General features: G+C 36.9%; 2 protein-coding genes across 3 annotated transcripts in view; both read right to left on the bottom strand.

The window, feature by feature from the left end:
* Positions 1-19,088: 19,088 nt before the first annotated feature.
* On the bottom strand, positions 19,089-45,659 carry CRISP2 (cysteine rich secretory protein 2). Of its 2 annotated transcripts, XM_065543081.1 has the most exons (10): positions 45,581-45,659; positions 44,586-44,689; positions 43,370-43,406; positions 41,244-41,318; positions 33,000-33,116; positions 32,178-32,265; positions 30,746-30,891; positions 30,238-30,335; positions 28,210-28,298; positions 19,089-19,655 (listed from the first exon to the last, which is right to left on the bottom strand). In XM_065543081.1, the coding sequence occupies exons 4-10, from the start codon at positions 41,307-41,309 to the stop codon at positions 19,528-19,530; spliced, it is 732 nt and encodes a 243-aa protein (XP_065399153.1). In that variant the 5' UTR covers positions 41,310-41,318; positions 43,370-43,406; positions 44,586-44,689; positions 45,581-45,659; the 3' UTR covers positions 19,089-19,527. The 2 variants fall into 2 exon arrangements, with proteins under 2 accessions (XP_065399153.1, XP_045246949.2); XM_045391014.2 differs by lacking the exon at positions 43,370-43,406 and having other exon boundaries at positions 45,581-45,612.
* A 19,059-nt stretch (positions 45,660-64,718) lies between these two features.
* CRISP3 (cysteine rich secretory protein 3) overlaps positions 64,719-72,089 on the bottom strand; it is a 17,037-nt gene continuing 9,666 nt past the window's right edge. The window contains exons 5-8 of the mRNA XM_005552767.5: positions 71,022-71,167; positions 70,518-70,615; positions 68,485-68,573; positions 64,719-66,195 (exon numbers count right to left, since the gene is read on the bottom strand). Coding sequence (XP_005552824.3) covers positions 66,068-66,195; positions 68,485-68,573; positions 70,518-70,615; positions 71,022-71,167 — 461 coding nt within the window. The 3' untranslated portion in view covers positions 64,719-66,067. The remainder of the gene's footprint in view (positions 66,196-68,484; positions 68,574-70,517; positions 70,616-71,021; positions 71,168-72,089) is intronic.

The raw sequence follows: 72,089 nt of genomic DNA, 5'->3' as shown, positions 1-72,089 counted from the left end.
CAGGTTAAGGGAGATGTAATCATCAGGATGTAGAAACTGCATTCCTCCATGAGTCAGCTTCTTGCCAGGTCCTTCAGAGCAGCTGGCATCACTAGTTTTGTTGGTATGTGGAACCTAAAAAATAAATTCAAAAGCAAAGCTTATCATCTCACAATGCCTTAGATTTTATCTGTGGAGCAGAAAAGGAACAAAGAGTCTTGTGACAAGGGTTACCTTATACTGGGGTAGTAAGCAGTGACCAGCCACAAGGAAGAGGACCAAAGGGCAAACTGGCTTAATGATTAGTGCTGATTGTGCTGCAAGCTTAGGTGAGCTTTATTTTTTTCCTTATTCAACTTTGGCAGCACCACTGGTGTAGTGGTATCATGCAAGAGTGTCTTAATTTTACAAAGTTATCTTGGGGATGGTTTCATTCTTGTTGATCAAATGTATTGTGGTATGTTCTTTCAATTAAGATTTTAGATATTTCTACTTTGTCTTTCAAATTTACATGCACCAAGCATTTAGGATATCAACTTACTATATTGAAATAAAAAACACTGTATTGAGTGAGAACATGGCATTCAACTAAACTTTTATGATTCCTTGTAATTATTATGTTTCGAAGGGGGGCCGGGCGAGGTGGCTCAAGCCTGTAATCCCAGCACTTTGGGAGGCCGAGACGGGCGGATCACGAGGTCAGGAGATCGAGACCATCCTGGCTAACACAGTGAAACCCCGTCTCTACTAAAAATACAAAAACTTAGCCGGGCGAGGTGGCAGGCGCCTGTAGTCCCAGCTACTCGGGAGGCTGAGGCAGGAGAATGGCGTGAACCCGGGAGGCGGAGCTTGCAGTGAGCTGAGATCCGGCCACTGCACTCCAGCCTGGGTGACAGAGCGAGACTCCGTCTCAAAAAAAAAAAAAAAAAAATCAAAGGGAAGTTGGCTCTTATTCCTTCCTCCCATAGAGCTGATGTTTCATGTTTACCAAAAGAGCACAGATGACAACTATTCTCTTCTTTGTTTTTGGTAGATTGAAGAGCAGGTAGTGTTCTTTCACAAGCACTTTTAGCAGGAAATACGTTAAGGATTTCTTTGGCAATATGAATAACTTCTTATAATGTCAGTCCTACAAAATATAGTCCTGTGGGAATTATTGTTGTTTTCATTCTTTATTTCCTGATGTATCTATTCATTAAATTATTACTCAATAGCTAATGTCAAGCGGAGTACTGGGTGCAGGATACTAAACAGAGGACTGGCTAAACACACACTAAGCTTAATAATGAATAAATATATACTTAAGGAAGTATAGGGAAAGCCCAAAAGACAATCTTTTAAAGGACTGGAACTTCATAAGGAAATAGGTAATGAAGGCAGATATGATTATAGTGGATACGTAAGAAATAATGGTATTCAATAGTAAGTTCTTGGTATGATCACTAAAACTGGAGTTAGAGAAACTGGGTTTAGGATCAATGTTAGACTTGTAACTCCTACTAATGATCTCTGCAACCTCTTCTGTTGGAATTTCAGTGTTTCTGTCTCTCAGAGTGAAGGGCCATGGAACCTCAGAAGGACTTCTAAGCTCTGAGATAACATACTTGCAGGGTGAGTACACCCAAAACACTGCATTCAGAATTAAAAAAACAAAAATAATACCTAAAACAGAATACTAGGGAGGTGTTCAGAAACAATTCAACACAAGTATTTCCTGAACATCAGTATGGATCTACAGGGTGCTAAGCACTTTAGTGGGCACAAGAGAAAAATCATCCATTACTCCAAATAGCTTATATAACCTGATGGCGTTGATAAGGCATGCCTAGCTCACATGAGCAGTGTTGTGTCCCCATTTCAGCATGGGTCCAGATTCCAAGAAATGCCATTCCAACTCTAGAGGCTTAAATAAACTCCAATCGCTTTTCTACAGCGTATGGTTTTTCTAAAAAATGTGGGAGTAAAAATTTCCATCTTATTACCCTTTCCCAGAAAAGAGTTCTGATAGATTTATTATTTTCGAATCTGAACAGTGGAGACAAAACAAAGTTATTTACAACCAGCACAACTTGCTGTCTCATTCCTTAACTAGTTCCCCCCGACTCCCTGGCTTTCTATTTCTCCTGCGGGATTGGGATATTTGTAATTGCAGAGAATGTAAATGTGATAGCATCAGGATTTTTTTTTTTTTTTTTTTGAAAACACTGTATTTTTATTTAAAACACATGAAATACAGAATTTTAAAAAATTTGAGTTAATATTTGTCCAGGTTAGGTAAAATTAGATGAATAAGCAAAATAGTCATCCTTCCCTCCATCATTACATTTACATCCTCAGGGCAAGTAGGTTGTTTCTCCCACTTGTCTGAGTCCGAGCCCTCACTGTTCTTATTTTCACACATGAACTTCTTCTTCTTCTTTTTTTTTTATTATACTTTAAGTTCTAGGGTACATGTGCACAATGTGCAGGCTTGTTACATATATATATACATGTGCCATGTTGGTGTGCTGTACCCATTAACTCGTCATTTACATTAGGTATGTCTCCTAATGCTACCCCTCCCCCCCACCCCATGACAGGCCCCCGTGTGTGATGTTCCCCACCCCGTGTCCAAGTGTTCTCATTGTTCAGTTCCCACCAATGAGTGAGAACATGCCGTGTTTGGTTTTCTGTCCTTGCGATAGTTTGCTCAGAATGATGGTTTCCAGCTTCGTCCATTTCCCTATAAAGGACATGAACTCATCCTTTTTTATGGCTGCATAGTATTCCGTAGTGTATATGTGCCACATTTTCTTAATCCAGTCTACCATTGATGGGCATTTGGGTTGGTTCCAAGTCTTTGCTGTTGTGAATAGTGCCACAATAAACATACATGTGCAGATGTCTTTATAGCAGCATGATTTATAATTATTTGGGTATATACCCAGTAATGGGATGGCTTTTTCAAATGGTATTTCTAGTTCTAGATCCTTGAGGAATCGCCACACAGTCTTCCACAATGGTTGAACTAGTTTACAGTCCCACCAACGGTGTTAAAGTGTTCCTGTTTCTCCACATCTTCTCCAGCACCTGTTGTTTCCTGACTTTTTAATGATCGCCATTCTAACTGGTTTGAGATGGTATCTCATTGTGGTTTTGATTTGCATTTCTCTGATGGCCAGTGATGATGAGCATTTTTTCATGTGTCTGTTGGCTGCATAAATGTCTTTTTTTGAGAAATGTCTGTTCATATACTTTGCCCACTTTTTGATGGGGCTGTTTGATTTTTTCTTGTAAATTTGTTTACGTTTTTGTAGATTCTGGATATTAGCTCTTTGTCAGATGGGTAGATTGTAAAAATTTTCTCCCATTCTGTAGGTTCTCTGTTCACTCTGATGGTAGTTTCTTTTGCTGTGCAGAAGTTCTTTAGTTTAATTAGATCCCATTTGTCAATTTTGGCTTTTGTTGCCATTGCTTTTGGTGTTTTAGACATGAAGCCCTTGCCAATGCCTATGTCCCGAATGGTATTGCCTAGGTTTTCTTCTAGGGTTTTTATGGTTTTAGGTCTAACATTTAAGTCTTTAATCCATCTTGAATTAATTTTTGTATAAGGTGTAAGGAAGGGATCCAGTTTCCACTTTCTATATATGGCTAGCCGGTTTTCCTAGCACCATTTATTAAATGGGGAATCCTTTCCCCATTTCTTGTTTATGGCAGGTTTGTCAAAGATTGATGATTGTAGATTGTGGTATTATTTCTGAGGGCTCTGATCTGTTCCATTTTTCTATATATTTGTTTTGGTACCAGTACCATGCTGCTTTGGTTACTGTAGCTTTGTAGTATAGTTTGAAGTCAGGTAGCATGATGCCTCCAGCTTTGTTCTTTTGGCTTAGGATTGTCTTGGCAATGCAGCCTCCTTTTTGGTTCCATATGAACTTTAGTTTTTTCCAATTCTGTGAAGAAAATCATTGGTAGCTTGATGGGGATGGCACTGAATCTATAAATTACCTTGGGCAGTATGACCATTTTCATGATATTGATTCTTCCTATCCATGAGCATGGAATGTTCTTCCATTTGTTTGTGTCCTCTTTTATTTCGTTGAGCAGTGGTTTGTAGTTCTCCTTGAAGAGGTCCTTCACATCCCTTGTAAGTTGGATTCCTAGGTATGTTATTCTCTTTGAAGCAATTGTGAATGGGAGTTCACTCAAGATTTGGCTCTCTGTCTGTTATAGATGTATAGAAATGCTTGTGATTTTTGCACATTGACTTTGTATCCTGAGACTTTGCTGAAGTTGCTTGTCAGCTTAAGGAGATTTTGGGCTGAGACAATGGGATTTTCTAAATATACAATCATGTCATCTGCAAACAGGGACAATTTAACTTCCTCTTTTCCTAATTGAATACTCTATTTCTTTCTCCTACCTGATTGCCCTAGCCAGAACTTCCAACACTATGTTGAATAGGAGTGGTGAGAGAGGGCTTCCCTTTTCCTGTGCCAGTTTTCAAAGGGAAGATAGCATCAGGATTTAAATTGAAGGAGGTAAGAGCAGAATCTCTAGCCTGATGCACTAATGTGTTTTACCATTAAAGCTAGACTTTGCATACATGCTTCTTATCACTGTACAACAAGCAGGAGCAGCATCAAGTTGATACTTTCTCATTTGAATTCCTCCAATCAAGGTTTTTCACCTGCAAAAGGGGTTAGGTGGCCTTTTAATATTCCACAGTGCCAAAAACAAAGCAAGCGTAAGAATGTCCCTGACTCCTCAAAATGATCATAGCTACTCATGTCTGTTGTATGCTACGGAATTGGTGTCCCAGTTGGCTCTGTGGGATGTCCTAATGGCTGGGACAATCGCTTGAATTTGGGAGGCAGAGGTTGTAGTGAGCTGAGATCGTGCCATTACCCTCCAGTCTGGGCAACAAGAGCAAAACTCCATCTCAAAATAAGTAAATAAAATAAATAAATAAATAAATTGAGTGTATACAATATAGCACACAAAATCTTAATTGCATAGCTCATTTAATTTCTACACATGTACATACCTATGTAAATAGCACTCTAAAGGGCTCCTTCATGTTCTCACCCAATCAGGACGCTTCAAGGTTTAATCTATTTTTTGTCACCATTTTTATAATTATGGGTTTTTAATATAATAGAAACAGTTGGGCACAGTGGCTCACGCCTGTAATCCCAGCACTTTGGGAGGCCAAGGCGGGTGGATCACGAGGTCAGGAGTTCAAGACCAGCATGGCCAAAATGGTGAAACCCCATCTCTATTAAAAATACAAAAATTAGCCGGGTGCAGGGGCAGGCACCTGTAATCCCAACTACTCGGGAGGCTGAGGCAGGAGAATCACTTGAACTCGGTGGGTGGAGGTTACAGTGAGCCGAGAACATGCCACTGCACTCCAGCCTGGGCGGCAGAGTGAGACTCCGTTTCCAAATATATATATATATTTTTCTATATATATATATTTTTTCTATATATATATTTTTATATACATATATATATACACACAGAAGTTAATAGGACTAAGTCACTATATAATTTATGAAGACATATTCTAAGCCTGACTACCATTGAACTAAAGGTTTTAAATGTCACATTGTCAAAAGTGAACACATTTGCATGAATATAGAACAAGTAATCTACCTACAAGCTTTATATAAAGGAACTATTTCTTTTCAAATTAAATGTTCAGTTTGAATATATTTTAATTCAAGCTATGAGTTAATTTTAGTTTTCATCAGGAAACAGAATTGTGGTAGTGCTTAAAAGTGTAAGACTTTGAGTCCTACTATATCTGTATTGAGTCCATGCTTTGATGTTCATCAGCTGATTGTATCTGGGCAAAGTACTTAATCTTCCTATCCTTGTTTCCTCATCTGTAAAATGCAGAGAAAGGAATACTGGGAGGATAAAGTGCAAAAATGAATATAATCATCCTTCAGTAGCAATGGGGAATTTGTTCTAGGACCCTTCGAAGATACCAAACTCCACTGCAGCTCAAGTCCTTTATATAAAATGGTGTAGCATTTGCTATGACCTACACACAGCCTCCTACATACTTTAAAACATCTCTAGATTACTTATAATACCAGATACAATTTAAATCCTATAAAAATAGTTGTTACATTGTATTTTTTAGGGAATAATGACAAGAAAAAAAGTCTGTGCATGTTCAATAAATATGCAAACATCTGTATAGTATTTTTTTTTCCCTACTATTTTTGATCCGTGGTTGGTGAGCACACTGCCAGTAGTTCCAGGTCTCACAAATGAGTTTCTCTTTTGGGCTCCACAGATGCCTCCAATGGCTGCCATTGCCTCATCAGCCCCCACTGCCTTTGCCACCGGCCACCAATGCTGCAGTGATAAAGATGGACACTTCTTATGAGTAGCATGAAATGGTGTTTTCTGAAATTTCCTCTAACTTAAAGTCACACCGTGTTCCATTTGAAAGTCCTGACAGCATTTCCGCCCTTTGGTGTTACATTGTATCATTTTATGAATCGTTTTTATGATCATAAGGAAAGGTTGCCTCTGTAGTGACTGGGAGTGTCTATGTCCTTATTTCCTACTTCTAAAATTATCAGCTGATGAAGGCAGGGATTCACTTTGTTCATTGGTATTTCCCTGACAGCTCTGTTTATCTCTCTATATTAAAAACCATAAATTCATACTGATACCACCAATTTCAATAGAACACCACAGGGTTTACTCCCACATTCTCTTTTCTCATATGTTTGAATCCCTTCTCCAAAAGTGAGAAACCTGGTTCTCATTATTCATAATGTATTTATTCATTTGTTCAGTCATAAAATATATAGTCAGTTTCAGAACTATTAACTCGTGTGTCTATGGTAAAAATAAACACAACTTTATTAATTGGAGTCAAACATTTGTTTGCAGTTTTTATCTTTACCTAGAAGGAATATGGCATTATAATATTCGTTAGGTCGGCTCTTTTTTCCCCCCACTTTCTATTGTGATTATTTATTTGAAATATAGTTTGTTTTTTGTTTCTATCCCATTTTCGGACTTTCCCCCACCTCTTAATTATATTAATTATACTTTATTTGAATGAGTATGTAAGACATTAATATAATTCACAAGCTGAACCTATACAAAGAGGAATACCCAGAGAAGTATCACTCCTCCCAACCATTTTTTCTTACACCATTGTCATCCTTCATCCAGCCCACCCCATTCTCAGCCACCTACGGTATACTAGTCTCATTACTTTCTAGTATACTCTATGTTGTATGCACATTTTGCAAAAATGTGAAGCTACGTATTTTTTGTATTTATCATTTTTTAATACAAAAGGTAGAATACTATAAAAATGCTTTGCACTTTGATGTCTTTCATTTAGTAATATATCCTTAAGATAAGTCCAGATCAGCTCATAAATATCATTATTAATTTTAAAAGCTGCACAATAATCAATTGTGTGGATGCGTTATAGTTTGTTTAACCAAATTTTGTGTATGTATAGATTATTTCCAATACAAATAATATTTTAATAAATAATCTTGAACATATATATTTCCAAATTCTTGGAACAACAATATGCAATTGCTAGAAGTGAATTAATGATCATTTCTAAAGGACTGGTAGATTAAAGGATAAATGCATATGCAGCTTTGTTAGATACTGCCAAATTTCCCTCTCTGGTTTCAAATGAGAATACCAATAAAAACCTTTAATTTTTAAATACAATTATCAGTACTGTCTAAATTAAAGCCTAAAATTTTAATTTTAATCTTATACTTAACAAAAAATGCAATGTATAAACTATTAAGTGAAATATGTTGAATTAATGTATTAGAATATTCAATAAATAAATGTGAACTAGCATATTTAGTATAAACATTGATAAAGCATGAATCATTCTGAAGCTACTAATAATTTCTTTTTCTTACATCACTTTCTGCCAGGAGTAATATGATCTAAATCTTCCTGATCTTTGACATCACTGGAAGCATCACGTTGAGCTTCTAAATTTTCTATGCAGAAATTTTTCATTCTTAGAATCTTGAAAGGTGGTGTTCTAGTACAAAACTCTTCTCATGCAAACAAGTGCAAATGACCACACAGTACGCATGCCAGAACTGCTGGAGTAGTGATTACTGGGGAAAATTCACAGAGGCGGGGTCAGATGGTTATTCTGTTGTCCATTGCCATTTAGGTCAGTGTGAAGAGATACAGTAGGTTCAGACATTAGACTGTTTGAGATTTCTATCCTTGAGCCCTGGAGCCTTTTGGTTTCACGATCACACAACATGGATTTCTCCTCTCACGTACTCAGGGGCTGGGATTCAGAAGTGAAATGAACCTTGCTTCAGTTCTATTGTGGTACATTTGCTTTCTGGTTTGGGGCAGGCTTGGGGGAGAGTTACCCCTCCCCTGATGTGGCAGAGGCCTGGGATCTAAGCCAGATGGTTAAAGTCATATGGCGTAACAAGTAACAGTATTAGGCACACCTGTGTTCATGACTGGGGAAATACCAGTCCTTCCTTTGATATGCTCAGGGACTGATGTTCAAGTTTTGAGAAACTGTCTCAATCACTGGGCCATAGCTTGTTGCCATGGAGCTTTGAAAAGGATTAGTCCTATTTCTGGGAGGTCAACCTGCAATGGATGAGTCTTAAGCAAAGTCTTACTTTTCACTTTTAATTTTACATCTTCAAAACAAATTAACAAAACTATGGTTCTGAAAAATTAAGTGACATGCATATTTACAGTTGGAGAAAAGCTTGAACAAGATTCAGTTTTCCTTGTATTTAGAAAAGCATATTTGTTTTTGTTTATGCAGTGCTTCTTCTGTTAATACTAGAAGGCTTTAAGATAAGGATCTTTCTTTTTTATTTTTATTTTTTAAGGCTAATCAACTGGGAAATATACAGAATATAAATACAAATAAAATCAAAATAAAAATACTTTTAATTAGGAGAATGCATTAAACCATTATCTGCCACAAATGATTCACTGAGCATTTACTAGCAACCTAGCTGGTAACTAATTGGGCTTTAAGCAACAGGCCAAAAAGCCATTATATTGTGATGAGAAAATATTATGAAAACAGATCTTACTCTGTCAACGTTACCTATTGAGTGGAGATTGCCTCTAAATTTTGTAGAATATTTTGAATACCATTAATGTCTATGTTGAGAGCCCCTTTCCAAAACGACTGCTTTACATTACATTATTTTCATAAAAATTCATTTTCGAATCTCATTATTTTCATTTAAAAAGTCTCATATTGATTAAGGTATTATTAGTTGACATATTTGTAGCAGTTACATTATCTTTATAGTTTGTTTTGAGTAAACATTAGCTGTACACCCTGGATTATGATTTTCTCTTTCTTTTCCTTTCTTTTTTTCTTTCTTTTTCTTTTTTTTTTTTTTGAGACTGAGTTTTACTCTTGTTGCCAAGGCTGGAGTGCAATGGCGTCGTCTCAGCTCACTGCCACCTCCACCTCCCAGGTTTAAGCGATTCTCCTGCCTCAGCCTACTTCCAAGTAGCTGGGACTACAGGCACCTGTCATGATGCCCAGCTAATTTTTGTATTTATAGTAGAGATGAGGATTCACCATGTTGATCAGGCTGGTCTTGAACTCCTGACCTCAGGTGATCTGCCCTCCTTGGACTCCCAAAGTGCTGGGATTACAGCTGTGAGCCACTGCGCCCAACCTGGATTATGAATTTCTTATGAAAGAAAATGACTATTCCTAAAGCATAATTTAAAACCAACACATGTATTTAGACAGCCCCTTTTATACTAGAATATTTAAAATTATATTACAGACATCAAAACATCCCAGTGAAAATCAAATTAATATATACCTCTAGTATGGTATTTATCATATTGGGCTGTAATTACTTATGTTTTTATTATTTCCTTGCTTATATGCATTTAATGCTATAAAATGGCACTGAGTTATAAATCTATTTTACTGGAATATAGCACAGTCTTGGATGATAATAACATGGTTTATTAATCACTCATTATGTGCCAAGTGGTATTTTAAATAACAGATTATCTAAACAGCTCAAAATATTATTAAAACTAATTAATGAGATGACTAGATATAAAATAGGTATAAAAATTTCTTTTTAAAAAATAATAGCAATAACCCTTTAATCATTAAAAATTTATTTCACAACTTTTACATATTTAGGAATAATTTTTTAAAAAAAGGAACAAAATGTACATGGGAAAACATTAAAATATTGTCAAATGTTTTCTAAGAACATGAAGTATACTCTGAGTAAATGGAGGAACTTATCACATTCTTAGATAGTATGGGTTAATCTAAGTTCTAATCAGAATCCCCCTTTCCTCATCATTTTTAAGAAAAAGGTGATGGGGGGCGGAGCAAGATGGCAGAATAGGAACAGCTGCAGTCTCCAACTCCCAGCGCGAGCGACACAGAAGACCGGTGATTTCTGCATTTTCAACTGAGGTACTGGGTTCATCTCACTGGGGAGTGCCAGACAATCGGTGCTGGTCAGCTGCTGCAGCCCGACCAGTGAGAGCTGAAGGAGGGTGAGGCATCACCTCACCTGGGAAGCGCAAGGGGGAAGGGAATTCCTTTTCCTAGCCAGGGGAACTGAGACACACAACACCTGGAAAATCGGGTAACTCCCACCCCAATACTGTGCTTAAAGCAAACGGGCACACCAGGAGATTATATCCCACACCTGGCCGGGAGGGTCCCACGCCCACGGAGCCTCCCTCATTGCTAGCACAGCAGTCTACGATCTAACCGCAAGACAGCAGCGAGGCTGGGGGAGGGGCGCCTGCCATTGCTGAGGCTTAAGTAGGTAAACAAAGCTGCTGGGAAGCTCGAACTGGGTGGAGCTCACAGCAGCTCAAGGAAACCTGCCTGTCTCTGTAGACTCCACCTCTGGGGACAGGGCACAGTTAACAACAACAAAAGCAGCAGAAACCTCTGCAGACGCAAACGACTCTGACAGCTTTGAAGAGAGCAGTGGATCTCCCAACATGGAGGTTGAGATCTGAGAAGGGACAGACTGTCTGCTCAAGTGGGTCCCTGACCCCTGAGTAGCCTAACTGGGAGACATCCCCCACTAGGGGCAGTCTGACACCCCACACTTCACAGGGTGGAGTACACCCCTGAGAGGAAGCTTCCAAAGCAAGAATCAGACAAGTACACTCGCTGTTCAGAAATATTCTATCTTCTGCAGCCTCTGCTGCTGATACGCAGGCAAACAGGGTCTGGAGTGGACCTCAAGCAATCTCCAACAGACCTACAGCTGAGGGTCCTGACTGTTAGAAGGAAAACTATCAAACAGGAAGGACACCTACACCAAAACCCCATCAGTATGTCACCACCATCAAAGACCAGAGGCAGATAAAACCACAAATATGGGGAAAAAGCAGGGCAGAAAAGCTGGAAATTCAAAAAATAAGAGCGCATCTCTCCCAGCAAAGGAGCGCAGCTCATCGCCAGCAACGGATCAAAGCTGGATGGAGAATGACTTTGACGAGATGAGAGAAGAAGGCTTCAGTCCATCAAACTTCTCAGAGCTAAAGGAGGAATTACGTACCCAGTGCAAAGAAACTAAAAAAACTTGAAAAAAAAGTGGAAGAATTGATAGCTAGAGTAATTAATGCAGAGAAGGTCATAAACGAAATGAAAGAGATGAAAACCTTGACACGAGAAATAAGTGACAAATGCACAAGCTTCAGTAACCGACTCGATCAACTGGAAGAAAGAGTATCAGCAATTGAGGATCAAATGAATGAAATGAAGCGAGAAGAGAAACCAAAAGAAAAAAGAAGAAAAAGAAATGAACAAAGCCTGCAAGAAGTATGGGATTATGTAAAAAGACCAAATCTACGTCTGATTGGGGTGCCTGAAAGTGAGGGGGAAAATGGAACCAAGTTGGAAAACACTCTTCAGGATATCATTCAGGAGAACTTCCCCAATCTAGTAGGGCAGGCCAACATTCAAATCCAGGAAATACAGACAACACCACAAAGGTATTCCTCGAGAAGAGTAACTCCAAGACACATAATTGCCAGATTCACCAAAGTTGAAATGAAGGAAAAAATCTTAAGGGCAGCCAGAGAGAAAGGTCGGGTTACCCACAAAGGGAAGCCCATCAGACTAACAGCAGATCTCTCAGCAGAAACTCTACAAGCCAGAAGAGAGTGGGGGCCAATATTCAACATTCTTAAAGAAAAGAATTTTAAACCCAGAATTTCATATCCAGCCAAACTAAGTTTCATAAGTGAAGGAGAAATAAAATCCTTTACAGATAAGCAAATGCTTAGAGATTTTGTCACCACTAGGCCTGCCTTACAAGAGACCCTGAAGGAAGCACTAAACATGGAAAGGAACAACTGGTACCAGCCATTGCAAAAACATGCCAAAATGTAAAGACCGTCGAGGCTAGGAAGAAACTGCATCAACTAACGAGCAAAATAACCAGTTAATATCATAATGGCAGGATCAAGTTCACACATAACAATATTAACCTTAAATGTAAATGGACTAAATGGTCCAATTAAAAGACACAGACTGGCAAACTGGATAAAGAGTCAAGACCCATCAGTCTGCTGTATTCAGGAGACCCATCTCACATGCAGAGACATACATAGGCTCAAAATAAAGGGATGGAGGAAGATTTACCAAGCAAATGGAGAACAAAAAAAGCAGGGGTTGCAATACTAGTCTCTGATAAAACAGACTTTAAACCATCAAAGATCAAAAGAGACAAAGAAGGCCATTACATAATGGTAAAGGGATCAATTCAACAGGAAGAGCTAACTATCCTAAATATATATGAACCCAATACAGGAGCACCCAGATTCACAAAGCAAGTCCGTAGAGACTTACAAAGAGACTTAGACTCCCATACAATAATAATGGGAGACTTCAACACTCCACTGTTGACATTAGACAGATCAATGAGACAGAAAGTAAACAAGGATATCCAGGAATTGAACTCATCTCTGCAGCAAGCAGACCTAATAGACATCTATAGAACTCTCCACCCCAAATCAACAGAATATACATTCTTCTCAGCACCACATTGCACTTATTCCAAAATTGACCACATAATTGGAAGTAAAGCACTCCTCAGCAAATGTACAAGAATAGAAATTGTAACAAACTGTCTCTCAGACCACAGTGCAATCAAACTAGAACTCAGGACTAAGAAACTCAATCAAAACCGCTCAACTACATGGAAACTGAACAACCTGCTCCTGAATGACTACTGGGTACATAACGAAATGAAGGCAGAAATAAAGATGTTCTTTGAAACCAATGAGAACAAAGATACAGCATACCAGAATCTCTGGGACACATTTAAAGCAGTGTGTAGAGGGAAATTTATAGCACTAAATGCCCACAAGAGAAAGCAGGAAAGATCTAAAATTGACACTCTAACATCACAATTAAAAGAACTGGAGAAGCAAGAGCAAACACATTCGAAAGCTAGCAGAAGGCAAGAAATAACTAAGATCAGAGCAGAACTGAAGGAGATAGAGACACAAAAAACCCTCCAAAAAATCAATGAATCCAGGAGTTGGTTTTTTGAAAAGATCAACAAAATTGACAGACCGTTAGCAAGATTAATAAAGAAGAAAAGAGAGAAGAATCAAATAGACACAATAAAAAAATGATAAAGAGGATATCACCACCGACCCCACAGAAATACAAACTACCATCAGATAATACTATAAACAACTCTACACAAATAAACTAGAAAATCTAGAAGAAATGGATAATTTCCTGGACACTTACACTCTTCCAAGACTAAACCAGGAAGAAGTTGAATCCCTGAATAGACCAATAGCAGGCTCTGAAATTGAGGCAATAATTAATAGCCTACCAACCAAAAAAAGTCCAGGACCAGATGGATTCACAGCTGAATTCTACCAGAGGTACAAGGAGGAGCTGGTACCATTCCTTCTGAAACTATTCCAATCAATAGAAAAAGAGGGAATCCTCCCTAACTCATTTTATGAGGCCAACATCATCTTGATACCAAAGCCTGACAGAGACGCAACAAAAAAAGAGAATTTTAGACCAATATCCCTGATGAACATCGATGCAAAAATCCTCAATAAAATACTGGCAAACCAGATTCAGCAGCACATCAAAAAGCTTATCCACCATGATCAAGTGGGCTTCATCCCTGGGATGCAAGGTTGGTTCAACATTCTCAAATCAATAAACATAATCCAGCATATAAACAGAACCAAAGACAAGAACCACATGATTATCTCAATAGATGCAGAAAAGGCTTTTGACAAAATTCAACAGCCCTTCATGCGAAAAACGCTCAATAAATTCGGTATTGATGGAACGTACCTCAAAATAATAAGAGCTATTTATGACAAACCCACAGCCAATATCATACTGAATGGGCAAAAACTGGAAAAATTCCCTTTGAAAACTGGCACAAGACAGGGATGCCCTCTCTTACCACTCCTATTCAACATAGTGTTGGAAGTTCTGGCTAGGGCAATCAGGCAAGAGAAAGAAATCAAGGGTATTCAGTTAGGAAAAGAAGAAGTCAAATTGTCCCTCTTTGCAGATGACATGATTGTATATTTAGAAAACCCCATTGTCTCAGCCCAACGTCTCCTTAAGCTGGAAAGCAACTTCAGCAAAGTCTCAGGATACAAAATTAATGTGCAAAAATCACAAGCATTTGTATACACCAGTAACAGACAAACAGAGAGCCAAATGATGAATGAACTTCCATTCACAATTGCTTCAAAGAGAATAAAATACCTAGGAATCCAACTTACAAGGGATGTAAAGTACCTCTTCAAGGAGAACTACAAACCACTGCTCAGTGAAATAAAAGAGGACACAAACAAATGGAAGAACATACCATGCTCATGGATAGGAAGAATCAATATCATGAAAATGGCCATAATGCCCAAGGTTATTTATATATTCAATGCCGTCCCCTTCAAGCTACCAATGAGTTTCTTCACAGAATTGGAAAAAACTGCTTTAAAGTTCATATGGAACCAAAAAAGAGCCCGCATCTCCAAGACAATCCTAAGTCAAAAGAACAAAGCTGGAGGCATCACGCTACCTGACTTCAAACTATACTACAAGGCTACAGTAACCAAAACAGCATGGTACTGGTACCAAAACAGAGATATAGACCAATGGAACAGAACAGAGTCCTCAGAAATAATACCACACATCTACAGCCATCTGATCTTTGACAAACCTGAGAGAAACAAGAAATGGGGAAAGGATTCCCTATTTAATAAATGGTGCTGGGAAAATTGGCTAGCCATAAGTAGAAAGCTGAAACTGGATCCTTTCCTTACTCCTTATATGAAAATTAATTCAAGAAGGATTAGAGACTTAAATGTTAGACCTAATACCATAAAAACCCTAGAGGAAAACCTAGGTAGTACCATTCAGGACATAGGCATGGGCAAAGACTTCATGTCTAAAACACCAAAAGCAACGGCAGCAAAAGCCAAAATTGACAAATGGGATCTCATTAAACTAAAAAGCTTCTGCACAGCCAAAGAAACTACCATGAGAGTGAACAGGCAACCTACAGAATGGGAGAAAATTTTTGCAATCTACTCATCTGACAAAGGGCTAATATCCAGAACCTACAAAGAACTCAAACAAATTTACAAGAACAAAACAAACAGCCCCATCAAAAAGTGGGCAAAGGATATGAACAGACATTTCTCAAAAGAAGACATTTATACAGCCAACAGACACATGAAAAAATGCTCATCATCACTGGCCATCAGAGAAATGCACATCAAAACCACAATGAGATACCATCTCACACCAGTTAGAATGGTGATCATTAAAAAGTCAGGAAACATCGGGTGCTGGAGAGGATGTGGAGAAATAGGAACACTTTTACACTGTTGGTGGGATTGTAAACTAGTTCAACCAATATGGAAAACAGTATGGCGATTCCTCAAGGATCTAGAACTAGAAGTACCATATGACCCAACCATCCCATTACTGGGTATATACCCAAAGGATTCTAAATCATGCTGCTATAAAGACACATGCACATGTATGTTTATTGCGGCACTATTCACAATAGCAAAGACTTGGAATCAACCCAAATGTCCATCAGTGACAGACTGGATTAAGAAAATGTGGCACATATACACCATGGAATACTATGCAGCCATAAAAAAGGATGAGTTTGTGTCCTTTGTAGGGACATGGATGCAGCTGGAAACCATCATTCTCAGCAAACTATCACAAGAACAGAAAACCAAACACCGCATGTTCTCACTCATAGGTGGGAACTGAACAATGAGATCACTTGGACTCGGGAAGGGGGACATCACACACCAGGGCCTATCATGGGGAGGGGGAGGGGGGAGGGATTGCATTGGGAGTTATACCTGATGTGAATGACAAGTTGATGGGTGCTGACGAGTTGATGGGTGCAGCACACCAACATGGCACAAGTATACATATGTAACAAACCTGCACGTTATGCACATGTACCCTAGAACTTAAAGTATAATAATAATAATTAATTAATTAATTAAAAAAAAAAAAGAGAAGGAAAAGGTGATAAATTCACCCTCTTCCACATCACTCTTTCCAGAGAGAAACCAAGTTAGAGGACCGTGTGAGGGTTTTCAAAGCAGAAGACAAAAATGAGTATATTAAAAAAATTCTCAGCTGTTTATAAGAGCATCTTCTATCTTTAAAATTTCTATATCTGCTTTATTGGAATTAATAAATACTAGTCAGCAATTTAAAGAGAATTTGCATTTGGAAACGTAGTTATGAATTTTCCTAATGTAAAATTTATATTGTTTGCTTATCAAAAAAGTTTTTCTTAATATTCTGTACCCTTATGTATCTTGTCTCCTATTTAGTCAATACCTGATTGAGAACAGAATTGATGATAAAGACATTTGTATTCATGTGATAAATGTTGAATGATAGCCTACCACACGCACACCACAGTGTGCATGCACTACAAGCCATAGGTATAAATAGTCACAGGTATGGGATAACATAATATTTAATAGAGAAAGCAGGTTTTCACAAAAGAAACCAAAACAAGAAACCAAAACAAATCCTGTGTGATCCAAGAGGAAAGAGTAATTTCATATGAAACATTGGACTGAAATTAAAATTAAATACAATTCTGACCAGATTGAGTAAGAAAAACTAAGATAAACAAAAGCAAGGAAGTATGAAAATAAATAGGCTGAGGCACGATCAAATGTCAGAAATCATTGAATTATGGGTGCATGAATGTAGAAGGAAGCACAGATGAATAGTTAATATGTGACCAAATGAAGGAGGAACTTGAGTTAGCAATGATAACATAATGTTCCCTGAAAATGTTCATTTTGGAAAAGATTCAGCAAAATCTCTAAAGTCAAATGTTTGTGGGTATTTGGGGTATTTCTGAAGACATTTTAGTTTAGATTTGGACATTTTCATGGGTTAAAAAACTATATTTTAAAATCATCATCATTAACATTTTGAAAAATTAACTATACAGTATCTAAAAATGTGCTATTATTATTGTAGAATGAAGGTAAGCTCAGTGATACAAATTAGATCATGTAAGACAAAACACACGTTACTAAAACAACTGTTCAGTTTAGTGGGAGAAAAAGTGTTTTGAGTGTAACTCTTAATTAGCAATTAAATTTTAAAGATTCTAGTATGGAGGGTTTTTTGTTTTGTTTTGTTTTGTTTTGTTTTAACCAGTCACTAGAGTTAGATACATTTTAAGAATGCTATGAGACTAGCAAAGATTTTCCTACTACCCAAAATCATTTATAAAGGTTATTTTTTAGTCACTTCTGTTAAGGACCAGATCAGATCTTCCACCCAAAAAGCTAACTCTAATCTTAAAATTCTAAAGAAAACTTTGTATTTAAAAGTTTTCAAATGCCACGTCAATAATGGAGTGCTTCATATGAGAACCACTCAAGTGGAATATTCTGTTTGCTTATCTCCCACATTGTCACTGTACCTCAGTGCTCTTGCAGTTACAAAAATAAATATTCCTTTTCTCCCCTAAAATAGGCTTAAATATTTTTAAACATAGTTTATGAGACACTTGGATTATTAAGATTAGGATGAAGAAATGCTAACCTTGTGGAAAAATCAATTTCCAAAGAAATTCAGGGGGAGCTATATATACAATGAATATACTCTGTAATAGGCAATTTATCTTCCAGACACAGTTTAATTTTTGATTGATTCTAGTAATTTGTTTCAAGTCTGGGTCAGGGTATATTTTCCTTTTACTATATTGCTGAAACATTTACTAAATGTTCGTTTAAAATTTTTCCATCTATGCACGTGATGGCAATAGATCTCTGTGTATTTTTTCTGTTGAAATGTCATTAGCTTTAGTACCAAAATAATACTGGTCTCAAAGACTGAATTAAGAAGTATTTTCTCCCATTTAATTTTCTGGAAGAAACTGTAAAATTGCTATTAATTATTCTTTTAAGTATTTGGCAGAATCATGTGGTGAAACCATTTGGGGGCCTAGATATTCCCTTTTTTGGAAGCTTTAAGATTATTAATTCAGTTTCCTTAATGGCTATAGGATGATTCCGATAATCTGTTTAATCCTGGAGGCATTAGTAGCTCATGCTATTTCACCATCTGTCTGGCCAGATCTACTTTCTGATTTTCAATAACTTTTTCACTTTTAAAAAGAGTTTTAGTATATGTTTTCTCATCTATAAAATGGGCTTACTTTACCCTGTTGTTATCAATCTAATACTGATTATTCCACTTGTTTGTTTTCTTGGAAAGCTATATTTGTATATTTGGTTGAATTATGTCCTCTTTTTGTTGGCTTAAAAAAAATCAACTAAACCAGTAGGGAGATCAAAATATCAGAAAGGAGAAAGCAAGTAAGAGTAGAACTGATTCGTTTTTTGTTAAAATTTAACTTTATAGACAACTATTTTGAAAATGTTGCCCTGTTTTATCATTTATCTCAGATGAATCTAGCTGGAGTTAATTACAAATGGTATAAAATATTGCATAAGAATCATATCATATGGTTGCTAGAAAAGTTCTTTGTTTGAAAAGCTGATTACTTTTGTTTAAAAGAAAGGTCATAAGACAAATGCAGATGTAAAGCTTTGAATTTATTGTTTACGCAGGTAAAAACTCAGGTAGTAGGAATGGCAATGATGTTACAGTCTTCTTCTTCAGCATGTTTCAGGTTATATGTAACTCACCATTTTGATCCAAAGGCCTAGTGACCTAAATCCTACGGTTATACAGTTTTCAAAATCCTCAATCTGATTCAGTTCATTATAAAGCACTAAATTTATGTCAGAGTTCGCAGTTGTCGTCATTTACTATGCTACTTTTGTAAATCATTGTCTGAAAGTGATTTCTGTGATGATCCGGGAGAAGATGCGTTGCTCTTTGAATCTAGGAGAAGATGCATTGCTCTTTGAAATCAAATTTGTAACTAACATACATACAATTTCCCCTGGTATGTGTCAATTAAATGATGCAGCCCTTATCCATGTAGTCCTGCACAACGCTCACTAGGCAAATCAGTAAATTTTGTTCTCACATAGGCAAGTAGCCTTGCACTTTTCCTTGAGCAACTGATGTTCACAGCCAGCTGTTTTCTTCAAGGAATCACAGTTACTTAGGAGATCTTGATACTGGCAACTATTGGCTGTAACAAAAACAGATTAATTATGTCATTATCATTTTCCTCAGTAACAGCAAAACCATACATTCAAAGTGCATGGGGAGGGGGTAGGAGGGAGCAAACAAGTTAGCATCACTTACACTATAATGGGTCTTTCACGTCTTAAGGGACATATGAGGTGTCTTAGTTGAGCTCACTGATAAATCTATCACTGTTTAAATTCTACATTTAGTGATATGTTTCTAAAATAAATTGACCTACTTTTCCCCCTCAGCAAGCAAAATAATATGAATGTAACTAAATCTTTCTATGCCTGCATAGCCAAATATGGGAACCATTGGCTACACATAGGTATTTAAATTAAAATTAAAATTTTAGTTTCTTAATCTTATTAGCCACATTTCAAGCGTTCAAAGTGTGATTAGTAGCACATGTTGATAGGGACTGTTTCCATCATATCATAATATTGGGCAGCATGGCATTACACTCCAATGCTTTTTTTGAGTTAATAATCTTTATGGGTGGATAAAAGTATAAAACAAGGACAATATGCCCTTTTCCTTTTGATGTTTCTACTTGGATGTTCCCCGGGGACCTCAAACTCAATAAAACTCAAATTAAACTCCTTGTATTTGCTAAAAGGCTGAGAATTCTCAGGAGTGATCTCCCTGCATCACTCCCACAATCTAAGGGGTATGACACTCCAATTACTCAGTAATTTAAGCCAGGAACTGGAATCAACTTGAACTCTTTCATTTCTTCTTTTGGCCAGCACTCACCCAGCACAGGGGATAAACATTGACTGACTATTCTACTTTCTGTCTCTCAAACCTGTCCATTTTTTAAACTCATTTTGCTAGTCCTGTAGTAAAGGCATATGTTTGTCAAAAAGTTTAATTTTAAAATATGTAATTGGTACATAATAATTGCATATATTTATTGGGTACAGTGTGATGTTTTGATACATGTATACATTACATCATGAGCAAATCAGGGTATTTAGCACATTTATCACTTTAAACACATTTCTTTCTAATAAGTTAGTTATCATTTCTTGGTGATAACAATCAAAATCCTTCTAGCTCTCTTGAGACATAATTATTATTAGCTATTGTCACTCTATTATGTAATAGAATACCAAACTTATTCTTCCTGTCTGTAACTGTGCACTTGTTGACCCCTCTCCACCCCTTTCCACCCCCGCCTACCCTTTCCAGCCACTGACAATCACTATTTTACTTTCTACTTCTATTGAATTCACCTTTTTAGATTCCACATATTAGTGAAATCGTGCAGTATTTGTAGGAGTGCAAACATCTCTTTGCCACATTGATCTTTCATTTGGAGGTATCTCAGTAGTGGGATTGCTGGGTCATATAGTAATTTCTTTTTTTTTTTTTTTTTTTGAGGAATTTCCATAATGTTCCTTATAATGACTGTACTAATTTGCACTTCCAGCCACAGTGATAAAAGTTCCTTTGCATCTTTGCCAGCATTTGATTTTCTGTCTTTCTGATAATAGCCATTCTAACCTAGGTGAGATGAAATCTCATTGTAGTTTTTTGCATTTTGCTGATGATTAGGGATGTTGACCATTTTATTCAAATACTTGTTGGCCATTTGTTGTATTATTTTGAGAAATGTCTATTCATGTACTTTCCTCTCTTTCTTTTTTCTTTTTCTTTTTTCTTTTTTTTTTTTTGAGATGGAGACTCGCTCTGTTGCCCATGCCAGGCTAATTTTTTTATTTTTTCTTTTTGTATTTTTAGTAGAGACGGGTTTAGTTAGCCAGGATGGTCTTGATCTCCCAACCTCATGATCTGCCCACCTCGGCCTCCCAAAGTGCTGGGATTACAGGCGTGAGCCACCGCACCCAGCCCTTTGCTCACTTTTTAATGTGTTTTTTTCCTACTGAGTTGCTGAGGTCTTTGAATATTCTGGATATTAATCCCTTGTCAGATGAACAGTTTGTAAATATTTTCCTTCATTTTTCAGATTGTCTCTTCACATTATCAGCTGTTTCTTTTGTTGCACAGAAGCTTTTCAGCTTGATAATAATTTAATGTGTCTATTTTTGCTTTTGCAGCCTGTGCTTTGGAGGTCTTCTCCATAAAATCTTTGCCCAGATTAATGTCCCAAAGGATTTTCCCATTGCTTCCTTCAAGTAGTTCATGGTTACAGGTTGTACATTTAAATCTTGAATCCATTTTGAGTTTATTTTTGTATATGGTGCGAGATAGGGGTCTAGTTTCATTCTTCTGCATATGGATATCCAGTTTTCCCAACATCATTTACTGAAGAGACAGTCCTTACCCCAGTGTATGTTCTTGGTGCCTTTGTCAAAAATCAATAGGTTATAAATGTGTTAATTTATCTTTAGGTTCTCTGTTTCATTGGTATACATTATTGTTTTTATGCCAATACTACGCTGTTTTGGTTATCATAGCTTTGTAGTATATTTTGAAGCCAGAGCCTCCAGCTCTGTCTTTTTCCTCAAAATTGCTTTGGCTATTCAGGGTCTTTTGTGATTCTGTATGAATTTTAGGATTGTTTTCTCTATTTCTGTGAAAAATGGCATGAATGTTTTGATAGAGATTGAATTCAATCTGTAAATTGCTTTGGGTAGTTTGATCATTATTAACAATATTAATTCTTCCAGTCCATGAACATAGTATGTATTTCATTTTTTTCTGTGTAGTCTTCAATTTCTTTCATCAGTGTTTTATAGTTTTTCCTATGAAATATTTTATTTCCTTTGTTAAATTTATTCCTAGGTATTTACTTATTCATTTTGTAGCATTTGTAAATGTAGTTGTTTTCTTGCTTTCTTTTTGAGATAGTTCATTGTTGGTGTATAGAAACATAACTGGTTTTTCTATTTGGGTTTTGTATCCTGCAACTTTCCTGAGTTTATGAGTTCTAAGAGTTTTGTTTGTTTGTTTGTTTTTTGTGTGGTGGGAGTTCTTTGTTTTTCTAAATATAAGATTACGTCATTAGCAAACAGGGAAAATTTGACTTCCTTCTTTACAATTTGGATGCCTTTTATTTTTTTCTTTTGTCTAATTGCTCTGGCTGGAACTTTCAATACTATGTTGAATAAGATTGGTGAGAGTGGGCATCCTTGTCTTGTTCCTGATCTTAGAAGAAAAGTTTTTAACATTTTACCATTTAGTAAGATATTAGCTGTGGGCTTGTCATATATGGCCTTTATTGTGGTGAGATATGTTCCTTCCATGCCTAGTTGGTTTCTAGTTTTTATCATGAAGAGATATTGAATTTTATCAAATTTCACCAAATGCTTTTGTGTGTGTGTGTGTGTGTGTGTCTATTGAGAGGATCATAGGTTTTGTCTTTCATTCTGTTAAGGTGGTGTATTTTGTCCAAACATCTTTGTATATATGAGATAAATCCCACTTGATCATGCCATATAATCTTTGTTGCGTGTTGTTGAATTTGTTTTACTAGTACAGTATTTATTGAGGATTTTTGCATCTATATTCATTCGTTTTTGTTGTGCCCTTGTCTGGTTTTTGTATCAGGATAATGCTGGCATTGTAAATGAGTTCAGAAGAATTTCCCCACCCCCATCAAATGTTTTGAATAGTTCAAGAAGAATTGGTGTTTGCTCTTTAAAAGTTTGGTAGAATTCAGCAACGAAGTCATCTTGTCCTGAACTTTTCATTGTTGTGAGACTTATTATGGAATCAATTTCATTATTTATTATTGGTCTAATCAAGTTTTCTGTTTCTTCTTGGTTCAATCTTGGGTAGGTTGTATGTATCCATAAATTTATCCATTTCCTCTAGGTTTTCCAATTTCTTGGTTGTTCATTATAGTCTCTAATGGTCTTTTACATTTCTTTTACATTTCTATAGCACCAATTGTGATGTCTGCTTTTCACTTCTGATTTTATATTTTAGTTTTTGTCCTCTCTTTTTCTTAGTCCAGCTAATGATCTGTCAATTTTCTTTATCTTTTCAAAAAACTAACCTTTTGTTTCTTTGATCTTTTATATTTTTATATTTTTTGCCTCAATTTTGTTTATTCTTCTCTGATCTTTATTATTTCTTTCCTTTTACTAAGTTTGGGTGTGGATTGCTCTTGCTTTTCTGGTTCCTTGAGGTGCATCATTTATTAGGGTGCTTATTTGAAACCTTTCTACTTTTTGATGTAGTAGTTTCATGCTGTAAACTTTCCCTCAATACTGTTTTGGCTGTATCCCATACTTTTTGATATGATGTGTTTCTATTTTTATTCATTTGGAAAATTTTTTAATTTTTAAAAATTACTTAATTGACCCATTGGTCATTCAGGAGCATCTTGTTTAATTTCCATGTATTTGTATTGTTTTCAAAGTTCCTCTTGTTACTGATTTCTAGTTTTATTGCATTGTAGTTAGAAAAGATACTTAACATGATTTCCATTTTTTAAAAATTTAAGAGTTGTTTCCTGGTCTATGTGTTCTCTCTGGAGAATATCCTGTGTGCTGATGAAAACAATGTGAATTCTGTAGCTACCAAATGGAAAGTTCTGTAAATGTCTGTTAGGTTCATTTGGTCCAGAAAGCTGTTTAACTCAAATGTTTCTTTGTTGATTTTCTGTCTGAATAATCTGTCCATTGCTAAAAGTGAGGTGTTGAATTCCCCTATTATTATTAAATGGTTATCTGTCTTTTTCTTTAAGTCTATTAATATTTGCTTTATATAGCTAGGTGTTCTGATGTTGGGTGTATATGTGTTTATAATTATCATATCTTCCTAACACATTGACCCCTTTATCATTAAATAATGGCCTTATAGCTACTTTCTCTTTTTTGGTTTCTATTTGCAGGGAATATCTTTTTTCATCTCTTTACTTTCACTCTATGCATGTCTTTACAGGGGAAATGAGTTTTTTATTGTATGAAGCACATCTGGGTCTTGTTTTTTTTAATCCATTCATCTGTTCTGTGTTTTTTTATTAGAAAATTAAGTCCATTTACATTCAAGGTTATTATTGATAGGTAAGAATTTTACTAACTCCATTTCGTTACGCATTCTCTGGTTGTTTAGTAATCTTTTCTTTCTCTCTTGCTGCCTTCCTTTGTTGTTAAGTGAGTTTTTCTGGTCGTATGTTTTCATCAATTGCCTTTTATTTTTAGTGTATATTTAGTGTGTATATTATAGGATTTTTCTTTGTGGCTACCATGAGGCTTACAAAAGTTCTTATAGTTATAACAAATTATTTTAAACTAATGATGACAACTTTGATCACAAAGAAAAGAAACAAAAATTTTACATTTTAACTTCATATACCCATGATATTTTTTGACTTTTGAATGTCTCAATTTATACCTTAAGTTATAGTTATTATTTTAACAGTTTTGCTGTTTTAGTCTTCATGGTAAAGATATGAGTGGTTTAAATACCACAATTACAATATTAGAATACTCTAAATTTTTCTGTATGCTTACTTCAGCTAGTGAGTTGTATATCTTTAGATATTTCATGTTACACTTTAGCATTCTTTTCTTTTAGATAGAAGAACTCCCTTCAGCATTTTTTTTTTCTTTTTTTAGATGGAGTCTAGCTCTGTTGCCCAGGCTGGAGTGCAGTGGCACAATCTCAGCTCACTGCAAGCTCCGCCTCCCAGGTTCACGCCATTCTCCTGCCTCAGCCTCCCTAGTAATTGGGACTACAGGTGCCTGCCACCACACCTGGCTAATTTTTTATATTTTTAGTAGAGAGGGGGTTTCACCGTGTTAGCCAGGATGGTCTCCATCTCCTGACCTCGTGATCCGCCCATCTTAGCCTCCCAAAGTGCTGGGATTACAGGCATGAGTCACCGCACCCAGCCTAGCACTTCTTTCAAGACAGATTTTGTAATAATGAATTCCTCCAGAATTTGTCTGGGAGTCCTTATTTCTCTTTTATGTCTGAAGAATAGTTTTGTTGGGTGCAATATTTTATGTAGGTTTTTTAAAATCATTTTTTAGCACTTGTGTAAATTGTCCCTCTTCCTTCTGGTCTGTAAGGTTTCTACTGAGAAGTCTTCTGATAGGTGTATTGAAACTCTGTTACATGTTATTTGCTTATTTTCTCTTGTTGCTTTTAGAATTCTCTTTTTTCCTTGACCCTTGAGAATTTTATAATTATATGCCAAGGGGTAGTCTTATTTGGGTTGAATCTGATTAATAAACTTTGGCCTTTCTTTACTGGCTATTTCTATCTTTCTGCAGGTTTGGAATGTTTTCTGTTTGTTGTTTCTTTCAATAAGGTTGCTACCCCTTTCTCATTCTTTATTACCTCTAGAATCCCAATGATTCTTACATTTGCTCTTTTGATGCTGTCTTATTGATCTTGTAGATCAGTGAAGAAAGTTCATTCTTTTTCCTTCTCTTTTTCTCCTCTGTATTTTCATATAGCCTGTCTTCAAGCTCACTGATTCTTCTGCTTAATGAATTCTGCTGTTGAGACCATCTAATGTTTTTTTCAGTTTATTTATCATATTTTTCAGCTTCAGGATTTCTGGGTTTTTTTTTTTGTTTGTTTGTTTGTTTTTAATGTCAATCTCGTTTTCAAATTTCTCTGATAAATTTCTAAATTGTTTCTCTGTGTTTTATTGAAGTTTATTGGGCTTCCTACAAACAGCTATTTTGAATTCCTTACCTTAAAGACTACACATTTCCATCTTTCGAGGGTTGGTCACTGGTGCTTTACTTAGTTCTTTTGATGAAGTCATATTTTCTTGAATGTTCTTGAAACTTGTGGATTACTATCTCAGTATCTAGGCACTAAAGAATTAATTATTCTAGTCTTTTCAGTCTGGACTTGTTTGTACCTGTTCTTCTTCAGAAGGCCTTCCAAGAATTTAAAGGAGACTAATGAGTCTCCTAAGATGGCAGTTATTTCATTATTAGATGATGTTCTAAACCCAGATTTGCTGCAAACTTGGTTAGGAGAAGGGTAACATGGACAATTCCCTGGATGCCACAGCTGTCACTGTGCTTTGATGCATCTGAAGTCCATGGACTCTCAGACCAGGACAGAACCAGGGCTTGCCCAAGGCCAGCAGCTGTTATGACTTTCCAGCTACTACAATTCATTTTGGGTCTGAGGCCATTTTAGTTGACCAGTGGTACCGAGACTTGAGTCTGCCCCACTGGGGCAGCAGATTCCTTTTTGGTGCTGTGGTGGGTCTAGAGGCTCTATCTATGCATACCAATCTGGATTTAGGAGCTGTGGGTTTCTTCCTGGTATGTATTTTGTTGTGGCAGGCCCAGTACTAAATCCAAGGCAGAGTACCCCACACACTTCCTTCTTCCCCCAAGTGGACAGTGTCTCTCTCCACTCTGTGTTACCTAGGATTTATGAGAGGGGTGATGCAGGTAATCCCATGGTCACAGCAGCTGATACCAGCTGATACTATGACAGATGAATTCCAGACTTGTTAGCAAACTACATTCAGCAAATGTATAAGTATTCAACTATTTTTCTCTTTTATTTATTTATTTATTGAGACAGAGTCTCGCTCTGTTGCCCAGGCTGGAGTGCAGTGGCTGATCTCAGCTCACTGCAATCTCCACCTCCCAGGTTCAAGCGATTCTCCTGCGTCAGCCTCCCAAGTAGCTGGGACTACAGGCGCCCACCACTACACCCGGCTAATTTTTGTCTTTTTAGTAGAGACGGGGTTTCACCATGTTAGCCAGGCTAGTCTCGAACTCCTGACCTTGTTATCTGCCCACCTCTGCCTGATTTATAGCTTTGGTATCATTAATATTCTGAAATACAGCTATATAACTGGGTCAGAAAAAATGCTTAGTAAAGGTGAGTGCATTGAAGAGGTAAAAGTTTCAGTGATTGTGTCAACTTTATCATTCATAATAATTTTAATAAAAGTATCCCAACTACAGAAAGCCAGCAGCTATTTTTACTTCTATTCATGGCAATTTATTAAATGAGATATATGATATGTATTTCATTTTCTCCTTTTGCAAAAATATGTGCACAGGTCCTATGAGCCAATATTGTATATAGATAGAGTTTTGTCATAAAAATATACACAAAACAATTATGAAATTATAGGGCAAGTAATCATTTATTAAGGCAAACACTATGATCCTAATTACACTATAAAAAAGAAGTGAGGAAATCAGCATGACAAACACATTAGCACAAATAAACAGTAATATTTGGCGTGCCTGTCTAGACTGAGCCATAATTTGGTCTCACACCTTAGATTTATACATTTTGATTCTTTTAAAATACCACTTTTGGTACAGTTAAATGAACTTTGATAATTGAACTATTTACCAAACGGTGTATGGTTAATATTAATGGGCTCTGCAGAGCCACAAAAACACATTGATGATAAATACTCCATTATGTTACATAGGGCAATATGCTTTTCATTACAAATAATATGTAGCTCCTCCAGTGTGTAAAATGTTTTTTTAAGCATACTTTGTTGAATATTTTTGGGGTTTTTTCATAAATATGTTATTTCAATTCATTACTTTAGGAGTTTTGTTAAATTATATAAAGAAAAGAAAATATCAATTATATAATAAATAATAGCAAGCTAATCACTTCAAACTTACTGCATAGTCCTTGGTCACAGTTATCAGGGCAACTGGCACAAGGTGTTCCTTGTTGGTAAGGGGTATTCTTTCTACTCACATTATTACCACTGAAATTTGAAACACATGTCAAATATTTTTCACTTTACTGTTTATACTCTAAGGGTAGTATCAATCATCAAATATACATAAATAATTATTCAGTGTTTTTAGTATGTTAACAAAACTGAAAAATTACAATTCCCAATGAGTATTTCAGATAACAACCCAAATTAAGAAAATGCTTCACGCATGGACATATCTTCTTGACCATAATTTCACAGGCTGGGTAACTAAATTTGATGAAAAGGGTCTGAAATTTTCAGAGTATATTCAGTGTGGCGACACTATCTTTATCTCCCAGTATATTTAGTCAAATTACTAAGGCAGTGTATCCCAAGGTGCCAATAAGGGACAAAACATATCTTGTAGAGGGAAAGGACAAGATCCTAGGAGTACCAGGTTGTAGCAGGAAATTAATATGCAATGTTAAAACAGCATTTTCCATTTGAAAAAACCCATAGTGTCTCTAACAGAAACTATGAAAAATATACCTCCAGAGTATTTTTTTCTTCCAGATGGAGGTTGAGATTTTTCAGTAGTTAGTGGTGTGTTTGTAGGAGTGTGCTTAGGAAGGTTTGTGAGTTTCTAGAGGTGGCATGTATGAGATTTTTACATTTACCAAAACAGAATATTAGTTTTTGTTATCCCAGAACTTAAAGTAAAAAAAAAAAAAAGAAAAAAATTACAGAAAAGTTTTGATAAATACTGATATCCAGGATATAATAGTTTTGCAATGACTAACCATAAGTTAATGATGATCATTATTCTATTGGCCATTAAATTCATTTAAAAATATGTAGGAGTCGAAATCTCAATAGACCAAGTGGGCTAAGGACCCAAGGAAGTGCAGCTAAATCTCAGTCTCTTTGCCTAGAATATAGCTGTATGTGTATGAGCTCTTGGAAAATTGTGAAACAGATACAAAAGGATTTTAAAAGTTCTAGTTCCCTTGACTTCCCTCATGATCTATTCCAACTGTCACTTCTGATACCTGGCTGCGGATGCCTCCCTTCTGAGGGCCAGTCAGTGAGTGTGGATACATCCTCCTAGGGCCTTTCAATTCTCTCTACTTAAATCCTAATAGGTACTTGAAGGAAAATGACTTGGGAGGTTATACTTCTCAAACCGGAACCCTATATCATCTTCGTTATCTACAGTCTCGAAACAAATCCTGTAGTTGTGTCCCCCACCGCAGCCTCCAGTGGTAAAGAATTTCAAACATTAAATTTTAAATTAACATATCGTGAATATCTCCTTAAAATATCCATAGGATTTATTGTGGATAACTCTAAACGTATTGTTTAATGAAGGAGCACGTTTACTGCTACAAATCAAACTTTACAAGATAGTTAAAGAGCTTTCTGTGAACAATTCTGAGAATCAGAGACTTAAGATGTTATCCTTTCTGTATTCTGAAATAAAGATGTCCTGAAAGGCCACTGAAATCCAAATAAATGAACCATTTGTAATGGTAATTGTGAGTGTGTGTGTGTGTGTGTGTGTGTGTGTGTGTGTGTTTTACATAAGCAGAAGTAGGAATATTGGAGCAGAAAGGGCCAAAATCACAATCCATCTTCCATTTGCAATCTCACCAGCACCCCGAAGCATCTATACTCCTAAAGTATGAAATTAGCAAGACGTGATGATACTAATTCTAGAGAAATATATATTACACATGCTCATAGAGTAACCCTAAGCTGAGGGAAAGCCAACTGAAAGAAAAGACATTATTCTGTTAATGAGGAATGATTCAGTTTTTATAACTGAAACTGAGAAGTTGTTCTCCTCTGGGAAGTTGAAAGTGTCTCAACCTTAAAAAACATTTCCAAACATTTATCCCCTCCCCTTTATTGAGATACGTTTTCATTCTGGTTTAAGATATGAGAACTATTAAAAAATAAATTACAGGTAGAATTATTGCCATTAAATGCTAAACAGTCTACTTACGCAGGACAATATTGGCAAACATAGAAGTATTTTAGAGCATCTTGATTGGGACAATAGGCAATTCCACAGCCTACCTGGTAAGTCGAGTACCAAACAAGCTGCAAATTAACAATGGAATAAATATACAAAAGTACATTAGAGAAGAGGAAAAATATATAGAGAAATAGTAGCAAATATAAAACTGAAAAATGTTAGTTTTAGTTTATAGACATATACCATACAAATATTTAAATTATTGAACCAAAGTCATAAATTTTAAAAATATTTAATTTTCATGTACATTCATCACTTTAAAATTTATAATGTAGGAGCAATACAGAGTATGCTTTCCTACTAAGAGTTTGGCTGACAATGGACAAAAATGACAGCTCTACAGCAGCCAAATTCCAAGACTGTATTCTTCCCACTCGGACTGTTCTCCTAAATTGAACATTGCAGTGGTCATAATTTGGAGAAGCTTTCCTATTAGAACATTTGTGACATAGGTATTTTCATGCATTCTTCTTACCTGAGTATAATGTCCAACAACTGCATTGGGACTCTTTGGTCCTACACCATAGACAAAATCTAGGCTCTCGTCATACCAGCTTTGGATTGCAGCTGACCAGGAAGTAGGGTCACTTGACATATAGAGATTCTCGCCACATTTTGTACCTAAGGGGCAGATCATTCATGAGCAAGGTAATAAACATGCAATGGTAAAAGAAATTGACTACATAAACACAAAGATGTTGCCTTTCAAACCCAGGGTCCAGCAGATGCTAACTGTTGATTAATACATAAAGGAGTGCTTCAGTTCCTTATCAGCTATAAAGCCGATAAGAACACTGAACTGCCTAACACACTGAGGCTGGCCTGACCACATAAAACTTTGAGTAGGCCAAAACTCTGCTCTTTAAAACTCCTTGCATGCTAAATTTTCCATGTGTATGCCTTGAGTGTTCCCAGCTTTATATGGTAAGCTTGCTAAAGGCAGTGACCAATTCTTACATTTTGTCTTTTGCTCTAGTAACCCTCAACAGAGATTTTTCAAATATAGGACCCTAAATAAATGTATATGACTTTGTGTGAAATCTGAAAAAAAGACTTTATAGGCTGTTTTTAAGAGTCTCAAGAAAGAGAAAACTGACACCAGGAAGGATAACAGTTTTCAAAATTTATGGATTTTCTCTTAACCAGGAAATCAGATATCACAAGTTGAAATCCTTGTGAGTTTGTCAAGAAGTGCCTTACAGCCCAGAAACACTTCGTAAGTTATTTGGGCATTTACTAGATTTTATAATCCTTGATAAGTCTTTTTAAAACTCAAATGTAGCATTCTGTGCATTGTAGGTATCCAGTCCACACAAAATACTTGATTGCCTCATATTAAAAATTTTTTAAATAACATATTCAAAAATATTCATTTTTATAGAAATTTTGAATATGATAAATTTAAATCCACTTTATCCACTTTTATCCACTTTAGATCAAAAAAGGAATAATTCATCATAAGTTCAATATATTTTATGGATACAAAAGAATAGATTTCAAAACATCCGACAGCTACATAAATTAACAAAAAGGGCAGTGGGTTAGAAATCAGAAAGCTTGGTTAAAAATTTCTAGTACGACACTGTTTCAGATTATGTTCTTGGGTGAGTCACTTTTCTTTCAAATTCTGGCTTTTCTAATCCTTACACTTACAAAAATAAAGATGATATAAAATCTGCTGTATTCATGAACTGGTTGCAAGAAGCAAAATTATTTGCATAATGTACACAATAAAAAACCACAACATTGTTCTTACTGTAAATATCCCTCTCTATACAGATACTTTGACTTCAAAAAGACAGCAGTATAAATAACATTTATTTTCAAAGTCTTCTTATTATAGAGACTTTTTTATTCATTTGTTTTATTCATGTATTTATTCAACAAATATTTACTAATTTACATACTGGTTTTGCGGTCCTCTGGATCACTGTGCTGTAAAGTGCACTTGTTTGCCCACCTTTGGGCATTCGCTGTTACCTCTTTGCTCCATTCCTAAACGTCACAAGAAAACAAAATACACTTAATGATTCAGCCACAATGAAACATACACTTTATAATCTGATTTGTAAATAGTTTAAAATTTCTGTAGATGTATTCTCTAATACTACTTTTATTAAAATATATTTAAGTGTTTTTATCTGTTCTGGTGCCAGTTTACACATGAAGGGTAGTCCATAGGTAATATATCTAAAAGGCAAAATAAGACAATAATATGTGATTATTTATGATAGCAAAGCAGCCATACCTAGGATATTTATTAATGATGCTAGTGTAAACACTGATAAGCAGGTGAAATATCCTCATTATATTTTAATAGTAATAAGCTGGCCAACGTTATTTCCAATTCCATTTGTTTTCACATGTAGGTCATTGCTTTCGTATCAGAGATATGTGTCTTTCAGGGACTGTGCCCTGGGAAGTGGGCTTTTACTCACAACAGCTGACACCCTGAAGGAAAGGGGATTTCTTGATTTTAAACCGGAAAAGAAAATGAACAAAAAGTGTAATGATTTAACAGTGGATGCCTGAATATTTGACTTCCAATTCTGCCTTCCAAATTTAATAACCCTGTATAATTGATGGTATTTTTTAACCATTGTAAAAAAAAAAAAAAAAAAAAAGACACAACTTTGTAAACCACAAAGTTCGTAAGAGATGCCAGTGGCCAGCCGTCTGCTCCTGCCACAGCTGGTTCACACCCATCTCGTTACATCACTGCCTCTTACCATCTTTAGCATGTTACTGGCAGGTGGAGAGACTCCTTTCCTTAGTTCATTGTGTTTATTTACAATCTCCCTTTGCACTTGCCCCTGGGTGGTTAACAAAGCAGTAAAAGCGGGATCCTAAAAGAAAATAAAATTAGAATTATTATTTAACAATGTTGTAAATTTCATATAATAGTGAATAAGTTAATGCAAGAAAACAAAGGTCACTTTAAAAAGTGCAAAATATTTAGTTATGTACATATATTAAATATTACAAATATTTAAATATTAAAAGTCAACATTAGTTGTTAAGCATTGTCACTAAATCTGAGTTGAAGATATAACTTTTAAATAGTAAAGTAGTAGATTGAAATGTTTAAATAGGAAAGTAGTAGATTGAAGCTTTGGGAATTGTGAGTAACTCATGGCATGACAAACTAAAAACCCCTCGGAGGCCACAAATGCCGATTTCTGTTTCAAGGGAACTTTTCAAAAAACAGTTTTGAGGGAACAGGTGGTAAAAGGTTGCACGAATAAGTTCTTTACTGGTGATTCCTGAGATTTTGGTGCACCCATCACCCAAGCAGTGTCCACTGTATCCAACGTGTAGTCTTTTATTCCACGCCCCCCTCCCACCCTTTCTCCCAAGTCCCCAAAGTCCATTGTATCATTATTATTATTATTTTTGAGACGGAGTCTTGCTCCGTCCCCCAGGCTGGAGTGCAATGGCGCCATCTCAGCTCACTGCAAGCTCCGCCTCCCGGGTTCACGCCATTCTCCAGTCTCAGCCTCCCGAGTAGCTGGGACTACAGGTGCCCGCCACTACACCCAGCTAATTTTTTGTATTTTTAGTAGAGATAGGGTTTCACCATGTTAGCCAGGACGGTCTCGATCTCCTGACCTCATGATCCGCCTGTATAGGACTCCCAAAGTGCTGGGGTTACAGGTGTGAGCCACCGCGCCTGGCCTCATTGTATCATTCTTATGCCTGTGCATCCTCATAGCTTAGCTCCCACTTATTAGCGAGGACATATCATGTTTGGTTTTTCCATTCCTGAGTTACGTCACTTAGAATAATGGTCTCCAACTCCATCCAGGTTGCTGCAAATGCCATTATTTCATTTCTTTTTATGGTTGAGCAGTATTACATGGTGTGTATATATACATACACACACACACACGATATGTATATATGTATACATTATATATTATATATAATATAATATATATACATATATGTCACATTTTCTTTATCCACTCATTGATTAATGGGCATTCAGGCTGGTTCCATATTTTTGCAATTGTGAATTGTACTGCTATAAACATGAGTGTGCAGGTGTCTTTTTTTCATATAATGAGTTCTTTTCCTCTGAGTAGATACTCAGTAGTGAAATTGCTGGACCAAATGGTAGATTTACATTTAGTTCTTTAAGGAATTTCTATACTGTTTTCCGTAGTGCTTGTAATAGCTTACATTCCCACAAGCAGTATAAAAGTGTTCCCTTTTCCATATCCACACCAATATCTATTATTTTTTAAATTAAATTATGGCCATTCTTCTAGAGATAAGGTGTTAGCCTCATTGTGGTTTCGATTTGCATTTCTCTAATAATTAATAATGTTAAGCATATAATTAATGATGTAAGCAGCTTTCCATATGTTGGTCAGCCATTTTTCTATTTCATTTTGAGAATTGTCCACTCATGCCCTTAGCCCACTTTTTGATGGGATTTTTTTTTTTTTGTTTTCTGATTTGTTTGAGTTCCTTGTAGATTCTGGATATTAGTCCTTAGTTGGATAAATAGTTTGCGAAGATTTTCTCCCATTCTCTGGGGTTTCTGTTTACTCTGCTGATTATTTGTTTTGCCGTGCAGAAGCTTTTTAGTTTAATTAAGTTCCATGTTTTTATCTTTGTTTTTGTTGCATTTGCTTTTGGGTTCTTGGTCATAAGACATTTGCCTTGGTCTTAGACATTTGCCTAAGTCAATGTCTAAAAGAGTTTTTCTGATGTTATCTTCTAGAGTTTACATGGTTTGTTAAGTATTTGATCCATCTTGAGTTGATTTTTGTATAAGGTGAGAGATGAAGATTCAGTTTCATTCTTTTACATGGATCTTGCCAATTATCCCACCACCATTTGTTGAATAAGGTGTCCTTTTCCCACTTTATGTTTCTGTTTGCTTTGTTTAAGGTCAGTTGGCTGTAAGTATTTGACCTTATTTCTGAGTTCTCTACTCTGTTCCACTGGTTTATGTGCCTATTTTTATACAGTACCATGCTGTTTTGGTGACTATAGCCTTGTAGTATAGTTTGAAGTGGGGTTATGTGATCCTTCCAGGCTTGTTATTTTTGTTTTGTTTTGCTTTGTCTATGCAGGCTCTTTTTTGGCTCCATAACAATTTTAGGATTGTATTTTCTAGTTCTGTGAAAAATGATGATGGTATTTTGATGGGAATTGCATTGAATTTGTAGATTGCTTTTGGCAGTATGGTCATTTTTACAATGTTGATTTTATCCATACATGAGCATGGGATGTGTTTCCATTTGTTTGTGTCATTTATAATTTCTTTCAGCAGTGTTCCGGAGATTTCTTGTAGAGGTCTTTCACCTCCTTGGTTAGGTATGTTCCTAAGTATTTTATTGTTTTTTCAGCTGTTGTAAAAGGTATTGAGTTCTTGATTTGATTCTCATCTTGGTCGCTGTTGGTGTATAGCAGTACCACTGATTTATGTACATTGATAGCTAAAGATAGGACCCCAATCTGTTCTGGCTTATAGGGTTTCTGCAGAGAAATCTGCAGTTAATCTGGTAGATTTTCCTTTGTAGGTTACCTGATGCTTTTGCCTCACAGCTCTTAATATTCTTTTCTTGATCTTGACTTCAGATAACCTGATGAATATGTGCGCAGGTCATGATCTTTTTATGACGAATTTCCTAGGAGTTCTTTGAGCTTCTTGTATTTGAATGTGTAGGTCTCCAGCGAGGCCAGGAAAGTTTTCCTCAATTATTTCCCTCAAATAAGTTTTCCAAACTTTTAGATTTCTCTTCTTCCCCAGGAACATCAATTATTCTTAGCTTTGGTCACTTAACATAATCCCAAAACTTCTTGGAGGCTTTGTTCATTTTCTTTTTATCATTTTTTTTTGTCTTTGTTAGAATTCAAAAGCCATATCTTGAAGCTCTGAAATTCTTTCTTCCACTTGTTACATTCTGTTGTTGAAACTTTCCAGTATTTTTTGCATTTCTCTAAGTGTGTTTCATTTCCAGGAGTTGTGATTGTTTTTTATTTCTGATATTTATTTTTCTGGAAATTTTTTCGTTCATACTTGCATTACTTTTTAAATTTCTTTGAGTTGGTTTTCACCTTTCTCTGGTTCCTCCTTGAGAAGCTTAATAATTAACCTTCTGAATTCTTTTTCCAGCAATTCAGAGATTTCTTCTTGGTTTCAATCCATTTCTGGTGAGCTAGTATGATCTTTTGGGGGATGTTATAGAACACTGTTTTGTCATATTACCAGAATTGTTTTTCTGGTTCCTTCTCATCAGGTAGACTATGTCCAAGGAAGGGTCTGTGGCTCAAGGGCTGCTGTTCAGGTACTCTTGCCTTGAACCCTTGATGTGGTACTCTCCCCCCTCCCCTAGAGATGGGGCTTCCTGAGAGCCAGACTGTAGTGATTGTTATTGTTCTTCTGGGTCTAGCCACCCATCAGAGCTACTGGACTCCAGGCTGGTACTGGAGAGTGCCCTCAGAGAATCCTGTGATGTGATCCATCTTCAGGTCTCTCAGCCACAGACACTGACACCTGCTGCAGTGGAGGTAGCAGGGGAGTGAAGTGGACTCTGAGAGTCCTTGGTTGTAGTTTTGTTTAGTGCACTGGTTTTCTTGAATGTTGGTTATGCTAATAGTGAAGTTGTCATGTGGACAGTTTCAGGACCTCTGGTTAGCCGGGATTGTTACAGGCAGTGGAATTAACCGTTGTTTTCTCCTTCCTTGGAGTAGAGTTGTTCTGTTATGAGTTGCTGTAACAGCCTGAGTTGGTTTCAAGACAGCATAAGCTGTGGTAGTATGGGGGGATACAAGTTTGCCCTAAGGTTTCCTGGATAAGTATTCAGGTTTTTCAGGTGATGGACAGGGCCATAGAGCTCCCATGAGTTTATGTATTTTGTCTTTGGCTACCAGGTTAGGTAGAGAAAGACCATCATGTGTGGGCAGGATTAGGCATACCTGAACTCCGACTCTCCTTGGTGGGGGCTTCCTGCACCCACTGTGGAAGATGGGTGTGTGGTTCTCAGGCCAAAGGAGTTATGTTCCAAGGGGGCTATGGCTGCCTCTGCTGCTTCATACAGGTCACCAGGGAAGGAGTGGAAAGCCAGCAGTGACAGGCTTCACTAAGCTCCTACTCAGCCAGCAAGGCCAGTCTCACCCCTGCTGTGCTCCCTCAACGGCCAATAGAGCTTAATTTATATCCAGGCCTCTGTTGTGCAAGGCTGAGATCTTGGTCCAGGCTACAAGCCTCCCCAAGGAGACAGTAAGCAGGGCTTTCAGGCCTTTCCCCACTTCCCACCTGCTGCAGCTTCTGTACTCATATCTGTACTTCCCATTCACAATCCCAGATCTGCCCAGAAAAATTTGTACTTGGTCAAAATTATTACAAAGTTCAGCTGGAAGTCTCCTCCCTAATTCCACTGGCTTCCCTCCTTGAGGATCTCTGTGAGATAAAGTCAGAAATGGCTTCCCTGGGCTTCTGTGGGGACTGGGATTGCCTACAGGGCTCTTCTCACTGCTTCTTCTTCTTTTTTATTTTGCATGGCTCTCTAAATTCGTTTCAGCTTTAAGTAAGGTTAAATCCTTCTCCCATGATCTGGATTTTCAGCTTCCTCAGTGAGGATGTGTGTTTAGAGGCAGACTTTCTTCCCTCACACTTTGGGCACTCACAGTGTTTCAGTGAACTGACAGAGTTTGTAGTGGCAAGCCACTTCTTTCAAAGGGTCTGTGAGTTCTTTCAGTTTTCCTGCCATGCCCCTGCAGTGGTTCTTGATGCAAAAGTTCATGATGTGAATCTCCACATATTGTTCTGTTTATCCACATATTGTTCTGTTTATCCAAGTGACAACAGCAAGTTAGTCATGCCTCCTATCTGCCATTTCCCCCAGCAAGGGAACTTTTAATATGATTTATATAGACATATGAATAATAATATTTTATAACTACAAGCATGCAAATTAAAAACCTTGAGATATATTCATTCACATTTGATCAGGCTGCAAGGTAGGGTAAAGCTGGAGCTCACGATTCATCCTAAATTTTATGGGGCAGTTTTCCTTGACATGGTATCTGCCTTTAAGGAAAAGTATTTAGGCCCAGTTGAAGTGCATGTCTGCATTCAGTACTATAATAAAACCATTATACCTATTATGTAGCAAATTTTATGGGTTGCATAAAAGATAACTTTGTAATACTAAAAAATCAATTTAAAGCAATTTGGAGGGATCAAATCTATCTGTAGCTGACTTTGTTCCTTTTAGTAACAGAAACATAACTGATAAAGTATGAAATTGGGCCCTAATATGTTTGGTTTATCTTTGTGGTTGTATATTTGTCTGTGTGTGTGGTACGGGGCCTGCTAAGCCTGGAGGTGGAATAGGGTCTGAAAATTGCTGGATCAAGGTCCAAGCAATTTGATGACCTAGATTTACACAGGAGTATGATGTTATATAGGTATGAGCAAGATTTTGAAGTATAATTCTAAAAGGAATAGGGCCCCTTATAGATTTTTTCTGACACCTTGCAATAAGTTATCCTCCTCTCCTCCCATACTGAGTTCCCTTAAGGCTCTCACAATTCTTATACCATAGGTCTGAGCACATTATTGCCATTATCTACTATATGTGAATTTCTCTTTCCTGCTTTTATGTTCCTAACAACAGGGACTGATAGCGGATGCCATTGTACCAATAAATATGGCAAAGTTACTGACTCATAAGTTAGAAAAGATGTGCATATAAAGTATCAGTAGAAGCAGATTTCTGCATCACATCAAAGCATAAAATAACATCCCTGGATATTTCCTCTTGACCTAAAAAAATCTGGTTATGGTGGTTTCATTTCAAAACACATAAAAAATTAATTTCTAAATTATTTCCTGCTTCTCACACCTTCTTGCTTTGTAGATAAAATTGTACTGAAAAAGAGATGTATTTTTAAATGTGTTAATAAAGCTATTACCTGACTAGGAACATTAAACATATTGAGAATAAAATAAATATGGTATCTATCCTTAAAGAGTTTACATTGAATAGGTGACGTGACATAAGTAAAAATTACAATACACATGATAACAAAACTGATCTTAGGGATCTACAAGATAGAGAAGAAGGAGGGATCAATTCTTCTTTGAAGTCAGGGAAAGCTTCATAAAATGTGATTCTGGGGTTTTGAAAGATGAATAGAGTTTTCTAGGCATCTTGAAAACATCAGAAAATCATACTGGGCAGAGTGTTTACAGAGCATCTGATTTCAAACATTTAGTGGTGCCAAAACAAAATGACATCTCACTTTTTAATAATTTTATAAATGAAGACCAGGAGATGAGCCAGAGAGGTTAAAGGGGATTGGAAAGGGGTATGAAAGAAAATCTTTCGGTGAAAGAAATGAAAAGAACAGCAAATTATTTGAATGAGGTCATAGGTGATGAATAAATTACCTGCACATTGATACAATGACTATATTTCTGAATGCCAAATGAAGTTTGAACTGAGTGTCAGAGTCCTCCAGTCTGAAAAGTCCTAGTGAGTCTAGTGTGCACGGAGTTAATGGAAGATGTGACAACAAACAGCAATGCCAAAGCTGTTTCAGAGGCTTCCTGGCTAGGAGATACACACTGTAGGTGAACACTGCACATTTTATCATTGAAGATTGCTGACCATATTATAGAGTCAATTCAACAAAGTAGCATATTAGAAATAACTCTAGGATCTGAATTCAAAATCCTCTTGGCCCTTCACATACTAACTCTATTATCACTACTAAACAAACCACTAAGATCTTTAGAGTCGGCGTTTTTGTTTTCTTAATTAAAAATATAAATCTAATTATTCTCATACCCTAACTATAAAAATTAAATGTTTTTGTTTTCTTAATTAAAAATAAAAATCTAATTATTCTTATACCCTAACTATAAAAATTAAATGTGCTAACATAGTGGAGAAGTTGTGCTAATTTAATATTGTATAAGTATATTATTAATTTTGTAAGGGGATCTCATTAAAAAGAAATAAAATTAAGGAAATCAGAAAATAGATTGGGGTAAGAGAACTATCATCAGCTTTCTAACCCCACAGACCAGTGATGTTTATTAGAAAAATAATTTCAACATGATATGCCATTTTAATTTTTAAGTGATATTAATTTAAATAATATATTTTATTTGTAATGAGTTAGGTGGTAGTCTCCAAAAAGATATGCCCACGTCCTTATGCTCAGAAACTGTGAATGTGATCTTATTTGGAAAAAGTCTTTGCAGATGTAATTAAGTTAAGGATCTCAGGATGAGATAATCCTTGATTATCCAGTTGTCCCTGAATGTAATGACAAGTGCCTCTATAAGAGACACACAGAGAGGATAAGATAATGTAAAGATGGAAGCAGAGATTGGAGTGATGCAGCCACAAGCCAAGGAATGCCAAGCAGTGGGAGAAGCCACCAGAAGGTGGGGAAAGGCATGGAACAGATCCCTCCCTCTTAGATCCTCCAGAGGGAGCTAAGCCCAGTAGATAATTTTATTTTAGATTTCTGGCCTCCATAACTGTGAGAGAAAAAGTTTTTGCTGTTATAAGCCACTTAGCTTGTGGTAATTTGTTGCAACCACCCTAAGAACCTAATATATTATTTAACTGAATATCTAAAATATTATCATTTCATCATGGAGGCAATATAAAAAAAATGAGATATTTTCTTCTTTCTTTGTTCTAAATGTTTGAAATCTGGTGAGTTTCTTACCATCAGAGTACATCTTGCCTGTTCAAACATCATTTCATGTGTTCAGTAGTCACATGTGACTGGTGGCTAGCACACACATGCGGAACACATACAGCATAGCCTTGGCCTTTCATCTGAATAATTGTGTTAAGTGGTCTGAGAACTCTGAGAGAACCAGTGGAAACTCTGACATACCAAACTCTCTCACCCTCCTTTACTTTCAAAATAGCCTGCCATACCACAAAGTTGCTGGATAGCTCTGAAAAGATTTTCCATTTTAACCTTACCTTTCCTTGTGCAGGTAAAGATGGAAGCAGCACCATAACCAGAAACAACACCGGTAGTAAAGCCATTGCTGAAAACTAAGTCAAGAAAAACAAAAGTCTGCATTGAAATAAGTAGTTTAAAAACTTCTAAGAGGGAGAATACCAATATAATCTTGATTATTTCAAAGGAACTGTGATTCCCAGATTCGTTAAGAATGGAACAAAAGAAGAATTGCCATATAGTACCAGTAGAATCATAATGAGGCCAACCTTGTCTCTGATGGTGACAATAAAAAAATAAGCTGAAGAACTCTACTGATGCCCTTGAGGTACATCTATAAAAGGTAGAGGCATACTCCCTTCTTTCTGCCTACTTCTGCTACCCTTATGCCATCAAAAAGAAAACAGATTCCTGAATAGTTCATTATAGTACTGACATTCATTCTTCATCTCAATTTTTGGAGAAAAGTTTATTTTTAATATGTACCATCTCTCAATTTGCTATTCTACATGAAAAGTATAACGGTTTGTCCTTCTATTTATACCAGACTCTAATTAAGATGACGAGGTTGTGATTACACAGATATGGCTGTACAAATACTTTATTAGTTGTTATTTCCCTAATGGAGTAACTAGAAGTTACATCTATTTTCTTCCTTATACTTGTGAATATTTTCAAATTTCTCTGTATAGAAAAAATACAATTAATGCATTGAAAATATAGCTTATTCAAGTTTACTCAATCCATTATTTGGTACGAAGATTGTTTCATATTTTCATTATCTCCTAAAAAGATACTCAGCATTTTGTTACCCATGTTGTCCTTTCTCAATATGTCAAAAAGTCCTACATCCTTCAGATGAAGCAACAAGACCACTTAGTTTCAGAAACACTCACCTTTCTGTCATTAGACATATAAATGGTTTACTTTGTAAATTAGAGTTATGCTCCCTAGATTTGTTTCATGTGTGTGGGATTGGCACTCCCAAATTCTTGGAAGGAAAGAAAATTCCAAACAATTTATCTGTGATACTTCTGAGGCTTCACTTACTGTAAATAGTGTATCATTGATACTTGTTCCATCCATTGCCTTTATCCTCAATGGTATGCAAAAAAGGGATGAGGGATGAACAATTTATTGATGGTTTGTGGAAAATGATGTACAATTTCACTCCCATACCTTACTGGGTATTACTATTTATATTGTATGGATGATGTAATTAAGGCTTAGGACAGTTAATTAACCTATGCCAATGCATAGGTAATGTCAGAAATTAGTCTTCATTCAATTAGGACTTCAAAGTCAATGACTTTGAAAGAGACATTGACTCATTGAAAGAGACACAGTTTTAATTGGGAAAAGGCAGACATTGTTGCAGCACAATGGAGACCCTCTATTTTTACTTTAATAATTCCCTTCTTAATACATAACTGTGTATGTTAATAGTAAAATCATTAATATGCCAGCTTATATGATATTATTAAACAGCCATATTTTTCCATTTTCCTATTAAAGGTAGTTCTAGTATAATTGTTTAAAGTCACAAACATAAGAATTAATTCCATTACTTATTTTTAGAAAAAAATGTAAAAAATTTTTATATATCAAATTTTTGGGGATATGATACTGCTATAATTTACCTTCTTAACTGTAAAAGAATAAAATTAACTTGAGGTCATTCTCAATACAAATTTATCAAAGTTTTGAAAATCATGGATAGGCCAGGCACAGTGGCTCATTCCTGCAATCCTAACATTTTGGGAGACTGAGGTGACGGCACATAATTTGAGCCCAGGATTTCAAGATTAGCCTGGAAAACATAGTGAGACCTCACATCTACTAAAACCAAACAAACAAACAAAAACAAAACATAATGAGCTGGGCATGGTGGCAAGTGCCTGTATTCCTAGCTACTCAGGAGGCTGAGGTGGGATGATCACTTGAGCCCAGGAGTTCGATGCAGCCGTGAACTATGATCACAGCACTTCATTCCAGCCTGGGTGACAGAAAGAGTCCCTGTCTCTAAAACAAACAAAAAACAAAAAATAAAATAATGGGCAAACTCACTAATCATTTTACCCTTGACAACATAAAAATGATTGGCATGATAAAATATTCACATTAAAATCAGTGAATTATCACTTACTGTTGGTTCTCTGAGCAGGATGAAATATCTGCTTTATCTTTAGAAAGAAAGAAGGTGGAAGGTTTAGAGCAGCATATATATTACACATATTCCTGTTTTGGCAAACTCTGGTTTTGTTAAATAAATCTAAGTCAACAAAGTTCTGAAATAGTATTTTTCATACCAGTAGCCTCAAACTTCCTTGCCAGTTGTCTGATAATGCTTTTGACATTATTTGTTTCCCACATAGTTTTTAACATGAGTAAGTAAATCATGCTCTCCCTTTCTAATCAGTCCTCCCTTCTCCTTAGGCACACTATAATCTGGATGTGGCCTTTTTGGACTGGTATTTCTATACTGACAACCCAAGACAGGTTAATTACTGTGAAGGTTACCAGGATTCTGCCTTATAGTTGAACTCTTATAGTTCAGCTGTCTATGATTTTTACTTTCTAGTTATCAACTACCTGTGCCTTATTGGTTACAGGTGCAGTCTTTGGAAACCATCAGGTCTGGGAAATCTATGCCAAACTTCAGTTTTTTTCTTAAGTAAAATGTAGATTTTTATATCACAGGTTTTTGCTTTGAAGACTGGAAGGGACAATGTATGTAACACCTCTAATACAATAAACACATTATGCATATAATATAAATAAATGGAAATTATCCATGTTTTCATTATCCTTTGCAATGCCTGCTAGATTGCTGAGCACATAAGATCTTTCTGTAAACATATGCTGTTTGATTGAATTGCTAATTTCGAATGGTTTAAGAGACATGTTTTTCCTTCCAGGTGTTATAGGACAAAAAAAAAATCAGTATAATCTAATTCGAGATTCATATGTTCAAGGCCTGGTTCTATTAGAGACCTTCTGGCTAAGTTTAGGAAAATGCTCTAACATCTGGGTTGCTGTGTCCTCATCAGTTCATTGAAAGCAATACACAGAAGCCTGAAGATTTCTGTATAGCTCAATCACCCATTGTTTGCATCTGATGACCCAGAATTGTATAATAGGCCATGATGCCATATTCTTCTCTTTGCTCTTCTCTCCCATACTCTCAACCATCTAACCTATAATCATCTCCATTGCATCAATGAAAGCAATGTCACTGTTGGTGATAGTACATTCAAGTAAAAATATTTTTTTCTATTCCATATAATTACATTTTATTTCTTTAAACCCACATTGATATATAGTTGAAAAGTTGGCTACCATTTTTTTTCCTTGCTACTTACTAATGGTGAAGTACTGTGCTCTTTCTTGCAGGTGTTTTAAGATCAGGATGACATGGTTTTCCTAGAGTGTCTTTAGGAGGGCCATGATGTATAATTTTATAGCCCTAGAACAAGGAAACAAAATATTTACAAAATATTTAAAATAAAGATGTGAAAAATACCCTTATAGATGGTGTCTATAATCTTTGTCACAAACTTAAATTTTGACTCAATTGTTTAGTATTGTTTCTGATACTTTACTGTATTTATTTGATCTCACCGTTAAGACCATATTGTCCTTCTGAGGTCAGATTGTATTTCAACGTCCTGATATTTCCTTCAAACACTAACAAAGAAGTGGACTTCTTGAAGTTCAGTAACTACTAGTTGGCTAACTTGCTTGGAAAATTGCAACCTATTTTCAAGACTCCCATCCCCTTATCTAGGACTTCAATCCATTCTTTAAAAGATCATTTCCATAAGCAGTGTCCCACATGGTAAGTATTAACTATGTGGATTTGGGGGTAACAGCTTTATCTCTTCATTTTTTTTTTTTTTAAATTCTGGAAGCCAATGGATGATATAAAGTCCAGCAGAGTCAATAACCCCAATTCTAATTGTTATTACAGTTTCTAATACCTGTACATTCAAAACATCTATTAGAAACTAAGAGTCTTAATCTGACTTCGTAAAAAGCAGATTTAGAGATGGCTTCAGGCTTCTACTATGATTCAATGGGTCTTTTGTACTTAGAATGATTTATCTTTTAAGGTAGGTAAAGAGTTTCAATAGACTAATCATAGAGAACCATGTTGAAAGTTATGGCAGGTCGGTGCTAAGCAACAAAATTGAACTCTCAGTCTGCCGGACATCAGCGATGTGCCCTCCAGGTGCCGGCAGAGGAGCGAAGGAGGATCAGAAGCCCCCTCACCTCAACGATGGTTCTTTCCCCTGTGCTTCACCACACCTCCCCATCCCTAGCCATTTCTAGTCTCCAGTCTGGGTCTTATATTTACCCTGGCTCCAGAGCACAGACCTTCCGGCAGTTGGGCCGGAGCGTTGGCGGCTGCTGCGCGCCCCTCTCACCGCGATTGTGCCGCGTGTGGGCGACGTCTCCGGGCTTTATGCTTTCATCGCGGCTACCCGCCTACGTGGGCTGCTCTCCTCCTATCGCCTCCCCGCCCCCACTACGGAGAAAACCCTGCCTGTTTTCCCTTGGGAAAAGCAGAGTTCTCTTTTTGTCCATCAGTGACAAACTGGATTAAGAAAATGTGGCACATATACACCATGGAATACTATGCAGCCATAAAAAAGGATGAGTTTGTGTCCTTTGTAGGGACATGGATGCAGCTGGAAACCATCATTCTTAGCAAACTATCACAAGAACAGAAAACCAAACACCGCATGTTCTCACTCATAGGTGGGAACTGAACAATGAGATCACTTGGACTCGGGAAGGGGAACATCACACACCGGGGCCTATTATGGGGAGGGGGGAGGGAGGAGGGATTGCATTGGGAGTTATACCTGATGTAAATGACGAGTTGATGGGTGCTGACGAGTTGATGGGTGAAGCACAGCAACATGGCACAAGTATACATATGTAATAAACCTGCATGTTATGCACATGTACCCTAGAACTTAAAGTATAATAATAATAAAAAAAAAGAAAAGAAAAAGAAAGAAAATGTCTGTTTGCATACCTGCGCCGTACTAGGAGGAGGAGGGAGGTCATATAAGGATTCGGATTGCCCAGTGGGTGGCTTGAAAAAGGAAGTGTTCGCATTCAGACAAGAATGCCTGAATTAATGTAATTCAATTTATTATTTTTATTTTTTATTATTTTTTTTTTTTTTGAGACGGAGTCTTGCTCTGTCACCCAGGCTGGAGTGCAGTGGCCGGATCTCAGCTCACTGCAAGCTCCGCCTCCCGGGTTTATGCCATTCTCCTGCCTCAGCCTCCCGAGTAGCTGGGACTACAGGCGCCCGCCACCTCGCCCGGCTATTTTTTTGTATTTTTTAGTAGAGACGGGGTTTCACCGTGTTAGCCAGGATCGTCTCTCGATCTCCTGACCTCGTGATCCGCCCGTCTCGGCCTCCCAAAGTGCTGGGATTACAGGCTTGAGCCACCGCGCCCGGCCAATGTAATTCAATTTAAAGAGAGAATTAGGAGTCCACAGGTGCTTAAGTTTGCAATGCACTGCCAGTATCATGCCAATCGCGCACTCCGGTTATACAGGTTGTCAGTTTCAGGCTCTCTCATAAACACTTGATGTTCTTGCCCCTCTTCCCCCGTTGGCAACAGTTTTATGGTGAGAAAATTCACGAAGAGTAACAGGAACAACTCTTATGAAAATACTCAGAATTCCTGACCCAAGGCTACTGGCTCCAAGTTTAGCAGATGTATCAAGCATTGGTTAAAGACATGTTGCGTCTCTCAGAAGGCGGATGAGTAATAGGTGCATTTTCTTCTATTCACCGTTGTTTTCAAACTGAAAAGGAGTGAATTAGCTTATGACCTAGAGGAAGAAGGTTGGATCAAAAGATGTCAAACCAAGGATTAATATCCGTCATACCTTGGTTCTCTGTAAGCCGCACAATAAGAAGCTTGAGACTTCACCAACTCTGGAGACTCACTTGGGCACAACTGAAACTATAACAGACTTGGTGCTCAGTGCCATTTTCCATTGGCAGTGTCACAGTGTAATTTCAAGGGATCAGCACACAGACATTGTTTTAGTTTTCTGTTGCTGCTTATTTCAGTTCATGCAGCACTGACAAAAAAATTTGGAATTTAGACTGCTTAACTCCTATATCTACATCCAATCAAAGTTCATTCCTGACAGTTTGCCTTTCTAAATATTTATGAAATCTAGTCCTCAATCTGTCCCTCACTTGTATGTTCATGTTTTTGCCATATCTTGCCTAAGTTATTAATTGGACATTTCAAAAACCTATATGCACAAAATCTCTGCCTACTTATTTGTTCTTTCTAGTGCCAAACAATTCATTCTCAGCTCTATAATAGTCTATCGTCTACTATGAATATCTTATTTTTCATTTTTGGAGAAGAGTCATTCCTGTAATTATTACTTGTTCCCATCTTCACATTGATGATATCAGAATGAGAGCAACTTGAGTGCTGTGGTGCCAGATATTGTTGGTGAACAGGAATTTCAGAAATTGGCTATGTCTCTCTTGATTATTGTTGTATCTCCAAAACCTAGCACAATACCAAATATAGGTGGTAGTTTGTAAATATTTGTTAAATGACTAAATATTGACCTGACATAGATTCTTAGAAAATACAGAAAAAAGGACATAAAATCTCTTTCTTCTAAGACTCAGTACTATGAGAGAAAGGAGTATGTATATGAATAAGTAAAGAATACTATTAGGCATTTGTAGTTTAATGCTAAGTAGGGCAACCAAAAATATATACAGTAATTGAGAGTTCGGTGAGTTGATAGGATCTGGGTAAAACCTAGGAAAGTTTTGACATCTGAACTGTTGTTAAATAATGCATATGGCTTGATTTGAAGGGAGAAAGAGTTGGAAGAGCAAAAGCAGATAAATCATTATATCATGAGGCATATTGAAGACAGGAAGATAGACTGTTGAAAAGGTTGGGGAAACTTTGTATAGAAGTCTAAGGAGATTTGCTTTTCTGTATAACATAGGAAAGTAATTTCATTGACGTTTTGGAGGGTTGGGAAATTATTTAATCAAAATACTATTTCATAAAAGCCACCTGATCTCACTGCATGGGGTGATTTGCAGAGCTGACAAATTAATGGCAGGAAAAATAAGTGTGGTGACAATTCCCCAGATTAATTTTGTAGTAGTAGAAATGGGACAAAAGGGTGGAATATGAAGAGATTTTTTTAAAAATGTTGATAGATTTTGTATGAAGGGCAAATCCAGAATAGAGTAATTGTAAGTTTTGTGACTACATGTCTTGGAGAGCACATGGAAAGCAGATCTCCATTACTGAAAGGAACAGTACAGGTACTTCTAAGAACACTGCCAGGAGTCCTTCACTTTTCTACAAGGGCATCATTTGTTAGTTCCTTTTTCTATGGTTTGGAGTAAAAGAAGCAATAATTAGAAATGTGTTCCTCATGGTAGGCTCCATAGCCGATTCTACTGTACAAGCTACAGTTAAATACCAGACTTTAAATTCTCTTGTGAAAATTATGATAGAATTGGCTGAATAGAGAAGTATCTGTGCAGCTGCTGGCACTTGTGGCCTGTGGAGAAATACATCCAATGAAGATTTTAGAGATTTAGCTGTAGAGGATAAATGAAGAAATTGCTTAGTTAAGTAAGCAGACTCTTTAGCTCATTTTTTGATCTATTTAATTTTAGGTGGTTTGGTTTATGGGTAACCTGGGTAAAGAGCATACTCCAAACTCTTTATTATTATTATTATTATTATTATACTTTAAGTTCTAGGGTACATGTGCATAATGTGCAGGTTTGTTACATATGTATACTTGTGCCATGTTGGTGTGCTGCACCAATCAACTCGTCAGCACCCATCAACTCGTCATTTACATCAGGTATAACTCCCAATGCAATTCCTCCCTCCTCCCCCCTCCCCGTGATAGGCCCCAGTGTGTGATGTTCCCCATGAGATCACTTGGACTCGGGAAGGGGAACAAACTCTTGGTATTATCCTCCCGATAGTCATAATACTAGTTTCCCTGGTACACTGTATTCTCTCAAAGGTTTTAAATGCTTGCATGCAGCCATTGCTAGAATGTCAAATCGTCTCTCTTCAACTTTTGAATGACAAGAGATGAAAGAAATGTGTGACCAGGAGGACTCCATAACCTATGAATGATGTGATGAGACCAGAAACCCGAAATAATGGGAACCAAGAGTGGCGCTAAGGCCCTAAGTTTTGGTCACACTCTCACCTGAGTGAGAACCTGATCAAAAGGGGGGGAATTTAATTTTTATGCAAAAGCATAGGAGGCCATTGTTTTGGACTGATTTCATGCACTAGGCCCCAAAAGACCAAACCAAACCAAAACAGAGTCGCTTGTGCTAAGACTTTAAGGAAACACATAGATCCTAGAAAAGACCAGGTTTTGTGTTTTCCTCCTGCAAGTTTCCATAACAAACATTGCTGACAGAATAGGTATCCACCCCATGAAGTTAACATGAAATCTTTAACCCAATTCATTTCCTCTTGCCTAGAGACCATTAAGCTTTAGATGATCATGTGACAAGGTTCCAGCCAGTTCCAGGTGAAGATGCCTCCCCTGGCCATCAAGGAGCTATCCTTCCTCCACTAGATAGAGCAAGGCAAGAGGTCTGTGATCCCCACGCCAGTAATAAAGCATTTACGGAAGAAAGACCATCGATTGCTCCACCTCCCATAAAGATTTATGGAGATCACATCTTTCAGTGGAGAAATGAAGCAGGAGAATAAGGCCCAGAGGCAGAGAACCAAAGGACTTTCTAGGACTAAAACAAGTGGAAACACTTCTTCTAGGAACACTGTATTGATATGGAAAATATTTCTCAAGTGAGCTTGTGTATTACTCCAGTAAACACACTGTGTATGAGGCCACTCCCAAGTGCTAGCAGACTACTACACATGCAGATGGCCTAATCCAGGGGAAGAGTCGGGGAAGAATAATGCAAGATCCTGGAAGTATGCCAACATACAAAACCTCAAGTCAAAAGGTCAAATTTTTACAGGAAAGATTAGCTATTCCATAGACAGAGCAACCCCAAGGGCTGCTGATTGCCAATTTTTATGGTTATTTCTTGATTATACACTAAACAAAGAGTGGATTTTTCATGCCTCCCCTTTGTAGACCATATAGGGTAACTTCGTGACATTGTCATGGCATTTGTAAACTGTCACAGCCCTGGTGGAAGTGTAGCAGTGAGGACGACCAGAGGTCACTCTTGTTGCCATCTCGGTTTTGGTGAGTTTTAGATGACTCGTTTACTGCAAACTGTTTTACAAGCAAAGTCTTTATGACCTGTATTTTGTGCCAAACTCCTATCTTATCCTTTTACTTAGAATGCCTTAACTGTCTAGAAATGCAACCCAGGAGGTCTCAGCCTCATTTTACACAGCCCCTGTTTAAGATGGAGTTGCTCTGGTTCACATTCCTCTGACATTTCTCCTCTCCCTTTTATAAAAGAACCCTTAATCCTAACAGCTGCAGCAGGATGAAGATTCATCTTCTTTAACTTCTCCAGGCTGAATGGGGCAAAGATATTTCTGTGTAACTATAAGGGTCTCTTGGGTTCAGGGTACAGAGGAGTCCAGTCAGAATGCATTAACATGATGAAGGCCATTCATAACTCTTGAGTTTCAACAAAAGGTGATATCTGGAAGATTTAAAAAAAGGTTGAGTAAGTTTATCCTCTATTCCTACACAAAGAGCACAACAGTGAGATATTTTAAAACAGTAAAGCAAAATAAGCAAAATTGTCCTAAGATAACTACATTAGAAGACTTTCCATGAACTGGGCAACTGTTGAAACCAAGCTGATATGGGGTCACTAGCTGATTCCAGTGTGTCCAGAACTAGAATATTGGTTCAGATTTTTACATTATCGATTCCTTCATTTTCTTCTAAGCAGCAGCCAGAGATTGCTGGTTGGTTCACAGGAATAAGCAGGGTTACTCTAAATTGCAGAAAAAAACTCAAAACAACTGATGAGACTAGAATCTCACAGCAGGTACACCATAGTTCTTGAAATATAATTCTTTCTCCAGTTTCTCATTTTTACAAAGGACAAATCATGGTAAAACTGATTTGCTTTATTATGCTTGGCTGGATTCTTTCTATAAAGTGTAGCAAGAATAATTATTTTTCATATAAGCTTTTTAAAAAAATTGGCTTTAATGGAACTGTGCTTCATAAACGGAATCTCAGATAAGGCTTTTTCAAAGCCAAGCACAGCCATGTGTTTTTTACCCTCAAATACCTAACAGTTCCTCTACTCTTGAGGTTTCAAGACAATCTGGGGCTCTTAGGCCTGTCAGGAAGTGACATTGTTTACTGACCAAAGGCAAGGAACCCTGTAGAGGGACTGTGTAGACAAAGTATGAGGTCAGTTTTCTGAAGGGCTTTTATTGGCTTTACTAGTCAAGTTTGATTCCTTAAAGGAAAGCACACCATTCCAGTCAAAGCCTTGATAAAATAAACAATTTCTCCAATTGTGTCCTGTTGCAAAAGAAAACCGATTCTTACTACACTTACGCAAATAACTACATTGCCATAAGTTAAGAATACCCACAAACCATTTTCAAATTCTGGATAAATAAATAGAGAGAAACAAATGTGTTCCTGATTTTGTTTACAAAAGCATATTTTACCTAGTTGTTAAAAGTTTTAAATAGCTTAAAATAAAATTTTCTAGACTCTGAAAAACAAAAAGGATTAGCAACATTTTAAGCACAGTCAAAAAGATTACTTCAGACTTTTTTGGTTTAGTCCATGCAGTTAACTCCTGTTCTGAAAAATAGTCATAAATATTTCAGCTCTTCATGAGAGTCCTGAAAGTTTTTCCCTCTACTCTAATGTCACAATTTCCAAAGATATCAGAAAACCTGCATTTAGCACCTGTGAAAGTCCTATAGTTGATTATAAAACCACCTTTTAAAGAGGGTTAAAACAAGACAATAATTGTCTGTGGATGACAAAATGTTTTAGGGCAGCCACAGTCAAAAACATGATTGACAAAGAAATTTGGTTATCTTTGTGGTATACAATGATTTTATGTAACAATTACTAATAACATACACTAAGTCACATCAAAATTATAGGAGATTTTTATGATTTTGGAACACATACCAGTAACATATTTATACAAATACAGCCCAAAGAAAGCCAACATCATTTCATATTTGACAGTGCTTCCCGTATGACTTTTATATCAAATAAGCCAAATTTCACTTCTATGTTAGTGTGCTATTAATGTTAAATCCAATTTTTAATAAAAGCTTATAGACAAATCTATCCAATTTTAATGTCTGACCATAAGGTAATAGTCTCTTAAACCTTTCATAACTGTTTACAAATTTTTGTTAAATAGTAGATTGGTGCTCTAAGAAAAGCTTGTTGTGCTTTTATTCCAATGCTTAATTTTTAGAAAACCTGAAATGATACCCCTTTAACTTTAGTCAATATATTCACACATAAAATTTCTTTTACAATTAATTTTTCACAAACCTTTCACAACTTGCTTAAAATTTCAGCTTCATCTGAACTCAAACAATCTTTTACCCTTTAGGCAAAAAAGTCACATTCCCATGACTTCTTATAATTTTTTTAAACTGAAAACACATTTTACTTTCTTTATACACCTTGCATGTAAAATTGTTTATTCAGTAGTATCAATTACATGTTACAATGTTAACTCTTAGCAACATTTACTTTTGGTGAAAACCTTGGTAAGTTCAGGATTTTAATTATGTACTAAGTGTAGAGCCTAGGACCCAGATAGAAGTGCAGATAAGGTCTGACTTTTTCCAGTGTCTAACTCCACATGTCTCAGGCTTTACCTAGCTGTAAAGTAGGCAAGTTGTACAGTTAAGTGTCATAGTGGCATTTTATGAAGCATTTAAGAGGCCTAATCACCTCTAAATCGCACATTTCTTGCACAAATTCCATTTTATAAATTCTTTCATGACTTACCCAGACCATCTATGAAGTGCTTGGGCTTTCTGACTTGTCCTAAACATCTGTCTTTTTAAACAACTAGTTATTTTACTTTAGGACAAGAATTTACCATACAAGATCTTTTCTTATATGAAATCTCTTTTCTTTATAACCTTGTTTACATAAATAGGAGACATGGCTAATTTAACATGTGCCCAGGCCAGTTTTTTTTTTTTTTTTTGAGACAGAGTCTCACTCTGTTGCCCAGAATGGAATGCAGTGGCGCGATCTTGGCTCACTGCAACCTCCACCTCACAGGTTCAAGCAATTATCCTGCCTCAGCCTCCCGAGTAGAGGGAGTACAGGCACCTGCCACCATGCCCAAATAATTTTTTGTATTATTATTAGAGATGGGGTTTCATCATGTTAGCTGGAATGGTCTTGATCTCCCAATGTCATGATCTGCCTGCCTCGGCCTCCCAAAGTGCTGGGATTACAGGCATGAGCCCCTGCGCCCGGCCACATGTCCCCAGGCTTTATATAGAATCTAATGCTCCAAAATAAATTGAAAATTTTTTGAGAGTTGAAGAAGCAGTTCATGACCTTAAAGAAAACCTAATATCTAACTTGTATAATTTAGACCAAATGTTTACATTTTGAAGATATTTTTATTTTACCAATAATGTTTAAAACTGTCTTTATTTCCCAAAGATTACTTAAGTCACATGAAATAAATAAAATATATTACACTTTATACTTTTCTGACAAAATATTCTATTTGAGCTCTTATTATTAAACCAATTAATTAAAGCTCTTTTATATCACACACACAACATATATAAATACATAGACAGAATAAGATAACTCATTCCCTAAGCCAGGAATTGAACCCTGAACCTAGGCTGCCATTGTGATGGCAGAGACCAAGAGAAAGTACTGCCACATGATTACAAGGTCACGCTTCCAAGAACATAGAAGACAAGATAGAAACCTCATCCAGGTTTCTGTTTTTTTTAGGGACTTGCAGCAAAGTTTGTAACTGACCGGTTTGCTGGGTCATCTTGAACAGTGGGCTTATGGGAGTCCTAAGCCCACATTCTATCCTAAGGTACCACTCTTTTATGACAGAACAATGCAAAAAGACACACAAAGCATACCAGATTTATTATAGTTTAAGACTAGCCTCGCAAATCCTTTTTCCCATTAATCAAAACTTTACAGAGAAAATAAACACTAATTTTTACCATTCATTCAACAGGTTTGCACAGAGAGAGAAAGGAAGGGGAAGGGAGAAAAGCATTGCTTGCAGCAGGGTGGGGAAAGTGAGGGGCTCAGGGAGGCCAGAGAAAGACCTACCCATTGCAGCTGGCACTGAATCAAAAGTTCAGGTGGCTGCTTGTCAGTTGAGAAGGGATCTTTTCGAGTACTCCCATTGGCAATCAAGTTTCCCCGTTTATGGAGGAAAAATGTTCCCCATGTCCCGTGATCCTTTACATGCCTAATTCTGCCACCCACAGCTGTCACCAAAGAGTGCAAGGCAGATTAATCCAAAGAGAATGGCGGTTAACATTCCGTAGTGGCAAATCTGTTTTTAGCAAAAGGGACTTTACTGAGAGTGGCCTCTAACCCCTTACATCTTAGGAAAGACTCTGACCTTCCTAAGTTGGGCCTTGAACCCAAATTCAGTCAAACACCCTTACTTTTATTAAGAGGAGCCTTTTAGCCTACTTTGTCTTAGGAGAGACTCTAACTCCCCTAAGTGGGCCTCTAACCCAATCCCATTCTTTACCTGGGTATATGCACCCCACTTACCTAAAGTCAGCCAATCAGTGCTGCAGTCTGTTTCCTTTGGGTTGGGAGTCTCCCCAGTATTATCTCTTCATGGTCACTGGAAAGATGTTACAAGAAAGGGGTCCTGATCCAGACCACAAGAGAGGGTTCTTGGATCTCACAGAAGAAAGAATTCAGGGTGAGTCTATAGAGTAAGTGAAAGCAAGTTTATTAGGAAAGTAAAAGAAAAAAGAATGGCTACTCCATAGACAGAGCAGCCATGAGGGCTGCTGGTTGCCCATTTTTATGGTCATTTCTTGAATATATGCTAAACAAAGGGTTGATTATTCATGCCTCATCTTTTTAGACCATATAGGGTAACTTCCTGATGTTGCCATGGCATTTGTAAACTGTCATGGTGCTGGTGGGAGTGTAGTGGTGAGGACAACCAGAGGTCACTCTTGTCACCATCTTGGTTTTGGTGGGTTTTAGCTGACTTCTTTACTGCAACCTGTTTTATGAGCAAGATCTTTATGACCTGTGTCTTGTGCTGACCTACTATCTTATCCTGTGACTTAGAATGCCTTAACCATCTGGGAATGCAGCCCAGTAGGTCTGAGCCTCATTTTACATAGTCCCTATTTAAGATGGAGTTGCTCTGGTTCACACACTTCTGACAAAACCTTGCACTTGATCTCTCAAGTTGCCTGCTTGACCTTCTTCCAAGTGTACTTTACTTCCTTTCATTCCTGCTTTAAAGATTTTGAATAAACTTTCATTCCTGCTCTAAAACTTGCCTTGGTCTCTCTTTCTGCCTTATGTCCTATTGGCCAAATTATTTCTTCTGAGGAGGCAAGAATTGAGGTTGCTGCAGATCTGTATGGATTCACTGCTGGAACAGTACCAGATATATTTTATGCATGTGGAAAGATATATACTCTTATTTTGATGAATATTGTTTTCTGTGCATTGAAAGCTCTTTGGATCAGAAGGCTCTTACTGAGATAATGCCCACATATGTAGCACAAAGCTTCTTTGAAATCATTATTTTCTCATATTTAGTTTCAGCTGTACAATACCATCATTATAGATCTTATCAACAAAAGTGATGAGTGAAGTTTGGCTCTTGATATAGAGTAAGAGTTAAAGATACAGAGTCCTGCCGTGTTCTGTGTCACAAATCTTTAAATCAGTTCTGATGTATATTTGTTGCCCCCTCCCCTGGCATACAGTAGTAAAAACTGTGATCCTCTTTATCATTATCTTGATTTTTTCTTTTGCTTGCATGGCTTGCATGGTTTCTAATGAGAATTCCACTGTAATTCTTATTCTGTTTCTCCATCAGTAAGATACACTGTCTCCTTTTAAATCATGTGACCTCACTAAACTTACTAGTTCTAGTAGCTTTTCTGTTGGTTCCTTCAGGTTTTCTACAATATCATTTTAATTTTCAAATTAAGGCAGTTTCTGCCTTTTTAATCTCTATACCTTTATTTTTTTTCCTTTATTTATTGCATTGGTTATAACTTAAATAGTGAACTGTAAACCAGTAGTAAAATTCAAAGGTTCTCCATAATCATCTGAAGGGATTCTATCCTTGGCTAGGGCACTCTGAAGTTTTACCTGAATGACTGTGTCAGGCCATGGTGGGAAGCGGGGGTCGAACATGCCTCATTATACGTCTCTAGCGTTAACATTAATGCAGACCTTAAGTCTGATAAGAAACATTTGCAGTCTATTCTCTCTAAAGCCTGCTACTTGGAGGCTTCATCTGCATGATAAACCTAGCTCCCCACGACCCCCAATCTAACCCAGACATTGCTTTCTACTGATAATAACTCTTTCAACTAATTGCCAATCAAAATATGTTTAAATCTACCTATGCTGGGAAGCCCCCCTGCTTTGAGTTGTACTGCCCTTCCAGATTGAAACAATGTAAATCTTACATGTACTGATTGATGTATTATGTCTCCCTACAATGTATAAAAGCAAGCTGTAGGCCTACTACCTTGGGCATACGTTGTCAGGACCTCCTGAGGCTGTGTCACAGGTGCATCCTTAACCTTAGTAAATCAAACTTTCTAAATTGATTGACACTTGTTTCAAATACTTTTTGGTTTACAGAACAAAAATAGTACAAACTGACATCTTTGCCTTATTCCTGATTATGGATTCCAGATAAAAAGGATGCAATCATCTTTTCAATGACAATAAACAAAAAGAAAAAACATTCAGTCATTCACTATTAAGTATAAGGTTAGCTCAGGGATTGAGTTTGTAGATGCTCTGTGTTAGAATAAGAAAATTACTTTCTATTCATAGATTTCTGAAAATTTTTTTCATTAAATGCTGTTGAATCATGTCAAGTGCATTGATTTGCATTTTTTGAGATGATCATATTATATCTTTATTGGTATGGTATATCATATATATACACACACACACACATATATTTATAATTTAGTATAATTTAACTTAATCTCTTTTCTAGGGAATAGCTTTTTTTTTTTTTCCCCCCCCCGAGACAGAGTCTTGCTCTGTCACCCAGGCTGGAGAGCAGTGGTGCGACCTCCACTCACTGCAAGCTCCGCCTCCTGGATTCACGCCATTCTCCTGCCTCAGCCTCCCCAGTAGCTGGGACTACAGGCGCCCGCCACCATGCCCGGCTAATTTTTTGTGGTTTTAGTAGAGACGGGGTTTCCCTGTGTTAGCCAGGATGCTCTTGATCTCCTGACCTCGTGATCCACCTGTCTTGGCCTCTCAAAGTGCTGGGATTACAGGCGTGAGCCACCACGCTTGGCTGGGAATAGCTTCTTAACTGATTTCTTGCTCCCATTCTTGTCCTCTCACAATATTAGATCTAATAATATCACTCTTTAATATACTCTGATGATTTGCCATCTTAATTATAATAATATCCCAATTCTTTACCTACCCTAGAGGGCACCATATAACCAGATTCCTGCCTAACTTTCTTACCTCTTTTTAATATTTTCTTTACCGTGCTCCCTCTACTCCAGCTGTTATAGACTTCTTGCCTTTAATCAAATATGCCAAATTTATTCCTACCTCAATAACATTGTACTCACTATTCTTGCCTGAAAGTCTTCTCCATCAAATTATCTATTGGTGGTTCTCTCACTTGTATTGTGTTTTTGTTTCATGAAACACAATTCAGATTTTGTCACTCTTCTGTTTAAAATCTTACAATTGGTTGTTCATTACTAACAGGATAAATTCAAAGCTCCATATAGCATTTAGCACTTTAGAGATGATTTACCTGATAATCTTATTTAAATTAACATTTCTCCCTTTCTGTTTACCCTCATTATGCTCTATCCTCTTCCCAAGTTTAGTTCATAGCATTTGTCATTTCCTGACATTGTATTAAGTATTTATTTGCAAGACAGTTTTCTTTCTCTTTCCTCTGCTAGAGTGTGAACTTCATGAAATTTGGAATTTGGTATATCTTGCTAATTGTTATATTTCAAAGTGCCTAAATGAATACATGAGACATAAGTGTCTTCAATAAATGTTTGTTGAGCACAGGAATGAATTATTACACACTGTGATGATTACCATGAGAAGAAACATAGGAGGTTCCAAAGGCTGAATAGGAACAGCTCCAGTCTACAGCTCCCAGCATGAGCGACACAGAAGACGGGTGATTTCTGCATTTCCAACCGAGGTACTGGGTTCATCTCACTGGGGCTTGTTGGATAGTGGGCGCAGGACAGTGGGTGCAGCCCACTGAGCATGAGCCGAAGCAGGGCAAGGCATTGCATCACCCAGGAAATGCAAGGGGTCAGGGAATTCCCTTTCCTAGCCAAGGGAAGCTGTGACAGATGGCCCCTGGAAAATCGGGTCACTCCCACCCTAATGCTGCACTTTTCAAATGGTCTTAGCAAATGGCACACCAGGAGATTATATCCCATGCCTGGCTCAGAGTATCCCACACCCACGGAGCCTCACTCATTGCTAGCACAGCAGTCTGAGATTGAACTCCAAGGCAGCAGCGAGGCTGGGGGAGGGGAACCCGCCATTGCTGAGGCTTGAGTAGGTAAACAAAGTGGCAGGGAAGCTCGAATTGGGTGGAACCCACCACAGCTCAAGGAGGCCTGCCTGCCTCTGTAGACTCCACCTCTGGGGGCAGGGCATAGCCAAACAAAAGGCAGCAGAAACCTCTGCAGACTTAAATGTCCCCATCTGACAGCTTTGAAGAGAGCAGTGGTTCTCCCAGCGTGGAGTTTGAGATCTAAGAATGGACAGACTGCCTCCTCAAGTGGGTCCCTGATCCCCAAGTAGCTTAACTGGGAAGCACCCTCCAGTAGGGCCAGACTGACACCTCACATGGCTGGGTACCCCTCTGAGACAAACCTGCAGAGGAACGATCAGGCAGCAACATTTGCTGTTCAGCAATATTCGCTGTTCTGCAGCCTCCACTGCTGATACCCAGGCAAACAGCATCTGGAGTGGACCTCCAACAAACTCCAACAGACCTGCAGCTGAGGCTTCTGACTGTTAGAAGGAAAACTAACAAACAGAAAAGACATCCACACCAAAACCCCATCTGTATGTCACCAGCATCAAAGACCAAAGGTAGGTAAAACCACAAAGATGGGGAAAAACAGAGCAGAAAAGCTGAAAATTCTAAAAATCTGAGCACCTCTCCCCCTCCAAAGGAACACAGCTCCTCACCAGCAACGGAACAAAGGTGGAAGGAGAATGACTTTGACGAGTTGAGAGAAGAAGGCTTCAGATGATCAAACTTTTCTGAGCTAAAGGAGGAATTTCGAACCCATCACAAAGAAGCTACAAACCTTGAAAAAAGATTAGATGAATGGATAACTAGAATAACCAGAGTAGAGAAGCCCTTAAATGATGTGATGGAGCTGAAAACCATGGCACGAGAACAACGTGACAAATGCAAAAGCTTCAGTAGCTGATTCAATCAACTGGAAGGAAGGGTATCAGTGATTGAAGATCAAATGAATGAAATGAAGCAAGAAGAGAAGTTTAGGGAAAAAAAGAGTAAAAAGAAACAAACAAAGCCTCCAAGAAATATGGGGCTACGTGAAAAGACCAAATCTATGTCTGATTAGAGTACCTGAAAGTGATGGGGAGAATAGAACCAAATTGGAAAACACTCTGCAAGATATTATCCAGGAGAACTTCCCCAACTTAGCAACGCAGGCCAACATTCAAATTCAGGAAATACAGAGAATGCCACAAAGATACTCCTTGAGAAGAGCAAAGATACTCCTTGAGAAGAGCAACTCCAAGACACATAGTTGTCAGATTCACTAAAGTTGAAATGAAGGAAAAAAAGTTAAGGGCAGCCAGAGAGAAAGGTCGGGTTACCCACAAAGGGAAGCCCATCAGATTAACAGTGGACCTCTCAGCAGAAACTCTAGAAGCCAGAAGAGAGTGGGGTCCAATATTCGACATTCTTAAAGAAAAGAATTTTCAACCCAGAATTTCATATCCAGCCAAACTAAGCTTCATAAGTGAAGGAGAAATATAATCCTTTACAAACAAGCAAATACTGAGAGATTTTGTCACCACCAGGCCTGCCCTAGAAGAGCTCCTGAAGGAAGCACTAAACATGGAAAGGAACAACTGGTACCAGCCACTGCAAAAACATGCCAAATTGTAAAGACCATCGATGCTAGGAAGAAACTGCATCAACTAACGAGCAAAATAACCAGCTAACATCATAATGACAGGATCAAATTCACACATAACAATATTAACCTTAAATGTAAATGGGCTAAATGGTCCAATTAAAAGACACAGACTGGAAAATTGGATAAAGAGTCAAGACCCATCAGTGTGCTGTATTCAGGAGACCCATCTTACATGCAGAGACACACATAGGCTCAAAATAAAGGGATGGAGGAAGATCTACCAAGCAAAGGGAAAACAAAAAAAAGCAGGGGTTGCAATCCTAGTCTCTGATAAAACAGAATTTAAAACAACAAAGGTAAAAAGAGATAAAGAAGGCCATTACATAATGGTAAAGGGATCAATTCAACAAGAAGAGCTAACTATCCTAAATATATATGCAGCCAATAGAGGAGCACCCAGATTCATAAAGCAAGTCCTTAGAGACCTACAAAGAGACTTAGACTCCCACACAATAATAATGGGAGACTTTAACACCCTGCTGTTAACATTAGACAGATCAACGAGACAGAAAGTTAAAAAGGATATCTAGGAATTGAACTCAACTCTGCACCAAGCGGACCTAATAGACATCTACAAAGTCTCCACCCCACATCAACAGAATATACATTCTTCTCAGCACCACATCACACTTATTCCAAAACTGACCACATAGTTGGAAGTAAAGCACTCCTCAGCAAATATACAAGAACAGAAATTGTAACAAACTCTCTCAGACCACAGTGCAATCAAACTAGAACTCAGGATTAAGAAACTAAGCCAAAACTGCTCAACTACATGGAAACTGAACAATCTGCTCCTGAATGACTACTGGGTACATAACAAAACGAAGGCAGAAATAAATATGTTCTTTGAAACCAATGAGAACAAAGATATAACATACCAGAATCTCTGGGATACATTTAAAGCAGTGCGTAAAGGGATATTTACAGCATAAATGTCCACAAGAGAAAACAGGAAAGATCTAAAATTGACACCCTAACACCACAATTAAAAGAACTAGAGAAGCAAGAGCAAACACATTCAAAAGCTAGCAGAAGGCAAGAAATAACTAAGATCAGAGCAGAACTGAAGGAGACAGAGACACAAAAAACCTTACAAAAAATCGATGGATCCAGGAATTGGTTGTTTGAAAAGATCAACAAAATTGATAGACCACTAGCAAGATTAATAAAGAAGAAAAGAGAGAAGAATCAAATAGATGCAATAAAAAATGATAAAGGAGATATCACCACTGATCCCACAGAAACACAAACTACCATCAGAAAATACTATAAACACCTCTATGCAAATAAACTAGAAAATCTAGAAGAAATGGATAAATCTCTGGACACATACACCCTCCCAAGACTAAACCAGGAAGAAGTTGAATTCCTGAATAGATCAATAACAGACTCTGAAATTGAGGCAATAATTAATAGCCTATCAACCAAAAAAAATCCAGGACCAGATGGATTCATAGCTGAATTCTACCAGAGGTACAAAGAGGAGCTGGTACCATTCCTTCTGAAACTATTCCAATCAACAGAAAAAGAGAGAATCATCTCTAACTCATTTTATGAGGCCAGCATCATCCTGATAGCAAAGTCTGGCAGAGACACAACAAAAAAAGAGAATTGTAGACCGATATCCCTGATGAATATCAATGCAAAAATCCTCAATAAAACACTGGCAAACCAAATCCAGCAGCACATCAACAAACTTATCCACCATGATCAAGTGGACTTCTTCCCTGGGATGCAAGGCTGGTTCAACATACCCAAATCAATAAACGTAATCCAGCATATAAACAGAAGCAAAGACAAAAACCACATGATTATCTCAATAGATGCAGAAAAGGCCTTTGACAAAATTCAACAGCCCTTCATGCTAAAAACTCTCAATAAATTAGGTACCAATGGAACATATCTCAAAATAATAAGAGCTATTTATGACAAACACGAAACCAATATCATACTGAATGGGCAAAAACTGGAAACATTCCCTTTGAGAACTGGCAAAAGACAGGGATGCCCTCTCTCACCACTCCTATTCAACATAGTGTTGGAAGTTCTGGCCAGGGCAATCAGGCAGGAGAAAGAAATAAAGATTATTCAATTTGGAGAAGAGGAAGTCAAATTGTCCCTGTTTGCAGATGACATGATTGTATATTTAGAAAATCCCATCGTCTCAGAGACTTAAATGGTAGACCTAAAATCATAAAAACCCTAGAAGAATACCTAGGGAATACCATTCAGGACATAGTCATTGACAGTGACTTCATGTCTAAAACACCAAAAGCAATGGCAACAAAAGCCAAAATTGACAAATGGGATCTAATTAAACTAAAGAGTTTCTGCACAGCAAAAGAAACTACTATCAGAATGAACAGGCAACATACAGAATGGGAGAAAATTTTTGCAATCTACTCTTCTGACAAAGGGCTAATATCCAGAATCTACAAAAAACTCAAACAAATTTACAAGAAAAAATCAAACAAACCCATCAAAAAGTGGGCGAAGGATATGAATAGACACTCCTCAAAGGAAGACATTTATGCAGCCAACAGACACATGAAAAAATGCTCATCATCACTGGCCATCAGAGAAATGCAAATCAAAACCACAATGAGATACCCTCTTATGCCAGTTAGAATGGCGATCATTAAAAAGTCAGGAAACAACAGGTGCTGGAGAGGATGTGGAGAAATAGAAACACTTTTACACTCTTGGTGGGACTGTAAACTAGTTCCACCATTGTGGAAGACTGTGTGGGGATTCCTCAAGGATCTAGAACTAGAAATACCATTTGACCCAGCCATCCCATTACTGGGCATATACCCAAAAGATTATAAATAATGCTGCTATAAGGACACATGCACACATATGTTTATTGCAGCACTATTCACAGTAGCAAAGACTTGGAACCAACCCAAATGTCCATCAATGATAGACTGGATTAAGACAATGTGGCACATATACACCGTGGAATACTGTGCAGCCATAAAAAAGGATGAGTTCATGTCCTTTGTAGGGACATGGATGAAGGTGGAAACCATCATTCTCAGCAAACTATCGCAAGGACAAAAAAACAAACACCGCACGTTCTCACTCACAGGTGGGAATTGAACAATGAGAACCCTTGGACACAGGAAAAGGAACATCATACATTGGGACCTGTTGTGGGGTGGGAGGAGGGGGGAGGGATAGCATTAGGAGATATACTTAATGTAAATGATGAGTTAATGGGTGTAGCACACCAACATGGCACACGTATACATATGTAACAAGCCTGCACATTGTGCACATGCACCCTAGAACTTAAAGTATAATAAAAAAAGAACAACAAGGAGAAAAGAATATCACAAATATAGCTTTTGGCTTTGGAAAAAAAAGGAGAAGAAATATAGGGAGCTCTGAGAGAAAATGGTGGGAGTTTCTCTAGATTATATGCTCAAAATAATCTGTTGATGAAATGATGTTTAATGTGAAGTAGCAATTCTAGCAAATAATACAGTGATCATTCTTCCGAACAGAGCAATAGCAAACACAAACACCATAAGGTAAAAATGATCTTGAGGAATTTGAGGTAATTTAATGGGCTCATCCTACTGGAGCAGAGGAAATGAGGGAGGGTAGAATGAAGTGAGATTGGAGAGGCAAATATAAAAAAGATTATTCAGCTTCTTGCAGATCAGTTTAAGATCATGAATATTATACTAATTACTTCTGAAGCCTATTGAAAGGTTTTGAATGGAGATTAATTAGGAAATTTATTGCGTAAGAGATTAAGAGATGCAGCCAAAAATATCATCTAGGAGCTGCCTTGGTGGTCCTGCACCTTCCTGTTTTCCTTTGCCTCATGACTACTTAGATCCTTGAAATTTTTACTGAAGTTTGATACTGAGTAAACAAGTCCATCTGATATGACAACCTAATCATTGATATTACCGGAAAGGACAAAATCAAACATATAGCACTGGGATAAAGGAACTGAAGGTTAAGAGTAAAAGTCTAGGAAAGAATAACTAGATAATCTGAAGAAAAGCTATGATGTGTCATAGAGTCAAGAAAAAAATTCTTGTATTTATTTTCAAAATACTTTTTATTTTTCATTGTTTTCTTAGATTTACTGAAAATTTGGTAAGATAATACAGAGAATTCCCAGATAGCCCTCACCCAGTTTCAGTTTCTCTAATGTTATCATCTTACATTACCCTGCTATATTTATCAAGATTAAGAAATCAACACTACTGTTAAAAATACTCCAGATTCTATTCAGACTTCATCAGCTTTTCATTACTGATCTTTTTCTTTTCCAGGATCTGATCCAAGAAAGCACATTGCATTTGGCTCCCATGTCTCCTTAGTCTCATGTGGTCTGTGATTGTTTCTCAGGATTTTCTTATTTTCCATGATTTTTACAGTTTTGAGGAATACTCTAAAATACCCCAGGGATATTTTGTAGAATGTCCTTCAGCTTGAATTTGCTGTATGTTTTAGCTCATAATTAGATTGGGATTACGAATTTTTAGAAAGATTACATAGAACAAATCCACATGACTTATCACTGGTGACGTTAATGTTGATCACTTGGTGAAGAAGGCATTTGTCATTTTTCTCCCCTGTAAAGTTACTATGTTTCCCTTTCCATATTCCACTCTTTGGAAATGAGTCACTAATTTTAGTGAAGACTCACAAGGTGGGGGACTGAGTGCTACCTCCTTGAGTGGAGGGTATTTACCTGTATTATCTTGGATCCTTTTTTAAGGAAGGTTTGTCAAAGAGAAGAGAGGTTTAAAAATGAAGGTGTGATCATATTCTACTGTAAAATTTATGCAGATAAACAAAGGATTATACTGATTTTGGCAATTTAAAAGTCAGGGTTGTTTTAGGAGGAACAGCTTCAACTCAGTTGTGAGGATGCCAGTCAGATGATTCTAAAGAAGGGTGAAAGAGTGAAAGGAATTAAGACAGCATATGGGAGAACGTCTTTGAAGATGCTTAGCCTTAGAGTGGAGCTAGGAAAGGCAACTACAGCCAAGGACTCATGTGAAAATTATATTATTCTTTTTGTACATTTTGTTCTAGGAACATAATTCTCACTTTCAATCCAGGGTTTTACTGAACTTAGTCATGTGAGAATACCACTTTCAAAATTTTCACCCTAATTAAATTCAGTAAATTTAAATCGCAAAGTTTATATATAAAAATCCAAAGTTGTTGTTATAGATTTTGTTACTTTTAAACCATTTGTATGAAAAAGATTTTTGTAAAATAAAAAGCAGATCCAGAAGAAAAAGATTTGGAATCAAATGTGTATCAAACATGCCTACAATTTCTCAGCTAGTATATGCTAAATCTAAGTAGATGCCGAATCTAAGTAGATAATCTGACTCCTCTCTACATAACGCTACTCGGTGTGTACTGCGAATTTAATAAATGCTGTTTGAGCAATTGCAGGAGGCCTTGCAACTATCCCTGACAAACGGATATTGACAGGAATATGTGCGCTTCAAATTTTCACAGTTACTATAGAGATCTTCATACTTGCAACCATTGGCTGGAATAAAAACAAAGAAACCGGTCACTTCATTATCATTTTCTTCCATAACAACAACACATACAATACATTCTATATGAACGGAGAGTACGGAAGTGAGCAAACAAACTGGCATTGTTACCCTAAGATGGCCATTCTATATCTTGAGGGACACACACAAGGTCTCTTAGGTAAACACACAGATTCATTTTTAAATTCGAGCTTTTGGAAATGTTTCTAAGATGAACTGACATATTTTCCTCACTCAGCGAGTGAGCAGAGTAAAATTAATTTAAATGGATTTCTCTAGAACTGTGATATCCAAAATGGTAGATACTTGTCATGTGGTTGTTTAAACTTAAATTAATAAAAATTAAATAAAATTAAAATTTCAGGTCTTTCCTCAACACCACCAGTTATATCACGTGCTCAGTAGCCATGTGTCTAAGGGCGACTTTATAGGAAAGTGAAAATATTGAACATCTTCATCATTGTAGAAAGTCATTGAACACAGTTCTAGACTCTAGTGCCACCAGTCTTTCTCTCAGGTCTAAGTAATTATTATAGGAAGATGTCAATGTATAATGTAAAAGGTGGAGAGACTGTCATTATGATTATTGGACATTTCTACTTGAATGTCCTTCAGTGGCCACAAACTCAACAAATCTCAAACTAAATTCATCATCCTGTCTACAAGCTTGACATTTCTTTGTTATTTCCCAACAATTCTTCATTTGGTTCACCCAGTTTCAGAGAAATGGCACTCCCAACTATTAAACAATTCAAGCCAGGAGCCAGGAATCAACTGAAACTTGTTTCTATTTTTTTTTTGTAATCAATATTCAACAATACGAGGTAACAACAACTGACTATTCTCCTTTCTTCCTATTTTTCATACCTGTCTATTTTTTTCATTCATTTTGCACTAATGCAGTAAAGATACTCATTTGTTTTTGAGTGTGTGTTTTTCCAACAGTCTCCTAGCTGATTTTCATCCAATTGCTTCTTCCTACTACTGTCAGGAGCTCCTTAGAAAACACAGTTCAGATCTTATCATTCTTCTGTTTAAAATTTTTCAGTTGGCTGATCATTACTAATAAGATAAATTTCAAGCTTCTTAGAAAACAGCATTTGGCAGTGCTGGAAATATTTGGATTTTTCTTTTTTAGTTGATTTATAGCTTTGGTATTATCAATATTCTGAATTATTGCTATACAATTCAGTCAGAAAAAAATGTTACAATTCAGTCAGGTGAATGCATTTGAAAGGTAAAAATCTCAACGAATGGGTCGACTGCATTGTCAGTAATAATTTTAGTAATACATCCTAGTTAAACAAACATATCAACTCTTTGTATTTTTATTTATAAAAGCATAAAATGAAATTGTATGAGATATATATTTATTTGACTTCTTTTTGCTAAAATATTTTTGAGGCTTCTGTGAGTTAATACTACATACGGATTTGATTTTGACTTTAAAAATGCATATAAAAATTATTAGCAAGCGGAAGTGCAAGTGATTATTATATTAAACTTGATGACTCTAACTACACTATGGCAAATATGAGGAAGTTAGTATGATAAATTCATTAGCATATGAGAAATGGCAGTATTTGGAGGCCCTGTCTAGATTGAGCCATATTCTATGGTCTCATACTCTTAGACGTCTATTTGTTTTTCTTTTTTAAAATATGCCGTATTTTGTATAATGATATAAAGTTTTATGAGGAGAAACTTCATATTTAATTATAATGTGTCATTTTCACAGACACATTTTCATATATGCCAATATATAAAATGGATGGTAAATGTTTCATCAGGTTACATATGATAACAGGTCAAATTTTACATTGCAAATAATACATAGATACTGAACAGTGTAAAATGTTCACTTAAAAACACTCCGTAAGGCTGGGTGTGATGGCTCACACCTGTAATCCCAGTACTTTGGGTGGCTGAGGTGGGCAGATCGCTTGATGGCCAGAAGTTCTGAGACCAGTGTGGCCAACATGGCAAAATCTTGTCTCTACAAAAAGTACAAAATTAGCCAGGTGTGCTGGCACGTGCCTGTAGTCCCACCTACTCAGGAGGCTGAGGCATTAGAATCACTTGATCCCTGCAAGCGGAGGATGCAGTGAGTTGAGATGGCGCAACTGCACTCCAGCCTGGGTGACAGAGCCAGACAGATTTTTTTTTTTTGTCCTTTGCATGAAAGCATTGCTTAAGTTGGTTGTCTTCAGAGTTCCCAATTCTTAGAAGAAATGTCAGATCATTTTATTTTATTATCAAGTTAATCACTTTAAACTTACTGCATAGTCCATCGTCACAGTTATTTGGGCAACTGGCGCAAGGTGCTCCTTGTTCATAAGGGACATATAGTCTGTTAACCCAATTACCACTGAAATTTGAAATAAAAAATGTCAAATATTTTTCATTTTTCTGTTTAGTTTATGTTCCAAAGTTAGTATCAGTCACCAAATATACATGGGTATTTATTAAATGTTTTTAATTATGTCAAATAATTAAAAATATAATATTCTCAGAGGATATTCAGACAATAATGCAAATTAAGAGAATAATTCACACATTCATTCACTTTCCTGACCATAGTCTCTCAACCTGAGAAACTGAAACAGGATAATTAAAGTCTAAAGGTTTTAGAGCGTATTTCGATATGGCAACACACTTCATCTCCCAATAGACTTGGTCAAATTGCTAAGATGATGTACCACAAGGTTCTGGCAAGGGTTAAAACATATCCCCTAGGGAGATAATAAAAGTTCCTGAAGCACAGAAGGTTGCAATATGAAAAATAACATTTAATGTTAAATGTAGCTTATAATTAAAAATAAAAAATACCATAATTTCTATAATATGAAGAAGGGTAAGTACAGTTTCAGCATAAATTTTGGCTTTTAGGTGGGGTGGTGATTTTCACATGGTTTTTGCTGTATGTTTGTGAAAGGGTACTGTGCTCAGGAAGGTTTGGGAATGTCTACAGGTGGTGTGTATGAGATGTTTATGTTTGCCAAGAATGGGAATGTTAGGGGAAAAAAAGATTTAATTAATATTAATCTCCTCTGTGTGTTCATCTTACAGTGACTAGCCTGTACCTCAATGATGATTATTTTCCTATCGGTAATTATCATCTGAAAATACAAGAAAGCCAAAGTCTTAATTGCACTAAGTAGGTTAACAGTCCAAGTCAATGTAGCTGAATCTCAGCCTTCCTTCACAGAATATAACGGTAGGTGTGTGAGCACTTAAAAAAATGTGAAATAGACATCAAAGTGTTCTGGAAGTTCTCTTTTTCCTGCTTTCTCTCATTACTACTTCCAACTCTCACTCAGATGCAGACTCAAGATGCTCTCCTCTCATGACCAGGCATTTGGGGGCAGTCTCCCAGGGTCTTTCAATTTTCTGCATTAACAATGATAATTCTTTGCTGAAAAATGACCTTACAGGTCATATTTCTCAAACTGGAATCCTACATCACCTGGGATATCTACAGCCTCAAAATAAGTCATGCAGAAAGCTGAGTTTGGGGAAAGCCCCTCCCACTAGTGGTGAACAATTTCAAATATTAAAAGGAAATTAAAGCTAATAGATATGTTGTGAATATATCTTCAATATATCCACAGATTTTTTCTGTGTGAGTAAGTGAAATATATTGCTTGAGAAAAAAAGTGGACTTTCTTCAGGAAACCCAAGATAATTAAGAAATTATGATCTTAACGGTTCCATGAAATGTTTTTGTGGTAAATTCCAAGAAGCAAAAATTTAAGATATTATCTTTTCTTGGCTATTTGAAACATATTGGGGATCTCTTGAAAAGTCTTTGAGGTCCAAGATTTAATCATTTCTTAATGTATAATGTGAAATTTTCTGATAAGCATGAGTAAGAGCATTTGAGCAGAAAGGACTGATATTACTAAAATGGGTCTTTACTCATTTGTTTGTCACCTTACTTTATCCCTGGACTAATTGTCAAGCTTTCAGTTTCTCGTATGTAAACTTAGCATGAACTGATAAAATTATATTTAGACAACTACACACTACCTGTACTCATGAAGTAACCATGAGCATAGGAAAAGGCAATTGAGCGAGGAGATAAATTATTTTAGGCATGAGGAAAGACAGCTCCCTGTTCAATAACACTTGGAACTGGAACTGAAAACTTGATCTTTCTGCGAAGTAGATTGAATGTGTCTCAACTTTAGAAAATATTTCTAAAGATTAATCTCCTTCACCTTTACTGAAATATGCTTTTTGGTTTGTTTTTATATTAAATATTAAATCGTATTTAGCATTATTGACAATAAACTCTAAAATATATACTTACGTAGGACAATATTGGCAAACATAGTAGTATTTGAGAACTGCTTGATTGGGACAGTAGGCAATTCCACATCCAACGAGGTAGGAAGAGTACCAAACAACCTATAAACCCATAAGTGAACATACGAGAGCACATTAGAGAAGAAGGAAATACCGAAAAACAAGTAGTAGGAAATACAAAATGGAGAAGAATATTACCGACATATTTTGCCTATACCTTATGGCTATATTTAGTTAAATTATTGAATCAAACTAAAAGACTTTTAAAATATTACATTTCCATGTACATTCCTTTTTGAGACTGTTAGACAAAGATTATGTTTCCCTACCATGATCCTGCAGACTATTGAAAAATGACAGCTCACAGCTGAAATATTCACCAAATGCCAGACTATTCTATATTCACTTGAAAATTTCCCCCAAATTCAACTTGGAATCAGTCAAAATTTGAAGAATCCTTTTTTTAGGGCACTTGTAAAGGAGGTGGTTTTTCATTTCTTCTCTTTACCTGTGTATAATGTCCAACCACTGCATTGGGAGTCTTTGGCCCTACACCAAAGTCAAAATCCTCGTATTCATCAAACCAGCTTTGGATTGCTTGTGACCATGAATTGGGGGCACTTGACATGTAGAGATTCTCACCACATTTTAGACCTAAGAAGGAACAGACCACTCATGAGGAAAGCAATAAAGCATGCAATGGCAAAATACACACCCCCCACCCGCCCCCTCCACACAGCAGAATCCCTGTTTTTTAAATACTGTCCCCAATGCCCATCATTAATGAATATCAACTAATACATAAGGAGGGTGCCTCAGATCCTTATCAGCTATAAGCTGAACAGAAGCCAGATTTGCCCAATACTTGAGGTTGGTCTCAACATGCAAAACTTTGAGTAGATGGAGAACCCTTTTTTCTTTAATATCTGCTCTCCCTGGATTCATTTATTTACACATTGAATTCTTCACATGGGTGTGCCTTATGAGCTTTCAGCTTTGTAATGTGAGCTTGCTGAAGGCAAGCATCAATTTAGTAATTCCTCTCCTGCTCTAGTCCGTATTCACCAGAGATTTTCATATATAGGAATCTGAATAAGTGGTTAGAATTATTATTTTGTGTGAATTTTTTAAAAAAAGTCTATGCTCAGTCTTTAAGAGCCCAAACATGAAGAAAATGACACCATAAAAGACAATATTTTCACAGGTTACAGGCCTCCTCTTAGCAAATCAGAACATCACAGGCCACACTTTGCTCAAAAAATAAGGAAAAAAGTGCCTTGCAGCCCAGAAATACTTCAGTGCTTTTTCAAGCCCTGAAATTAATATTTATATGTGGATGGCTTAACATGGGATGTCTACATGCTACTTAAAGAGAGTATAAACTACCTTTGTATAGTTCCTTTAAGAGGGAAAGAAAGAAGCTAAGATTTTAACAATAGATTGGGATTTTCAAGACCATTTCTTTCAATCTTCTGGTGACCATAGTTACCTCCTTTCATAAATTTATTATAGTTTTAATATCAAGGATATAGATAACAATGGCAGTCCTATTTTCAAAACAAGCCAGTTATTTACC

This window comes from Macaca fascicularis, chromosome 4, assembly GCF_037993035.2.
Source record: "Macaca fascicularis isolate 582-1 chromosome 4, T2T-MFA8v1.1".
NCBI classification, from domain to species: Eukaryota; Metazoa; Chordata; class Mammalia; order Primates; family Cercopithecidae; genus Macaca; species Macaca fascicularis.
Note: the sequence above shows the minus strand (reverse complement) of the source record. Positions and strands in the feature narration are given on the sequence as shown.

What these genes read in the sequence shown, in the direction of transcription:
- CRISP2 (XM_065543081.1), bottom strand. Translation starts at nt 41,309, where the DNA reads ATGGCTTTACTACCGGTGTTGTTTCTGGTTATGGTGCTGCTTCCATCT. An exon ending in TTGTTGGACATTATACTCAG is followed by an intron (nt 30,336 to 30,745) that starts GTAAGAAGAATG and finishes GTTAATTTGCAG; the next exon opens with CTTGTTTGGTACTCGACTTA. An exon ending in GTTTGCCAATATTGTCCTGC is followed by an intron (nt 28,299 to 30,237) that starts GTAAGTAGACTG and finishes TTCAAATTTCAG; the next exon opens with TGGTAATAATGTGAGTAGAA.